The sequence below is a fragment of the Oncorhynchus nerka genome, linkage group LG23 (assembly GCF_034236695.1).
Source record: "Oncorhynchus nerka isolate Pitt River linkage group LG23, Oner_Uvic_2.0, whole genome shotgun sequence".
In the NCBI taxonomy this organism is placed as follows: Eukaryota; Metazoa; Chordata; class Actinopteri; order Salmoniformes; family Salmonidae; genus Oncorhynchus; species Oncorhynchus nerka.
The window spans coordinates 9,538,231-9,610,319 of record NC_088418.1 but is presented as its reverse complement, the minus strand read 5'-3'; the positions used below and the strand labels follow the sequence as shown (position 1 = coordinate 9,610,319).

General features: G+C 41.7%; 1 protein-coding gene across 1 annotated transcript; it reads right to left on the bottom strand.

Moving 5' to 3' along the window:
• Positions 1-33,271: 33,271 nt before the first annotated feature.
• Positions 33,272-71,345, bottom strand: kif20ba (kinesin family member 20Ba). The gene is made up of 33 exons (XM_065007829.1): positions 71,275-71,345; positions 70,751-70,949; positions 69,036-69,143; positions 68,790-68,928; positions 68,303-68,487; positions 68,152-68,194; positions 66,938-67,147; positions 66,634-66,745; positions 66,423-66,494; positions 66,167-66,313; positions 65,503-65,917; positions 65,063-65,202; positions 64,568-64,691; positions 64,096-64,276; positions 63,275-63,336; positions 63,006-63,125; positions 62,596-62,749; positions 61,401-61,944; positions 60,925-61,063; positions 57,478-57,600; positions 57,351-57,399; positions 55,009-55,134; positions 53,196-53,326; positions 52,691-52,846; positions 52,081-52,257; positions 48,952-49,104; positions 48,626-48,733; positions 43,670-43,867; positions 41,658-41,714; positions 39,710-39,784; positions 39,009-39,126; positions 36,462-36,601; positions 33,272-35,464 (listed from the first exon to the last, which is right to left on the bottom strand). Exons 2-33 carry the CDS (start codon positions 70,946-70,948, stop codon positions 35,360-35,362), a joined length of 4,809 nt encoding a protein of 1,602 aa, XP_064863901.1. The 5' UTR covers position 70,949; positions 71,275-71,345; the 3' UTR covers positions 33,272-35,359.
• Positions 71,346-72,089: the final 744 nt, after the last annotated feature.

Below are 72,089 nucleotides of genomic sequence, written 5' to 3'. Positions count from 1 at the left end.
ATTCAGTTAAATGTAATTCAATCAGGCATCCATTCAGAGGTTATGGAACATTTTAATTGAAAAACCACGGTGGATTTCATTTTTTCTGGAAAAGTTATGAAATTGTTTTCCAATTTTCTAATGGTGCTATTAGCACACAGTAAACTGTTACAATAAATAATAAATAAACCATGAATCAAACTCCATGCGAAGAGGTGAGACATTGGATTCTGTGGAACTGGCTAACAATATCAGAATGTTTTATATCCAGACAGACATTAGTTTAGAGTAGGACCATGTAAAAATGAGTGAAGCAGCACTATGTCAAGCTGTGTGGCAAACTATTAACTTAATTAGCACCATGTTGATGACTAACACAGATTTGTTTTTTTATTCATGTCAAGCTTGACAACACTTCAACACTTCAAACCAAAATGTTTTAGTTTCCTTGGTGTTTGGTAGACATCAGAACAGGGCTATCTTCTGTATACCACCCCTACCTTGTCACAACACAACTGATTGGCTCAAACGCATTAAGAAGGAAAGAAATTCCACAAATGAACTTTTAACAAGGCACACCTGTTAATTGAAATGCATTCCAGGTGACTAGCTCAGGAAGCTGGTTGAGAGAATGCAAAAAGTGTGCAAAGCTGTTATCAAGGCAAGGGTGGCTACATTGAAGAATCTGAAATGTAAAATATATTTTGATTTGTTTATATGTTTATAAAATATATTCTTTCCTTCTTAATGTGTTTGAGCCAATCAGTTGTGTTGTGACAAGGTAGGGGTGGTATACAGAAGATAGCCCTGTTTGGTAAAAGACCAAGTGCATATTGTGACAGGAACAGCTCAAATTAGCAAAGAGAAACGACAGTCCATCATTACCTTAAGACATGAAGGTCAGTCAATCCGGAAAAAGTTTCTTCAAGTGCAGTCGCAAAAACCATCAAGCGCTATGATGAAACTGGCTCTCATGAGAACCGCCACAGGAAAGGAAGACCCAGAGTTACCTCTGCTGCAGAGGATGAGTTCATTAGAGTTACCAGGCTCTCATGAGAACCGCCACAGGAAAGGAAGACCCAGAGTTACCTCTGCTGCAGAGGATAAGTTCATTAGAGTTTCCAGCCTCAGATATCAGCAATTAACTTCACCTCAGATTGCAGGCCAAATAAATGCTTCACAGAGTTCAAGTAACAGACACATCTCAACATCAACTGTTCAGAGGAGACTGTGTGAATCAGGCCTTCATGATCTAATTGCTGCAAAGAAACCACTACTAAAGGACACCAATAAGAAGAAGAGGCTTGCTTGGGCCAAGAAACATGAGCAATGGACATTAGACCAGTGGAAATCTGTCCTTTGGTCTGATGAGTCCAAATTTGTTTTTGGTTCCAACTGCCGTGTCTTTGTGAGACACAGAGAAGGTGAATGGATTACCTCTGCATGTGTGGTTCCCACCGTGAAGCATGGAGGAGAAGGTGTGATGGTGTGGGGGTGCTTTGCTGGTGACACTGTCAGTGATTTATTTAGAATTCAAGGCACACTTAACCAGCATGGCTACCACAGCATTCTGCAGCGATACACCATCCCATCTGGTTTGTGCTTAGTGGGACTATCATTTGGTTTTCAACAGGACAATGACCTACATGATTCCATATGTGTTATTTCAAAGTTTTGATGTCTTCACTATTATTCTACAATGTAGAAAATAGTAAAAAATAAAGAAAAACCCTGGAATGAATAGGTGTGTCCAAACTTTTGACTGGTACTGTATATATTCCCCTACGTATTTATCTGGACAGTGCTAAAACTTTTCATTTGGCTCTATACTCCTGCATTTAGCATTTGAGATCAAATGTTTTATATGAGACCACAGTACAGAACGTCAACTTTTATTTGAGAATATTTCCATGCATATCTGTTTAGAAAGGAATTTATTTAGATACTTTATGTATCTCGTCTCCTCATATGAAAGTGTCAATAGTACACTTATAGTTATTATTATTATTATTATTTAATTTAGTCAGAAGTTAAGTATTCGCTCCCATATTCCAAGCACGCAACTACATCCAAATACATCAAGCATGTGACTCTACAAACTTGTTGGATCTTGATGCATCTGCATTTTGTTTTTGATTGAGTTTCAGATTATTTTGTGCCCAATAGAAATGGATGATAAATAATGTATTGTGTCATTTCAGGGTGTCCCTTTTAATTGTAAATATATTGTTTTTCTGAACACTTGTACATTAATCTGAATGCTACCGTGATTATGGATAATCATACATTAATTGTGAATAATGATGAGTGAGAAAGAGACAGATGCACAAATATCACACCCTTAAAAACATGATGACCTCACACCATTACCATTACCAATAACAGCGTAGGTCTGTTCATAGCTATAATATTTTATCTAAGCCTACACATATCACCCCAACACCATATCAGAAACTCTTGCTAGTGGGAACATGATAGGAAATTCTTTCAATAATATTTTATATGTAGCCTATACACTGAGTGTACAAAACATTAGGAGCACCTTTACAATATGGAGTTGCACACCCTTTTGCCCTCAGAACAGCCTCAATAGGTCGGGACATGGACTCTACAAGGTGTTGAAAGCGTTCCACAGGGATGCTGGCCCATGTTGACTCCAATGCTTCTCACAGTTGTGTCAAGTTGGCTGGATGTCCTTTGGGTGGTGGACCCTTCATGATACACACAGGAAACTTTTTCATAATACAAAACATTAATAGACGAGAACAGCTCGAGGACAGAACTACATACATTTAAAAAAAGGCACAAGTAGCCTAGATATTGATGTATACACACAAACTATCTGCCGTGAGGTGTTGCTTTATCTGTTTTTTGAAACCAGGTTTGCTGTTTATTTGAGCAATATGAGATGGAAGGAAGTTCCATGCAATAAGGGCTCTATATAATACTGTACGCTTTATTGAATCTTTTCTGGATTTGGGGACTATGAAAAGACCCCTGGTGGCATGTCTGTTGGGATAAGTGTGTGTGTTGGAGCTGTGTGTAAGTTGACTATGTAAATAGTTTGGGATTTTCAACACATTAATGTTTCTTATAAAAATAAGAAGTGATGCAGTCAGTCTCTCCTCAACTCTTAGCCAAGAGAAACTGGCATCAATAGTATTTATATCAGCCCTCTGATTACAATGAAGAGCAAAACGTGCCGCTCTGTTCTGGGCCAGCTGCAGCTTATCTAGGTCTTTCTTTGCACCACTGGACCACACGACTGGACAATAATCAAGATTAGACAAAACTAGAGCCTGCAGAACTTGCTTTGTGGAATGTGGTGTCAAACAAGCAGAGCATCTCTTTATTACGACCAGACCTTTCCCCATCTTTGCAACCATTGAATATATATGTTTTGACCATGACAGTTTACAATCTAAAGTAACGCCAAGTAATTTAGGCTCCTCAACTTGTTCAACAGCCACACCATTCATTACCAGATTCAGATGAGGTCTAGTACTTAAGGAATGATTTGTACCAAATCCAATGCTCTTAGAATTTAGAGATGTTCAGGACTAGTTTATTACTGGCCACCCATTCCAAAACAGACTGCAACTCTTTGTTAAGGGTTTCAGTGACTTCATTAGCTGTGGTTGCTGATGCGTATATGGTTGAATCATCAGCATACATGAATACACATGCTTTGTTTAATGCCAGTGGCAGGTCATTGGTCAAAATAGAAAAGAGTAGATGGCCTAGAGAGCTACCCTGTGGTACACCACACTTTACATGGTTGACATTAGAGAAGCTTCCATTAAAGAAAAGTTATTTGAGTTCTATGAGATAGATAGCTCTGAATCCACGACATGGCAGAGGTTGAAAAGCAATAGCACTTAAGTTTTTTCAACAGCAAGTTATGGTCAATAATATCAAAGGCAGCACTGAAATCTAACAGTACAGCTCCCACAATATTCTTAGTATCAATTTCTTTCAACCAGTCATTTGTGTCAGTGCAGTACATGTTGAGCGTCCTTCTCTATAAGCATGCTGAAAATCTGTTGTTAATTCGTTTACAGAGAAATAGCATTGTGTTTAATCAAACACAATATTTTCCAATAGTTTGCTAAGAGCTGGCAGCAAGCTTATAGGTCGGCTGTTAGAACCAATAAAGTTCGCTTTACCACTCTTGAGTAGCGGAATTACTTTGGCTTCCCTCCAGGCCTGAGCACAAAGACTTTCCTCCAGGCTCGGATTAAAGATATGACAGATAAGAGTGGTTATAGAGTCAGCTACCATCCTCAGTAGCTTTCCATCTAAGTTGTCAATGCCAGGAGGTTTGTCTTTATTGATCGTTAACAATAATTTTTCCACCTCTCCCACACTAACTTTACAAAATTCAAACTTGCATTGCTTTTCTTTCATTATTCGTTTTTTTATGCATGAATACGATGGCTCACTGTTGTCGTGGGCATTTCCTGCCTAAGTTTGCCCACTTTGCCAATGAAATAATCATTAAAATAATTGGCAATATCAAATGGTTTTGTGATGAATAAGCCATCTGATTCGATGAAAGATGGAGTTGAATTTGTCTTTCTGCCCATAATTTAATTTAAAGTACTGCAAAGTTTTTTTTCCATAATTCGTTATATAATTGATCTTGGCTTCATAATAAAGTTTCTTCTTCTTTTTGTTGAGTTTAGTCTCATAATTTCTCAGTTTGCAGTAAGTCAGCCAGTCAGATGTGCAGCCAGACTTATTAGCCACTCCTTTTGCCCCATCTCTTTCAACCATACAGTTTTTCAATGCCTCATCAATCCATGGAGCCTTAACAGTTCTAACAGTCATATTTTAACAGGTGCATGTTTATCAATAATTGGAAGAAGCAATTTCATTAATTCATCAAATGCAGCATCTGGATGCTCCTCATTAATCACATCAGACCAACAAATATTTTTAACATCATCCACATAAGAGTATAAGTGTTGGTGGGTTTGCTAGGTGATGGTGGGTTTGCTAAGTGATGGTAGGTTTGCTAAGTGATGGTAGATTTGGTAAGTGATGGTGGATTTGGTAAGTGATGGTGGGTTTGCTAAGTGATGGTGGGTTTACTAAGGGTTGGCGGGTTTGGTAAGTGATGGTGGGTTTGCTAAGTGATGGTGGGTTTGCTAAGTGATGGTAGGTTTGCTAAGCGATGGTAGGTTTGCTAAGTGATGGTGGATATGGTAAGTGATGGTGGGTTTGCTAAGTGATGGTGGGTTTGCTAAGTGTTGGTGGGTTTGCTAAGTGATGGTAGGTTTGCTTGGATGTGGTAAGTGATGATGGGTTTGCTAAGTGTTGGTGGGTTTGCTAAGTGATGCACAATAATAGGCTATTTCTCCAATATGTCAGAAGGGGGATGTGACTGCAATAGCAAAATGTTCAAAGATAATTTACAAAGAGCTTATTTATTTGACACAATTAAGCATTAAAATTATATTTTATCGATTCTTGTGCAGAATTACATTTCCAGTCTTCGCAGCAGGATGAATACTGTGGCTGTCTGGAAGTTAATGACTTAAAAGCCAACACCTGAAAATATCCTTTAACATTCATGGACCTGTTCTCTTCTCAGCCTTGTCAGCACTCAAAGACAAGGGCCCCCTTTCTATTCATTAGAGGATATATACTATTCTATTCATTACATGAGCTATATTATTCTATTCATTAGACAAAATATATTATTCTGTTCATTAGATGAGATATCCTTGCCATTGTTAACCAAGGCTTGCTTTGAGGGTTGGTTTAAGAGGTTTTATTGCCTTTGCAAAGATAGCGGTGACAATAGTGTCGTAAAAACCATCACACTTGAAAAGTGAACCAAATTTAATTGAAGTTTGTAATATCACAGGGCATTTTGAGCCCACATCTGTTGCCATGGTGCAGTCCAACCCCACCTCCCCCTTCCTGTCTGCACCTTAAGCCCTTCCCCTTATATCAGGAATTCCATATGAGCTTTTTACGGTTTGACCTTAAGAAAACACCATATAAGGGCATAAATAGCTTTTTACTGGTCTGTATCGAATAGTTATCCCCATTCACGCTCTGTAGAGCATGGCAAATGAAGGGGAGGCTCAGCAATAACAAAAAATCCCTTTGCACACTTAACCTCAACTGAGTGCCCGAAAAGTCCAGCACAGCTGGAACAACAAAAACAACTCATCAAGCTATTCGTTTTATATTTTGTACAAATTGTTAACTCTAACCCACTGGTTGAATAAACATTGTTTCCACGTCACATTTCAATGAAATTACGTTGAACCAAAGTGGAATAGACGTTGAATTGACGTACAGTATGTGCCCAGTGGGTAGTGATTATTATGCCCAAGGTGCAAACCACAACCTCCACAGTGGGAGTTAACATAAAGGTAAGGGAAGAGTTAAGAGTCTGTCTGACGTCAGCTATGTAGATTCAACCACCAGTGACGTCGACATGGCAACACGTATCCAGGGAGACATACTGTACGTGTAGAGTTGGAGAGGAGGTGTCATTCTTCCACTTAAACCTACATACCACATGTCATAAAATTAAAAGTAATTATTAACATTTTGTGTGATTCAACAAGAATAATTCTGATTATGTACACCAGAGAACCAGAGGAGGGGTTTGGACTCTCTCCCTGGCACAGCAGTAAATAACAATAGTGGGTCTATATACAGGGGATACCTCTTGGAGCTAGACTTGGAGCTCCGGTACAGCTTGCCGTGCGGTAGCAGAGAGAACAGTCTATGACTAGGGTGGCTGGAGTCTTTGACCATTTTTAGGGCCTTCCTCTGACACCGCCTGGTATAGAGGTCCTGGATGGCAGGAAGCTTGGCCCCGGTGATGTACTGGGCCGTACGCACTACCTTCTGTAGTGCCTTGCGGTCAGAGGCCGAGCAGTTGCCATACCAGGCAGTGATGCAACCCGTCAGAATGCTCTCGATGGTGCAGCTGTAGAACCTTTTGAGGATCTGAGGACCCATGCCAAATCTTTTCAGTCTCCTGAGGGGGAATAGGTTTGTCGTGCCCTCTTCACGACTATCGTGGTGTGCTTGGACCATGTTAGTTTGTTGGTGATGTGGACGCCAAGGACTTTGAAGCTCTCAACCTGCTCCACTACAGCCCCGTCGATGAGAGGGTGCATGCTCGGTCCTCCTTTTCCTGTAGTCCACAATCATCTCCTTTGTCTTGATCAAATTGAGGGGGCGGGGGCGTATGCCTTATGATTAATGAGACGTGGTGTGATCACAACAACATACAGGAACTCAAGTCCTTATGTTCACCTGACTTAGAATTCCTCACAATCAAATGTCAACCGCATTATCTACCAAGAGAATTCTCCTCGATAATAATCACAGCCGTATATATTCCCCCCAAGCAGACACGACGATGGCCCTGAACGAACTTTATTTGACTCTTTGCAAACTGGAAACCACATATCCTGAGGCTGCATTCATTGTAGCTGGGGATTTTAACAAGGCTAATCTGAAAACAAGACACCCTAAATTGTATCAGCATATCGATTGCGCAACCAGGGCTGGTAAAACCTTGGATCATTTGCTATTCTAACTTCTGCGACGCATATAAGGCCCTCCCCCGCCCTCCTTTCGGAAAAGCTGACCACGACTCCATTTTGTTGCTCCCTGCCTACAGATAGAAGCTAAAACAAGAAGCTCCCGCGCTCAGGTCTGTTCAACGCTGGTCCGACCAATCTGATTCCACGCTTCAAGATTGCTTCGATCACGTGGATTGGGATATGTTGTTCCGCATTGCTTCCAACAACAACATTGACGAATACGCTGATTCGGTGAGCGAGTTCATTAGAAAGTGCATTGACATGTCGTTCCCATAGCAACGATTAAAACATTCCCAAACCAGAAACCGGGGATTGATGGCAGCATTTGCGTGAAACTGAAAGCCAAACCACTGCTTTTAACCAGGGCAAGGTGACCGGAAACATGACCGAATACAAATAGTGTAGCTATTCCCTCCGCAAGGCAATCAAACAAGCTAAGTGTCAGTATAGAGACAAAGTAGAGTCACAATTCAACGGCTCTAACACAAGAGGTATGTGGCAGGGTCTACAGTCAATCACAGATTACAAAAAGAAAACCAGCCCCGTCACGGACCAGGATGTCTTGCTCCCAGACAGACTAAATAACTTTTTTTCCCGCTTTGAGGACAATACAGTGCCACTGACACGGCTGCAACCAAAACCTGCAGACTCTCCTTCACTGCAGCCAAAGTGAGTAAAACATTTAAACGTGTTAACCCTCGCAAGGCTGCAGGCCCAGACTGTATCCCCAGCCGCGTCCTCAAGAGCATGCGCAGACCAGCTGGCTGGTGTGTTTACGGACATATTCAATATATCCTTATCCCAGTCTGCTGTTCCCACATGCTTCAAGATGGCCGCCATTGTCCCTGTTCCCACGAAAGCTAAGGTAACTGAGCTAAACGACTACCACTTCCGTCATCATGAAGTGCTTTGAGAGACCAGTCAAGGACCATATCACCTCCACCCTACCTGACACCCTAGACCCACTCCAATTTGCTTACCGCCCAAATAGGTCCACAGATGACGCAATCTCAACCACACTGCACACTGCCCTAACCCATCTGGAAAAGAGGAATACCTATGTAAGAATGCTGTTCATCGATTACAGCTCAGCATTTAACACCATAGTACCATACAAACTCGTCATCAAGCTCGAGACCCTGGGTCTCGACCCCGCCCTGTGCAACTGGGTACTGGACTTCCTGACGGTCCGCCCCCAGGTGGTGAGGGTAGGTAACAACATCTACACCCCGCTGATCCTCAACACTGGGGCCCCACAAGGGTGCGTTCTGAGCCCTCTCCTGTACTTCCTGTTCACCCACGACTGCGTGGCCATGCACGCCTCCAACTCAATCATCAAGTTTGCGGACGACACTACAGTGGTAGGCTTGATTACCAACAACGACGAGACGGCCTACAGGGAGGAGGTGAGGGCCCTCGGAGTGTGGTGTCAGGAAAATAACCTCACACTCAACATCAACAAAACAAAGGAGATGATTGTGGACTTCAGGAAACAGCAGAGGGAGCACCCCCCTATCCACATCGATGGGACAGTAGTGGAGAGGGTAGTAAGTTTTAATTTCCTCGGTGTACATATCACGGACAAACTGAATTGGTCCACCCACACAGACAGCATGGTGAAGAAGCCGCAGCAGCGCCTCTTCCACCTCAGGAGGCTGAAGAAATTTCCCTTGTCACCAAAAGCACTCACAAACTTCTACAGATGCACAATCGAGAGCATTCTGTCCGGCTGTATCACCGCCTGGTACGGCAACTGCTCCGCCCACAACCGTAAGGCTCTCCAGAGGGTAGTGAGGTCTGCACAACGCATCACCGGGGGCAAACTACCTGGCCTCCAGGACACCTACACCACCAGATGTCACAGGAAGGCCATAAAGATCATCAAGGACCACCCGAGCCACTGCCTGTTCACCCCACTATCATCCAGAAGGCGAGGTCAGTACAGGTGCATCAAAGCAGGGACTGAGAGACTGAAAAACAGCTTATATCTCAAGGCCATCAGACTGTTAAACAGCCACCACTAACATTGAGTGGCTGCTGCCAACACACTGACTCAACTCCAGCCACTTTAATAATGGGAATTGATGTAAAATATATCACTAGCCACTTTCAACAATGCTATTTAATATAATGTTTACATACCCTACATTAACATCTCATATGTATATGTATATACTGTACTCTATATCATCTACTGCATCTTTATGTAATACATGTATCACTAGCCACTTTAAACTATGCCACTTTATTTACATACCCTACATTACTCATCTCATATGTATATACTGTACTCGATACCATCTACTGCATCTTGCCTATGTCGTTCTGTACCATCACTCATTCATATATCTTTATGTACATATTCTATATCCCTTTACACTTGTGTGTATAAGGTAGTTGTTGAGAAATTGTTAGGTTAGATTACTCGTTGGTTATTACTGCATTGTCGGAACTAGAAGCACAAGCATTTCGCTACACTCGCATTAACATCTGCTAACCATGTGTATGTGACAAATACATTTTATTTGGAGAGGTTGTTGTCTTTGCACCACACGGTCAGGTCTCTGACCTCCTCCCTATAGGCTCATCATTGTCGGTGATCAGGCCTACCACTGTTGTGTCATTGGCAAACTTAATGACTGTGTTGGAGTCGTGCCTGGCTGTGCAGTGATGAGTGAACAGGGAGTACAGGAGGGGGCTGAGCACACACCCCTGAGGGGCCCCCTAGGTGAGGATCAGTGTGGCGGATGTGTTGTTACCTACCCTTAGCACCTGATCTACATTATAGATAATACCGTAATTAGCAACTTATCTGATATAGGCCTTCATTCAATTGAGCACTTTGTTCAAATTCCCCATTGTACAAATAACTCAAAGTTTTACTGAATCTCCTCTTCTGTTTCTGCCTAAAATGTGTTTCAGGAAAAGGGAGGTACATTAATCAAAGTACCAGTCGCTCTATTGGTATTCAGCATTCAGGTGTGATGAATGGGGTTTGTAAGGCGATCTGCAGACTGCCTGGGGACACTGATAAGACACATTGTGATTTTCCTCCCTGTAAATAGTGTTATCCCCAATAAATCACACTCAGAAACCCAGAAGGCTGAGAGCATTGTGTCTGTGTATGGGACGTCTCTATCATTAATCAGATTCATCAGATATATAGTGGCACTTTTTTTCGGTACGACAATTTGAATTATAATGTGGTTGTTGGTAATCTTGTCTTGTCTTTCAATCATTAGATGTTTTATTTATTTTAAAGATGGAGGACTGCTTTGGAAAGAAGTGTTTTAAGGAATACTTTCCAGTAATATCCTCTGGGAATACAATGTACATCCTACTGTATTTTTACCCAAATATATTCAATTGAAAATTACACACCATAAAACGGGTCCCAGTAGGCCTGAGAACCAGTACTGAGTTTAGTTGTCATGCAAACACGATTAGAGTCGTCAACCCATAAAACATTTATTTAGCTAGAGGTAATGTGTTTTTGTTGATTTGCTGTCATTTTTTAGTTAAATCCATCTTTAAAACAGTAACCGCATCGTTGTGGTGGTAGAACTAGAGCCCATTTGTGGCCATCTGGCAGACCAACGCATTCATCAGACCAACGCAAGGTTCATCTCAGAGAACTGTTTTCTCTCTCTCTCTCTCTCTCTCTCTCTCTCTGGTCTTTTCAGTGAAATTAGGCCGCAGTTTGTAGCCATCTACTGACACAATAGGCCTACAGCTACACTGCGGATCTACATTATCTAGTTACAAAAGGCGTTTGCTGTTGGCAACCAGCCATGTGGATGTCTGGGTTGGTGTGTTACCATGGAAATGTGATGCAATCAGAGCAGGATGTTGCCTCTTCGGGATGAAGGTGCCATCCTCACTTTCCCCACGCTAAAAAAAACAATCCCTATTGGATTAATATCATATCTGTTTGACGGTCGTGCGAATTATCTCATGTTCCGAAAATGCACAGAAATATCAAGCCTTTCAACGGTGGATTAATCACCAGAGCGAGGAAAACAATAATACACTGGAAAGAAAAAATAGAAATGCGACATGCAACAATTTCAAAGAGTTTACTGAGTTACAGTTCACATTAGGAAATCAATCCATTCAAATAAATAAATCAGGCCCAAATCTATGGATTTCACATGACTGGGAATACAGATATACATCTGTTGGTCACTGATACCTTTTTAAAAAAGGGTAGGGGCGTGAATCAGAAAACCAGTCAGTATCTGGTGTTGTGGCATTGTGTTGTGTGCCAAAACTGCAAATTTTTAAAGCGGCCTGTGAAATGATCACGATGTTTAATCAGCTTCTTAATATGCCACACCTGTCATGTGAATGGATTATCTTGGCAAGGCATAAATGCTCACTAAAGAGGGATATAAACACATTTGTGAGAAATTTGAGAGAAATAAGCTTTTTGTTCGTATTGAAAATGTCTAGGATCTTTTATTTCAGCTCATGAAACATGGGACCAACACTTTATATGTTGCGTTTATATTTTAGTTCCGTGTATATGCCATTTAGTAGACGCTTCTTTCTAAAGTGGCTTACAGTAACGCATACATACATTGTTTATGTTTGAGTGGTCCCGGGAATCAAACCCACTACTCTAGCATTGCAAGCACCATGCTCTACTAACTGAACTACACACAGCGAGGGTACCTATCCCAGGGATCTCATTGGTTCTTAGTGAAACAGTATAGACACCTCCAGACTCTTGAATATTAAAAGGACCAGGGTAAAGATGGCTATCGATAGCTGTGGCTATCAGTATAGACACCTCCAGACTCTTGAATATTAAAAGGACCAGGGTAAAGATGGCTATCGATAGCTGTGGCTTACTCTGAAACAAAGTGAAGGAGAAAAGGGAATCTGACATCGCTCTTTCCTGTTTAAAGAAAAGCTTCATCCAATTTGGAACGTTATGTTGTTTCTGTGCATCTCTGAGTGATGTTATATCGATTCGCTGGGTCATTTCATGTTTATCTGAGTTATGTTATATCGATTCCCTGGGTCATTTCATGTTTTCATGTGTATCTGAGTTATGTTATATCGATTCCCTGGGTCATTTCATGTTTTCATGTGTATCTGAGTTATGTTATATCGATTCCCTGGGTCATTTCATGTTTTCATGTGTATCTGAGTTACTGGCGTTCAAGCAGGCAGAGATCCGGCCGGTATGACGTAGCACTGTGATAAAGTCTCTCTCACTACACTATAAGTCTATAGGAATACGAGTTTTAGATAGTTAAAGCATCTATCATACATGTCAGAATACAATACTGGCCGGTGTCATAACGCAATAGGTTGTCTTCTCTTGAATGAGCCATTGATCATATTTGTGTGATATTCCTACCTCAAGAAATGTGTACTTTATCATAGCGCCACACCCAGCTGTGTCACGCGGTTGCTAAGCTAATTTTCACGCAATCCCTTCTCAAAGTCAGAGTATGCCGAGAAACGTGCCTATTTTCCTCAAAAGTACGCAATGTCTCGATTAGAAAGCTATACGATACTACATATAGCAAGTTAATTATCTCAGATCTCTGAAAAGATTTGTAATTATGTACTTATTGTTGGCAAAATGTGTGCTAATGTAGGGTTCTGAGCTAGCGCCCAATAAACTCCCGTTCACTCCTTGAAGGAAAGCGCTCCTTGTCCGAGAGTCTCCCAGAATGCACCGCGCGGCCCATTGCCTTAGCATGAGCAACGTTTCCCATCTCCTCAAAAGTTTATTTGCTGTTGTGAATGTTAGGCTCCACTCTGTGAGGCGATCTGCAGGTTGAACATGGTGAGATTATAGACTCCTAAATTGATAGTGCAGTTTGTTTAGGCAATTTTACAGCTAACTAGCTACTACATGCTGATATTGTCTTTGGTATTATTGTGTGTAGCTACGTTTGCTAGCTAGCTACCTAGAGAGAGCATTGCATTGTGGATTTTGTAGTCGACTAGTGGTGCAACAGGTTTCCACAATGATTTTCCATGTTGATATCAACCTTATTATAACTCTTAAATTAAACATTTGTTCACAAAAAAATATTGTTCTCACATAGTGATATTTAACACTAATTTAAAGGAATGAGTGGTTTTGGGTGGATTTTTCCTTTAATGCACTTGAACGTCAATCTCCTGCTGGGAGTTTGGGACTCCAAATATTTGAACCCATTTGAACCCATTCTGATTCAACACACACAGAACAGCCTGCCATGCAAACATAACAGTATATCCTATGGTCTTTAGAATGGATTTCCCCCCCCTCCTTTCCCAGGTCCTCTTTTGAGCTCACAGCAGAAGCTGCATCTCCACTGTGAGTAAGTTCATGAAAAAATCAAATCAGATGTTATTGGTCACATACACATGGTTAGCAGATGTTAATGGTCACATGGTTAGCAGATGTTAATGGTCACATGGTTATCAGATGTTAATGGTCACATACACATGGTTAGCAGATGTTATTGGTCACATACACATGGTTAGCAGATGTTAATGGTCACATACACATGGTTAGCAGATGTTAATGGTCACATGGTTAGCAGATGTTAATGGTCACATACACATGGTTAGCAGATGTTAATGGTCACATACACATGGTTAGCAGATGTTATTGGTCACATACACATGGTTAGCAGATGTTATTGGTCACATACACATGGTTAGCAGATGTTATTGGTCACATACACATGGTTAGCAGATGTTAATGGTCACATACACATGGTTAGCAGATGTTAATGGTCACATACACATGGTTAGCAGATGTTATTGGTCACATACACATGGTTAGCAGATGTTATTGGTCACATACACATGGTTAGCAGATGTTATTGGTCACATACACATGGTTAGCAGATGTTATTGGTCACATACACATGGTTAGCAGATGTTAATGGTCACATACACATGGTTAGCAGATGTTAATGGTCACATACACATGGTTAGCAGATGTTAATGGTCACATACACATGGTTAGCAGATGTTATTTGTCACAGACACATGGTTAGCAGATGTTAATGCGAGTGTAGCGAAATGCTTGTGCTTCTAGTTCCGACAATGCAGTAATAACCAACGAGTAATCTAACCTAACAATTCCAAAACTACTACCTTATACACATAAGTGTAAAGGGATAAAGAATATGTACATAAAGATATATGAATGAGTGATGGTACAGAGCAGCATAGGCAAGATACAGTAGATGGTATTGAGTGCAGTATATACATATGAGATGAGTATGTAAACAAAGTGGCATAGTTTAAAGTGGCCAGTGATCCATGTATTACATAAAGATGCAGTAGATGGTATATATATATATGAGATGAATAATGTAGGGTATGTAAACATTATATTAAGTAGCATTGTTTAAAGTGGCTAGTGATACATGTATTACATGTCTGAAGTGGCTTATCTTCCTTCGATCCTCACTTCTCTGTTTGGAATCATGCTAGTGTGACACAGACACTCTCACTCTGTCCTTCGGAGAACAAGAAGCTGGAGCTGACATTCAGAAGGTACAATGGCACGGCTGTGTGGGAAGACTTCGACTTGGCTCTGTGCTACGGTGCATTCGGAAAATATTCAGACCCCTTGGCTTCTTCCACATTTTGTTCATTACAGCCTTTATTCTAAAATAGATTAAATAGCCCCCCCCCCCCCCCCCCACCAACACACAATAACCCATAATGACAAAGCAAAAACAGGTTTAGACATTTTTGAAAATGTATTACAAATAAAAAACAGAAATCACATTTAGATAAGTATTCAGACTATTTACTCAGTACTTTGTTGCAGTGATTACAGCCTCTAGTCTTCTTGGGTTTGACACTACAAGATTGGCACACCTGTATTTGGGGAGTTTCTCCTATTCTTCTCTGCAGATCCTCTCAAGCTCTGTCAGGTTGGATGGGGAGTGTCGCTGAACAGCTATTTTCAGGTCTCTCCAGAGATGTGTTCAAGTCTGGGCTCCCTCTGGGCCACTCAAGGAGATTCAGAGACTTGTCCCGAAGCCACTGCTGTGTTGTCTTGGCTGTGTGCTTATGGTCGTTACATTTACATTTAACATTTAAGTCATTTAGCAGACGCTCTTATCCAGAGCGACTTACAAATTGGTGCATTCACCTTATGACGTCGTTGTCCTGTTGGAAGGTGAACCTTCGCCCCAGTCTGAGGTCCTGAGCGCTCTGGAGCAGGTTTTCATCAAGGATCTCTCTGTACTTTGCTCCATTCATCTTTCCCTCGATCCGGACTAGTCTCCCAGTCCCTGCCATTGAAAAACATCCCCACAGCATAATGCTGCCACCACCATGCTTCACCATAGGGATGGTGCCAGGTTTTCTCCAGAAGTGACGCTTGGCATTCAGGCCAAAGAGTCTAATCTTGGTTTCATCAGATCAGAGAATCTTGTTTCTCATTGTCTTAGAGTCCTTTAGGTGCCTTTAGGCAAACTTCAAGTGGGCTGTTATGGGCCTTTTACTGAGGAGTGGCTTCCATTTGGCCACTCTACCATAAAGGCCTAATTAGTGGTGCTGCAGAGAGGGTTGTTCTTCTAGAAGATTCTCCCATCTCCAAGTGCTGTAGCCTATCTGTATGTTATCACTAGCTCTATAGTGCTGTAGCCTATCTGTTATCTCTAGCTCTATAGTGCTGTAGCCTATCTGTATGTTATCTCTAGCTCTATAGTGCTGTAGCCTATCTGTTATCTCTAGCTTATCACTAGCTCTCTATAGTGCTGTAGCCTATCTGTTATCTCTAGCTCTATAGTGCTGTAGCCTATCTGTCTATAGTTATCATCTAGCTCTATAGTGCTGTAGCCTATCTGTTATCTCTAGCTCTATAGTGCTGTAGCCTATCTGTTATCTCTAGCTCTATAGTGCTGTAGCCTATCTGTTATCACTAGCTCTATAGTGCTGTAGCCTATCTGTTATCTCTAGCTCTATAGTTATCTCTAGCTGTAGCCTATCTGTTATCTCTAGCTCTATAGTGCTGTAGCCTATCTGTTATTATCACTAGCTCTGTATGTTATCACTAGTGCTGTAGCCTATCTGTTATCTCTAGCTCTATAGTGCTGTAGCCTATCTGTATGTTATCTCTAGCTCTATAGTGCTGTAGCCTATCTGTTATCTCTAGCTCTATAGTGCTGTAGCCTATCTGTTATCTCTAGCTCTATAGTGCTGTAGCCTATCTGTTATCTCTAGCTCTATAGTGCTGTAGCCTATCTGTTATCTCTAGCTCTATAGTGCTGTAGCCTATCTGTTATCTCTAGCTCTATAGTGCTGTAGCCTATCTGTTATCTCTAGCTCTATAGTGCTGTAGCCTATCTGTTATCTCTAGCTCTATAGTGCTGTAGCCTATCTGTTATCTCTAGCTCTATAGTGCTGTAGCCTATCTGTTATCTCTAGCTCTATCTGTAGCCTATCTGCTCTAGCTAGTGCTGTAGCCTGTAGCTCTATAGTGCTGTTATCTCTGTTATCTCTAGCTCTATAGTGCTGTAGCCTATCTGTTATCTCTAGCTCTATAGTGCTGTAGCCTATCTGTTATCTCTAGCTCTATAGTGCTGTAGCCTATCTGTTATCTCTAGCTCTATAGTGCTGTAGCCTATCTGCCTAGCTCTATCTGTAGCCTATCTGTTATCTCTAGCTCTATAGTGCTGTAGCCTATCTGTATGTTATCACTAGCTCTATAGTGCTGTAGCCTATCTGTTATCTCTAGCTCTATAGTGCTGTAGCCTATCTGTATGTTATCACTAGCTCTATAGTGCTGTAGCCTATCTGTTATCTCTAGCTCTATAGTGCTGTAGCCTATCTGTTATCTCTAGCTCTATAGTGCTGTAGCCTATCTGTATCTCTAGCTTATCTCTAGCTCTATAGTGCTGTAGCCTATCTGTTATCTCTAGCTCTATAGTGCTGTAGCCTATCTGTTATCTCTAGCTCTATAGTGCTGTAGCCTATCTGTTATCTCTAGCTCTATAGTGCTGTAGCCTATCTGTTATCTCTAGCTCTATATCTGTTATCTCTAGCTTATCCTATCTGTTATCTCTAGCTCTATAGTGCTGTAGCCTATCTGTATGTTATCACTAGCTCTATAGTGCTGTAGCCTATCTGTTATCTCTAGCTCTATAGTGCTGTAGCCTATCTGTTATCTCTAGCTCTATAGTGCTGTAGCCTATCTGTTATCTCTAGCTCTATAGTGCTGTAGCCTATCTGTGTTATCTCTAGCTCTATAGTGCTATCTGTTATCTCTAGCTCTATAGTGCTGTAGCCTATCTGTTATCTCTAGCTCTATAGTGCTGTAGCCTATCTGTATGTTATCTCTAGCTCTATAGTGCTGTAGCCTATCTGTTATCTCTAGCTCTATAGTGCTGTAGCCTATCTGTTATCTCTAGCTCTATAGTGCTGTAGCCTATCTGTTATCTCTAGCTCTATAGTGCTGTAGCCTATCTGTTATCTCTAGCTCTATAGTGCTGTAGCCTATCTGTATGTTATCACTAGCTCTATAGTGCTGTAGCCTATCTGTTATCTCTAGCTCTATAGTGCTGTAGCCTATCTGTTATCTCTAGCTCTATAGTGCTGTAGCCTATCTGTATGTTATCTCTAGCTCTATAGTGCTGTAGCCTATCTGTTATCTCTAGCTCTATAGTGCTGTAGCCTATCTGTTATCTCTAGTTATCTCTGTTATCTCTAGCTCTCTATAGTGCTGTAGCCTATCTGTTATCTCTAGTCTATCTGTAGCTAGCTCTATAGTGCTGTAGCCTATCTGTTATGTTATCTGTTATCTAGCTCTATAGTGCTGTAGCCTATCTGTTATGTTATCTCTAGCTCTATAGTGCTGTAGCCTATCTGTTATCTCTAGCTCTATAGTGCTGTAGCCTATCTGTTATCACTAGCTCTATAGTGCTGTAGCCTATCTGTTATCTCTAGCTCTATAGTGCTGTAGCCTATCTGTTATCTCTAGCTCTATAGTGCTGTAGCCTATCTGTATCTCTAGTTATCTCTAGCTCTATAGTGCTGTAGCCTATCTGTTATCTCTAGCTCTATAGTGCTGTAGCCTATCTGTGCTGTAGCCTATCTGTTATCTCTAGCTCTATAGTGCTGTAGCCTATCTGTTATCTCTAGCTCTATAGTGCTGTAGCCTATCTGTTATCTCTAGCTCTATAGTGCTGTAGCCTATCTGTTATCTCTAGCTCTATAGTGCTGTAGCCTATCTGTTATCTCTAGCTCTATAGTGCTGTAGCCTATCTGTTATCTCTAGCTCTATAGTGCTGTAGCCTATCTGTTATCTCTAGCTCTATAGTGCTGTAGCCTATCTGTTATCTCTAGCTCTATAGTGCTGTAGCCTATCTGTTATCTCTAGCTCTATAGTGCTGTAGCCTATCTGTTATCTCTAGCTCTATAGTGCTGTAGCCTATCTGTTATCTCTAGCTCTATCTGTAGCTAGCTCTATCTAGTGCTGTAGCCTATCTGTCTATAGTTATCATCTATCTCTAGCTCTATAGTGCTGTAGCCTATCTGTTATCTCTAGCTCTATAGTGCTGTAGCCTATCTGTTATCTCTAGCTCTATAGTGCTGTAGCCTATCTGTTATCTCTAGCTCTATAGTGCTGTAGCCTATCTGTTATCTCTAGCTCTATAGTGCTGTAGCCTATCTGTTATCTCTAGCTCTATAGTGCTGTAGCCTATCTGTTATCTCTAGCTCTATAGTGCTGTAGCCTATCTGTTATCTCTAGCTCTATAGTGCTGTAGCCTATCTGTTATCTCTAGCTCTATAGTGCTGTAGCCTATCTGTTATCTCTAGCTCTATAGTGCTGTAGCCTATCTGTATGTTATCTCTAGCTCTATAGTGCTGTAGCTCTATCTGTAGCCTATCTATCTCTAGCTCTATAGTGCTGTAGCCTATCTGTTATCTCTAGCTCTATAGTGCTGTAGCCTATCTGTTATCTCTAGCTCTATAGTGCTGTAGCCTATCTGTTATCTCTAGCTCTATAGTGCTGTAGCCTATCTGTTATCTCTAGCTCTATAGTGCTGTAGCTGTAGCTATCTGTTAGTGCTATCTCTAGCTCTATAGTGCTGTAGCCTATCTGTATGTTATCTCTAGCTCTATAGTGCTGTAGCCTATCTGTATGTTATCTCTAGCTCTATAGTGCTGTAGCCTATCTGTTATCTCTAGCTCTATAGTGCTGTAGCCTATCTGTTATCTCTAGCTCTATAGTGCTGTAGCCTATCTGTCTATAGTGCTGTAGCCTATCTGTATGTCTATCCTATCTGTTATCTCTAGCTCTATAGTGCTGTAGCCTATCTGTTATCTCTAGCTCTATAGTGCTGTAGCCTATCTGTTATCTCTAGCTCTATAGTGCTGTAGCCTATCTGTATGTTATCACTAGCTCTATAGTGCTGTAGCCTATCTGTTATCTCTAGCTCTATAGTGCTGTAGCCTATCTGTTATCTCTAGCTCTGTAGCCTAGTGCTCTATAGTGCTGTAGCCTATCTGTTATCTCTAGCTCTATAGTGCTGTAGCCTATCTGTTATCTCTAGCTCTATAGTGCTGTAGCCTATCTGTTATCTCTAGCTCTATAGTGCTGTAGCCTATCTGTTATCTCTAGCTCTATAGTGCTGTAGCCTATCTGTTATCTCTAGCTCTATAGTGCTGTAGCCTATCTGTTATCTCTAGCTCTATAGTGCTGTAGCCTATCTGTTATCTCTAGCTCTATAGTGCTGTAGCCTATCTGTTATCTCTAGCTCTATAGTGCTGTAGCCTATCTGTTATCTCTAGCTCTATAGTGCTGTAGCCTATCTGTATGTTATCTGTTATCTAGCTCTATCTGTAGCCTATCTGTTATCTCTAGTTATCTGTTATCTCTAGCTCTATAGTGCTGTAGCCTATCTGTTATCTCTAGCTCTATAGTGCTGTAGCCTATCTGTTATCTCTAGCTCTATAGTGCTGTAGCCTATCTGTTATCTCTAGCTCTATAGTGCTGTAGCCTATCTGTTATCTCTAGCTCTATAGTGCTGTAGCCTATCTGTTATCTCTAGCTCTATAGTGCTGTAGCCTATCTCTGTTATCTCTAGCTCTATAGTGCTGTAGCCTATCTGTTATCTCTAGCTAGCTCTATAGTGCTGTAGCCTATCTGTTATCTCTAGCTCTATAGTGCTGTAGCCTATCTGTATGTTATCACTAGCTCTATAGTGCTGTAGCCTATCTGTTATCTCTAGCTCTATAGTGCTGTAGCCTATCTGTTATCTCTAGCTCTATAGTGCTGTAGCCTATCTGTTATCTCTAGCTCTATCTGTAGCTAGCTCTATAGTGCTGTAGCCTATCTGTTATCTCTAGCTCTATAGTGCTGTAGCCTATCTGTTATCTCTAGCTCTATAGTGCTGTAGCCTATCTGTTATCTCTAGCTCTATAGTGCTGTAGCCTATCTGTTATCTCTAGCTCTATAGTGCTGTAGCCTATCTGTATGTTATCACTAGCTCTATAGTGCTGTAGCCTATCTGTTATCTCTAGCTCTATAGTGCTGTAGCCTATCTGTATGTTATCTCTAGCTCTATAGTGCTGTAGCCTATCTGTTATCACTAGCTCTATAGTGCTGTAGCCTATCTGTTATCTCTAGCTCTATAGTGCTGTAGCCTATCTGTTATCTCTAGCTCTATAGTGCTGTAGCCTATCTGTTATCTCTAGCTTATCTCTATCTGCTCTATAGTGCTGTAGCCTATCTGTTATCTCTAGCTCTATAGTGCTGTAGCCTATCTGTTATCTCTAGCTCTATAGTGCTGTAGCCTATCTGTTATCTCTAGCTCTATAGTGCTGTAGCCTATCTGTATGTTATCTCTAGCTCTATAGTGCTGTAGCCTATCTGTTATCTCTAGCTCTATAGTGCTGTAGCCTATCTGTATGTTATCACTAGCTCTATAGTGCTGTAGCCTATCTGTTATCTCTAGCTCTATAGTGCTGTAGCCTATCTGTATGTTATCTCTAGCTCTATAGTGCTGTAGCCTATCTGTATGTTATCACTAGCTCTATAGTGCTGTAGCCTATCTGTTATCTCTAGCTCTATAGTGCTGTAGCCTATCTGTTATCTCTAGCTCTATAGTGCTGTAGCCTATCTGTTATCTCTAGCTCTATAGTGCTGTAGCCTATCTGTTATCTCTAGCTCTATAGTGCTGTAGCCTATCTGTTATCTCTAGCTCTATAGTGCTGTAGCCTATCTGTTATCTCTAGCTCTATAGTGCTGTAGCCTATCTGTTATCTCTAGCTCTATAGTGCTGTAGCCTATCTGTATGTTATCACTAGCTCTATAGTGCTGTAGCCTATCTGTTATCTCTCTCTATCTGTAGCCTATCTGTTATCTCTAGCTCTATAGTGCTGTAGCCTATCTGCTCTATAGTATCTTAGCTCTATAGTGCTGTAGCCTATCTGTTATCTCTAGCTCTATAGTGCTGTAGCCTATCTGTATGTTATCACTAGCTCTATAGTGCTGTAGCCTATCTGTTATCTCTAGCTCTATAGTGCTGTAGCCTATCTGTTATCTCTAGCTCTATAGTGCTGTAGCCTATCTGTTATCTCTAGCTCTATAGTGCTGTAGCCTATCTGTTATCTCTAGCTCTATAGTGCTGTAGCCTATCTGTTATCTCTAGCTCTATAGTGCTGTAGCCTATCTGTTATCTCTAGCTCTATAGTGCTGTAGCCTATCTGTATGTTATCTCTAGCTCTATAGTGCTGTAGCCTATCTGTATGTTATCACTAGCTCTATAGTGCTGTAGCCTATCTGTTATCTCTAGCTCTATAGTGCTGTAGCCTATAAATATTTGTTGTTCTGATTGTGAATAATAAGGAGAATCCAGAAGCTGCATTGAAATGGCTTCTTCCAATTATTGATAAACATGCATCTGTTAGAGCTCCATGGATTAATGAGGAATTGAAAAACACATCTGACTGGCTGACTTACTGCAAATGAAGAAATTATGTGACTGAACTGTATTATGAAGCCAAGATCAATGATATAAAGAATGGGGGGCCTTTGCAGTGCATTAACTGAAATTATGGGCAGAAAGACAAATTCAACTCCATCTTTCATTGAATCAGATGGCTTATTCATCACAAAATCATTTGATATTGGCAATTATTTTCATGAAAACTTGAGTGGGAAATGCCAACAACGAGCAGTGCGTCATCGTATTCATGCATAAAAAAAATCTATTAATGAAAGAAAAGCATCGCAAATTAGAATTTTGTAAAGTTAGTGTGGGAGAGGTGGAAAAATTATTGTTATCGATCAATAATGACAAACCTGCTGGCATTGACAACTTAGATGGAAAGCTACCGAGGATGGTAGCTGACTCTATAACCACTCCTATCTGTCATATTTTTAATCTGAGTCTAGAGGAAAGTCTTTGTCCTCAGGCCTGGAGGGAAGCCAAAGTCATTATGCTACTCAAGAGTGGTAACGCAGACTTTACTGGTTGTAACAGCAGACATATAAGCTTTTTAAAAATGTATTTGACATTTTTTATACATTTTAAGGGTTGGATCCGCTTAGTATTGCGGAAAGATTGTTGCTTCCATCAATGTAATTGTCTGCATCATTTCCTATCCCCCATATATTTTGGGGGGGGTAAATATATATATTCATATACATATACATACACATATATACATACACATACCTATATAGACATACATACTTTTTAAAGAATATACCTTTATTATTCCCCCAAACCCTACCACCCCTCCCCCAATTGGAGTAAACTAATAAACAATAACACTCAGGCTTCTACCTTCAGTTTATACATCTTATACACATTTTACAGACACAATCAATTTTACAATCTTCATATTTAGTATGTTTTTAGTCCTTCCTCTATTTCTGATGTCCGTCCAGTTTGATTTCTATTTGTAACTGTGCTATTTGACAAAAGTTCTGAACCTGTATACATTTTACAGACCCCGTAGGTTTAACATGGTTTATCTTGTTATTAGTCCCTTCAGCTCCATTCAACCTCTCCCATCTATCTCTCAACATCATCCATTTTGGATTTCTATTTGCCATATATTTTTCAACTGTGCTGTGATGCTTTACAAAAGTACTGAACCTTTCTATTCTCATAGCTTCTACAGATTGTACATTAAAGATAAACATTTTTGCAAAAATAATTATATTATTGATTGAGTGACTATGGCTTTTCAAATGACCCAGTATTGCTATCTGCAGTGTTAGTTCGAGGCAAATGTTGCAATTCTTCAGCCATTCCTGGACCTGTGACCAAAAATGAGCTACATATGGGCAATACCAAAATAAATTATCTAATGACCCTGCTTCCTCACAGCAAAATCTGCAGAGCTGGGAAGATTGTATCTAGGATTTTTTGCATCACAACACTGAAGTATAAGAGGTCTCCAATTTTTTAAATGGACTGGATCTTTATATATACCACTTGGGTCCTGTTTCAGTAATAATGATATCAGACCTTCTTGTTGAGTGTCTGATAATCTACCATTTATATAGGAGTGGTTACAACATGCTAATAATGGTCCTCGGAGTATATCAAAAAAAAGTTTGGTATACTTCCACTGGTATGCCATCTAGCCCTGGAGTTTGGTATACTTCCACTGGTATGCCATCTAGCCCTGGAGTTTGGTATACTTCCACTGGTATGCCATCTAGCCCTGGAGTTTGGTATACTTCCACTGGTATGACATCCAGCCCTGGAGTTTGGTATCCTACCACTGGTATGCCATCTAGCCCTGGAGTTTGGTATCCTACCACTGGTATGTCATCCAGCCCTGGAGTTTGGTATACTTCCACTGGTATGCCATCTAGCCCTGGAGTTTGGTATACTTCCACTGGTATGCCATCAGGCCCTGGAGTTTGGTATACTTCCACTGGTATGCCATCAGGCCCTGGAGTTTGGTATCCTACCACTGGTATGTCATCCAGGCCTGGAGTTTGGTATACTTCCACTGGTATGCCATCTAGCCCTGGAGTTTGGTATACTTCCACTGGTATGCCATCAGGCCCTGGAGTTTGGTATACCTCCACTGGTATGCCATCGAGCCCTGGAGTTTGGTATACTTCCACTGGTATGCCATCAGGCCCTGGAGTTTGGTATACCTCCACTGGTATGCCATCTAGCCCTGGAGTTTGGTATACCTCCACTGGTATGCCATCAGGCCCTGGAGTTTGGTATACTTCCACTGGTATGCCATCAGGCCCTGGAGTTTGGTATACCTCCACTGGTATGCCATCTAGCCCTGGAGTTTGGTATCCTACCACTGGTATGTCAACCAGGCCTGGAGTTTGGTATACTTCCACTGGTATGCCATCCAGCCCTGGAGTTTGGTATACCTCCACTGGTATGCCATCCAGCCCTGGAGTTTGGTATACTTCCACTGGTATGCCATCAGGCCCTGGAGTTTGGTATACTTCCACTGGTATGCCTTCAGGCCCTGGAGTTTGGTATACTTCCACTGGTATGCCATCCAGCCCTGGAGTTTGGTATACTTCCACTGGTATGCCATCCAGCCCTGGAGTTTGGTATACTTCCACTGGTTACGCCATCCAGCCCTGGAGTTTGGTATACTTCCACTGGTATGCCTTCAGGCCCTGGAGTTTGGTATACTTCCACTGGTATGCCATCCAGCCCTGGAGTTTGGTATACTTCCACTGGTATGCCATCCAGCCCTGGAGTTTGGTATACTTCCACTGGTTACGCCATCCAGCCCTGGAGTTTGGTATACTTCCACTGGTATGCCATCAGGCCCTGGAGTTTGGTATACTTCCACTGGTATGCCATCAGGCCCTGGAGTTTGGTATACTTCCACTGGTATGCCATCAGGCCCTGGAGTTTGGTATACCTCCACTGGTATGCCATCAGGCCCTGGAGTTTGGTATACTTCCACTGGTATGCCATCAGGCCCTGGAGTTTGGTATACTTCCACTGGTTACGCCATCCAGCCCTGGAGTTTTCCCAGCCCCAAAGGCTTTAATTGCATCACAAAGTTCCTCCTCTGTAATTTGGCCTTAACATCTGTACAGGAAGACTCATGTGAACTTTACATTATTATTAGGAAACAAATCCATACAATCAGTTTCAGTTAGTGGAGATGGAGGAGACTGAAATGAAAACATATTATTTTAAAGTACTTTACTTCCTCTTTCAAAATATTCTGTGAATCATGCGTGACTCCATCATTTGTTACAAGTTTTAATACATTTTGGGGGGGGGATTGAAAAAGAATTTGGTGCATTTTCCCCCATATTCCATCCAGTTCGCTTTATTTTTCTAATCTATTACACTGGATCTTTCTGGAATAATTTCCTCCATTTCTTTTTGTTTTTCCTCTAACTTATTCTGTGCCTCTATGGTACCGTTTTTATTGCTATCTAACTGGACTGTTAGTCCTTCAATTTCCTTTGTTAATATGGACTCTGTTGATCTAAATTGCTTTTGTTTTATAGATGAGTACTGAATTGCATTGCCTCTAAAGACATACTTAAAAGTGTCCCATACAATAAGGGGATCTGCTGTACCTATGTTATGTCTGAAAAAGTCCGTTATAAATTATTCTGTCCTAGTTATAAACAATTTATCATCTAGTAGGCTTTGATTAAATTTCCAATATCCTCGCCCACGTGGAAATTCTGTAAGAGTAATATATATATATATATATGCCAATAATGTGATGATCCGACCGCATTCTGTCCCCTATCAACACTTAAAAAACTTTTGGTGCCAGAGAGAATGGCATAAGAAAGTAGTCAAGGCGACTAGCTTGATTAAACCTCCTCCATGTATATCTCACTAGGTCAGGGTATTAAACCTCCTCCATGTATATCTCACTAGGTCAGGGTATTAAACCTCCATGTATATTTAACTGTCAGGTATTAAACCTCCTCCATGTATATTGTCACTAGGTAGGTGTATATCTCATTGATTGAGGTCAGGGTATTAAACCTCCAGTATATCTCACTAGGTCAGGTATTAAACCTCCTCCATGTATATCTCACTAAAATAGGGTATTAAACCTCCATGTATATCTCACTAGGTCAGGAAGTATTAAACCTCCATGTATATCTCATAGGTCACTGAAGTATTAAACCTCCATGTATATCCCTGGAGTATTAAACCTCCTCCATGTATATCTCACTAGGTCAGGGTATCTAAAGTGTCCTCCATGTATATCTCACTAGGTCAGGAGTATTAAACCTCCTCCATGTATATCTCACTAGGTCAGGTCATTAAACCTCCTCCATGTATATCTCAGTAGGTCAGGTATGCCATCCTCCATGTATATCTCACTAGGTCAGGGTATTAAACCTCCACTGGTATATCTCACTAGGTCAGGGTATTAAACCTCCATGTATATCTCACTAGGTGGGTATTAAACCTCCATGTATATCCACTAGGTCAGGTATTAAACCTCCTCCATGTATATCTCACTAGCCCTGGGTATTAAACCTCCTCCATGTATATCTCACTAGGTCAGGGTATTAAACCTCCATGTATATCTCACTAGGTCAGGGTATTAAACCTCCATGTATATCTCACTAGGTCAGGGTATTAAACCTCCTCCATGTATATCTCACTAGGTCAGGGTATTAAACCTCCATGTATATCTCACTAGGTCAGGGTATTAAACCTCCTCCATGTATATCTCACTAGGTCAGGGTATTAAACCTCCTCCATGTATATCTCACTAGGTCAGGGTATTAAACCTCCATGTATATCTCACTAGGTCAAGGTATTAAACCTCCATGTATATCTCACTAGGTCAAGGTATTTAAGTCTCCACATATCTACTAATTCCAATATATCCATGACATTCATGATTTCCTTAAGTGCCTTAAGGTGATAGTTTGTAGTGTTATTTCCTTTCTGGTCCATAGAGGTATTTAAGACCGTATTAAAATCTCCCACCATAATAATATAGTCTAGTGTTGCTTGTAGAGTTGATAAATTCTTATATATATTTTCAAAGAAGCTTGGATCATCATTATTCGGACCGTATAGGTTAATAAGTCATATCTGTTTATTGTCCAGTAATATATTTAAAATAATACATCTACCTTGACAATCTGTTTGGACAATTTGCACATTTGGATCAAAATTACTGTTAATTAAAACCATCACCCCTTTTGAATTTCTTTGCCCCCCCAGTCCTTTTTCCACAAAACGTCATCTAAAATGGTTGAATAAGTTTCCTGTAAACAATAGATATTATATTCCTTCTCTTTTAGCCAGGTAAATACTGATCGTCTTTTCTTATCTGTTAAGCCATTACAATTGTAACTGGCTATACTTAATTCACCATAATGAGACAACTTTCAATTCTATTTATCAAAATATCTGGTTGTAAATGTACCATTAGAAAGTAACCTGATGATGGAGTGTCTATATAGCTGTACCATGATATTTGCATTGCTACCTAAGTAAACCTCCAATTGGTCCCCACTATTCCACCCGCTAAAACACCTCATCATCCCGAGTTGGGTTGTCATCCCAATGCCCGACAGACCACCCCGACCCCCTTAATCCCATAGCCCTGAAAAGACTGGGAACCATCCTTCGAAAAGAGCACACAGTGCCATTTACAGAACAGAAGTAGATCAACCGCCAAATGCATTTTCGTCGCCCTCACCTCGATTTATATTATATATAGCAATCAGCTGCCAGCTCTTAGCAAACTGTTGGAAATAATTGTGTTTGGCCAAATACAATGCTATTTCTCTGTAAACAAATTAACAACAGATTTTCAGCATGCTTATAGAGAAGGGCACTCAACATGTACTGCACTGACACAAATGACTGATGATTGGTTGAAAGAAATTGATAATAAGAAGATTGTGGGAGCTGTACTATTAGATTTCAGTGTAGCCTTTGATATTATTGACCAGAACCTGTTGTTGAATTTTGTTAAAGTGTTATGGCTTTTCAACCTCTGCCATGTCGTAGATTCACAACTATCTATCTAATAGAACTCAGAGGGTTTTCTTTAATGGAAGCTTCTCTAATGTCAAACATGTAAAGTGTGGTGTACCACAGGGTAGCTCTCTAGGCCATCTACTCTTTTCTATTTTTACCAATGACCTGCCACTTGGATTAAACAAGGCATGTGTCCATGTATACTGATGATTCAACAATATAAGCATCAGCAACCACTGCTAATGAAGTCACAGAAACCCTTAACAAAGAGTTGCAGTCTGTTTTGGAATGGGTGGCCAGTAATAAACTGGTCCTGAACATCTCTAAAACTAAGAGCATTGGATTTGGTACAAATCATTCCCTAAATTCTAGACCTCAGCTGAATCTGGATTAAATTGATTAAATATGGGGAGAGGTCTGGCAGTAATAAAGAGATAGAGATACCCTGCTTTTTTGACACCACATTCCAAAAAGCAAGTCCTGCAGGCTCCAGTTTTGTCTTATCTTGATTATTGGCCAGTCATATGGTTTAGTGCTGCAAGGAAAGACCTAGTTAAACCCCAGCTGGCCCAGAACAGAGCGGCAAGTTTTGCTCTTCAATGTTAAAAAAAAAAAAAAAAAAAAAACTTTATTTAACCAGGTAAAACCCATTGAGGTTAAAACAGTATTTTGTGAGGGCGACCTGGCAAGAAGGCAAAACGGGGAAATAGCAGCGTGTCCATAAAACATTATAGAAAACACAGAATACACACAAAAGACAACATGTCACAAGTTAAAGATACAATTGAAGATTCGAAACTGCAGCTGTCACAAACAGTGTTGTCGATCAGAGTCTTAAAAACAGGCGAGGACACCAACTCACCAAACGTTAATATCTTTTGAAACATGTTCCTGGATGAAGGGGCATTATGGGAAAATTATTTGTTTCTCCATCTCAGTTCTAGCCTTAAGAACAGACAAGGACAGCAGCGACTGTGAACGAAGACTGTATTGAGTGACTGATCTGGTCAGTAAAGAACAGAGATACAAAGGGAGTTGTCCCATCAATGCTTTGCACACAAAAGTGCCTTGAACATTATCCTTTCTGACTAACATTGAAAAACAAGATTTGTGCCTAAAATAGAAACGCAATGTCACTTATAAATGTGCTGTTTAAAAGTCATTTTTCATCTTACCAAATCCCAAGATAGTTATAGGTGACCCTATTAATTTTCTGGCATTTTATAGATAAAATCGGTAAGAGACTCCATCGGGTTTCTTTCAAACCATACATGTTGTTTATCTTGCATTTGAAGCACAAGTTTCTGCCATGTCGTAAATGAACAACAGATTTTCAGCATGCTTATCGAGAAGGGCACTCAACATGTACTGCACTGACACAAATGACTGATGATTGGTTGAAATAAATGGATAATAAGAAGATTGTGGGAGCTGTACTGTTAGATTTCAGTGCAGCCCTTTGATATTATTGACCAGAACCTGTTGTTGGAAAAAAAAAAACTTATTTGACCAAATCCCAAGATAGTTATAGGAGGTGACCCTATTAATCTTCTGGCATTTTATAGATAAAATCTGCAAGTGACTCCCATCGGTTTTCTTTCAAACCATACATTTTGTTTTCCTTGCATTTTAAGCACAAGTTTCAATTCGAAAGGCTGCCTTTGAATAACATCAAAAGCCAAATGTACGTCTTGAAAAGCCTTCTCAATATTAGATACGCATAAATAAACGTGTCATCAGCATACAGATGGAGATTTGCAGAGTCAATAGTCTTTCCTATATAATTTACATAGTGTAAAAATTATCAGACCTAAAATTGAGCCCTGGGGAACTACTTTTCTAAGCCTTGTAAACTCAAATTCCATACCCTCCTGAACTACATACTGTGTTCTGTCAGAAAGGCAGTTTTGGAACCAATCCTATGCATCAACACTTAAACCAAACTTTTTTTTTTAGTCTATACAACCACGGGGCCAACCGTGTCGAAGGCCTTCGATAAGTCAATAAAAAAGTGAAACACAGTGAGTTTTCTTGTCCTGAGCATCTAGAATATCACCTATAACCTTACATACTGCAGTAATTGTACTATGCTTGGCTCTAAAATCGAGATAAAACTGAGTTATTGTAAAGAAAGTCTTTCAACTGGTGAGTTCACCAGGTTTTTCCAAAACTTTTGCCAGTGCAGACCGTTTAGATATGGGACGTCAGTTATCCAACTGGGACGGATCGCCATCCTTATGTAAAGGCCTGCTTTCCAGACTTTTGGAATGGTATTCCTCGCCAATGAAAGGTTTAATATACGAGTGAGGGACAGCAATGATCTCTGTGCCAATTCTTAGAAAATAAGGGTTTAATTAATCCGGACCAGACACTTTCTTAATATCAATAGATTTGAGTGTCTTTAAAACTTCTGAAAGCTCAATCTCTGTAAAAATGCAAGATGAACCATAATCAGAGGGCTGATATAAATACTATTGATGCCAGTCTCTCTTGGCTAAGAGTTGAGGAGAGACTGACTGCATCACTTCTTCTTTTTATAAGAAACATTAATGTGTTAAATCCCAAATTGTTTGTATAGTCAACTTACACACAGTTACCCCAACAGACATGCCATCAGGGGTCTTTTCACAGTCCCCAAATCCAGAACAAATTCAAGAAAGTGTACAGTATTATATAGAGCCATTACTGCATGGAACTCCGTTCCATCTCACATTGCTCAAATAAACAGCAAACCTGGTTTCAAAAAACAAATAAAGCAACACCTCACAGCACAACGCCTCTCCCCTCTTTGACCTAGATAGTATGTTTGTATGTATTGGTATTGATATGTAGGCTACATGTGCCTTTTTAATTTTAATTTGATTTTTTACATGTATTTCAATTGATGTAGTTCTGTCTGAGCTGTTCTTGTCTATTGATGTTCTTTATTATGGTTCATGTTTTGTGTGGACCACAGGAAGATTAGCTGCAGCTTTTGCAACCGCTAAGGGGGATCCTAATACAATACCAAAAGTTTCCTGATGAGGCCTTTGGATGAAGGCTCCTTCCCTTCTCTCCTGGTTCACAAAGCACTCTGAAAATCTTTCAGCTGGATTCGATGGTGCTGTAATATATAATTAGCTGACTATAAGGCCCGTCTCTGGGTCTGAGCTGATATCAACTGCCAAACCCAGAACTCTTGCCAAATGATTATCTTCCTCATAGCTATCTCATTTCAAAACATGATTGTGCTATGAATGAGAATCAGGCTCATTATATCACTTCCACACATTTACAGCTTAGCAGAGAAAGAAAAAGCACAAGAAACCCCCCCCCCCCCCGTCCATGCTAGATGAACGGCCATAACTGTGACATCCGTCCCAGAACAAAACCGTTTCAATACTGCCAGCCCGGCAGCTGCCTTGTCTTGATGTGTCACTTAATCATTTAGCGTATTCGGATGCAATTCAAATATTCTATGAATAAAAAATGTAGAAAGGAAACATCCATTATGTCCCAAAACAGTGATTGCTGAGCTGATTTCAGAGTACACAAACAGATGGTCACAATACTTGGTTGGTTTGGATGCAATACAGTGGATGAAAAAGTACCCAATTATCATATTTGAGCAAAAGTACTTTTATAGAAAATGACTCGGGTAAAAAAAAAACTTCAATAAAATATTTGTTTTAAAAAAAATAACTTTTAAGTATGAAAAGTAAATGCAATAGCTAAAATATACTTAAGTATTAAAAGTAAAAAATTATTTCAAATTCCTTATATTATGTAAACCAGACGGAAACGTTTTTCTTTACGGAGAGCCAGGGGCAAAACTCAGTGCATGTGTTTAGTGAGTCCTCCAGATCAGAGGCAGTAGAGATGACCAGGGATGTTCTCTGTTTAGTGAGTCCTCCACATCAGAGACAGTAGGGATGATCAGGGATGTTCTCTGTTTAGTGAGTCCAGAGGCAGTAGGGAGGACCAGGTATGTTCTCTGTTTTAGTGAGTCTACCAGATCAGAGGCAGTAGGGATGACCAGGGATGTTCTCTGTTTTAGTGAGTCTACCAGATCAGAGGCAGTAGGGATGACCAGGGATGTTCTCTGTTTTAGTGAGTCTACCAGATCAGAGGCAGTAGGGATGACCAGGGATGTTCTCTGTTTTAGTGAGTCTACCAGATCAGAGGCAGTAGGGATGACCAGGGATGTTCTCTGTTCTACCAGATCAGAGGCAGTAGGGATGACCAGAGATGTTCTCTGTTTTAGTGAGTCTACCAGATCAGAGGCAGTAGGGATGACCAGGGATGTTCTCTGTTTAGTGAGTCTACCAGATCAGGGAGGTTTTAGTGAGTCAGTAGGGATGACCAGGGATGTTCTCTGTTTTAGTGAGTCCTCAGAGGCAGATCAGATCAGAGGCAGGGATGTTCTCTGTTTTAGTGAGTCCTCCAGATCAGAGGCAGTAGGGATGACCAGGGATGTTCTCTTGATAAGTGCGTGAATTTTCCTGTCCTGCTAAGCATTCAAAATGTAATAAGTACTTTTAGGTGTCAGGGAAAATGTATGGAGTAAAAAGTACATTATTTCTTTAGGAATGTAGTGAAGTTGTCAAAAATATAAATAGTAAAGTGAAGATACCCATAACTACTTAAGTAGTACTTTAAAGTATTTTACACTTAAGTACTTTACACTTTACACTCAGTATATACTTAGTTACTGTAGCTAGCCTCAGTCACTGCAATAATTCAGCAAACTAGAAAGTTAGATTTTAGTAGGCAAGGGTTTGTATGCACAACACTTAAAACAATGGATGGCTCAACCAGGTTATAGTGTTTTATTAAACCACCTGGGTATATGTTAGCAGTACAGTATTACAAAGGAATAGTAGTGTTTAACTATTAAAAGAATCGTAGTGTTTTATTCAACCAACTTGGTATATGTTAGCAGTGGTATTGAAAAAGGAGACTGGGAAAGACATTTAGATTCATTTAGTAAAACAAAAAAGGTTTACTGAGTTAAACCAAAAGAGCAGTTTGTGATGGTGTTCCGTCTTATCCCAGATACTACGCTGATTAGCAGATCTGATTGAATAGGGCCCTATATCTACGTTGCACCATGCCTTATCAACACAAATAGAACTTGGTAGTGGTTGTCCCTAGTGAGATATTCATTCTGCTCCACAAAAAGAAACTAGTGTTTTTTTGTGTTTTTTTTTACATGAACATTGTTGAGATGATCACAATAAAGTACTAAATCCCAAGATACTTATAGGAGGTGAACCTATCAATTTGCTGGAATTGTATAGTTAAAATCTGCATGTGACTCAATCTGTTAACTTTCAGGGAAGAGAAAACCATGCATTTTTGTTTTCCTTGCATTAAGTTTCAATTGGAAAAGCTGCCTTTGAATAACATCAAAAGCCTGTAAGTCCTGAAAAGTCTCCTGAATATTAGATACGCATAAATTAATAATTGTGTCATCAGCATACAGATGTTTTTTTTTTCTCACATGAACATCTGAGATGATCACAGTAAAGTACTATACTGTGTTTTTATAAGGTACTATACTGTGTTTTTATAAGGTACTATACTATGTTTTTACAAGACACTATACTGTGTTTTTATAAGACACTATACTGTGTTTTTACAAGACACTATACTGTGTTTTTACAAGACACTATACTGTGTTTTTACAAGACACTATACTGTGTTTTTATAAGGTACTATACTATGTTTTTACATGAACATCTGAGATGATCACAGTAAAGTACTATACTATGTTCTTATAAAGTACTATACTGTGTTTTCATAAAGTACTATACTGTGTTTTCATAAAGTACTACACTGTTTTTTTATAAAGTACTACACTGTTTTTTTTATAAAGTACTACACTGTTTTTATAAAGTACTATACTGTGTTTTTACATGAACATCGGAGATGATCACAGTAAAGTACTATACTGTGTTTTTATAAAGTACTATACTGTGTTTTTACATGAACATCGGAGATGATCACAGTAAAGTACTATACTGTGCTTTTATAAAGTACTATACTGTGTTTTTATAAAGTACTATACTGTGCTTTTATAAAGTACTATACTGTGTTTTTATAATCTGAGATGATCACAGTAAAGTACTATACTGTGTTTTTCTAAGGTACTATACTGTGTTTTTACATGAACATCTGAGATGATCACAGTAAAGTACTATACTGTGTTTTTATAAAGTACTATACTGTGTTTTTACATGAACATCGGAGATGATCACAGTAAAGTACTATACTGTGCTTTTATAAAGTACTATACTGTGCTTTTATAAAGTACTATACTGTGTTTTTATAAAGTACTATACTGTGCTTTTATAAAGTACTATACTGTGTTTTTACATGAACATCAGAGATGATCACAGTAAAGTACTATACTGTGCTTTTATAAAGTACTATACTGTGCTTTTATAAAGTACTATACTGTGCTTTTATAAAGTACTATACTGTGCTTTTATAAAGTACTATACTGTGTTTTTATAAAGTACTATACTGTGCTTTTATAAAGTACTATACTGTGCTTTTATAAAGTACTATACTGTGTTTTTATAAAGTACTATACTAAATCTTCAGATTACTGCATCACCACGATGATGTTCTGGACTGAGAATAATAAAACGTGATTATATTCTGTTAAATCATATTATACATAGCACAGAATGGAGAGAAATTATCATAATATGTGCAATGTTAGATACGCAGAAATACAATAGAATGAAGTGATAAATGAAGACTATATGAAAGAAAACAGGAAGCGAAGAGGAAGAGGTAGTGACTTCAGAAAATACGTCTTCTGGAAAGAAAAACAGCCTTAACAATAAAGTAAACTTCAAGATGTCCTTCATAAAAAAAAAAAAATCTATTCATTCATTTCCCTGTACCATAAAGAGCAGCGTCTTTGACTTCAGTCTGGAGTTCTCTCTTGACGATGAGATGGTCACTCTCTTTCTCGTCTGGAACGCCACTGAAGATCTGAGACAGAGGTTTTACAACCAAAGTTAATCAACAAGTACCTCTTACATGACACCCACCATATCAACCTAAACTTAATGGGAATCACTATCCGCAGGATAGGACCTGAGCCTATAGGTTTGCCTTCGTGCATACCTTTTAATTTGGGTACACATCTGCGATAAACAACATACATTTTTAGGGGGGTTATCAACAACCCTGCTGATGAATAAATGTTTTAAAAATGTTTTTTTTACAATAGAGTCTATAACGATTTCTTGATACAATATTACATAAATAAGTTCTACAAATTGGACTACTTCACTGTCAGTTTTGGTTGAGTATAAACCAATCAGAAGAGAGAAAGCTCATTAAAACCATGTAGAATTTATTTGTAGCCATCCTAGGGGGTCCTGCACTACTCATCAGGGGTTGGAACCGATCGTTTCGTTCTGAACAGAACCATTATTTTTTAAATTCTGTTCCACTGTTCCAATCGGCAAAATAAAGTTCTGAACCGGTTCGAACTCCCCCCAAAATGTACTGGTGTATATTGTTCCATTCTGTTCCTTTTTTTGAATTAATCTGTGAAAAATCGACAGTGTACATTTAGTTAATTAAATGACTTCATAGAGCAGGCAAGCTAGTTGTTTACATGCATGATGGACAAACAAGTGTGGCCTATGGCGCAAGATACAACTATAGAAAAATGCCCGTAACCTAAAAGAACATTATTAGCTGGTTGCCATGCTTTTAAAATAACGGTTCTGTTCCGGAACACTATGGATAACTTCCATTCCCGGTTCCGTTTCTGTTCCTTGAAAAATGTCATTTTCCGGTGTTCTGTTCCCTGAACCGGTTCCAAACCCTGCTACTCATAAAACATATTTAAAACTTGTATTATTCAGAAACATTAAATACAGCTATACCATCAACAATAAGACAAATATTGTGATATACTTTGGCCATATTGCCCAGGCCTAATCAGACGGACGTGTAGCTGGCTGTGGGTTCTCACCTGGTGGGAGGAGAAGTCTATCGCGGAAGAGATCTCTGGTCTGTACAGCTTCCACTTGGACTTCATGGGTCTAAAGCTCATGGACGACCCCCCTTCCGTCTCTGGGGATTTCCCGCTCACCAATCCCATTATCTTTTTAGCTGCAGAGAGAAAGAGGGACATAAGGGCTTTTAAAAAAGCTGAGCAGCATAGGCCATTAAAAAGTTAAAGCCAGAGCAAACCATTACTGTAGGCCAGAAAATAACTAGCCTGGGTGCCAGTCTGTTTCCGCACTCTTGTCTACTCCTTATGGAATTGCTATGCTTGACAAGGACAATGGAGTAGAGACAGGGCAGCATCCATGGCCTAACTGGACTGAGAAACCAGGCAGCATCCATGGACTAACTGGACTGAGAGACCAGGCAGCATCCATGGACTAGTTCTGGACAGAGACCAGGCAGCATCCATGAACTAACTGTGGACTGAGAGACCAGGCAGCATCCATGGACTAGTTCTGGACTGAGAGACCGGGCAGCATCCATGGACTAACTGTGGACTGAGAGAACAGGCAGTATCCATGGACTAGTTCTGGACAGAGACCAGGCAGCATCCATGAACTAACTGTGGACTGAGAGACCAGGCAGCATCCATGGACTAGTTCTGGACTGAGAGACCGGGCAGCATCCATGGACTAACTGTGGACTGAGAGAACAGGCAGTATCCATGGACTAGTTCTGGACAGAGACAAGGCAGCATCCATGAACTAACTGTGGACTGAGAGACCAGGCAGCATCCATGGACTAACTGGACTGAGAGACCAGGCAGCATCCATGGACTAGTTCTGGACAGAGACCAGGCAGCATCCATGAACTAACTGTGGACTGAGAGACCAGGCAGCATCCATGGACTAGTTCTGGACTGAGAGACCGGGCAGCATCCATGGACTAACTGTGGACTGAGAGAACAGGCAGTATCCATGGACTAGTTCTGGACAGAGACCAGGCAGCATCCATGAACTAACTGTGGACTGAGAGACCAGGCAGCATCCATGGACTAGTTCTGGACTGAGAGACCGGGCAGCATCCATGGACTAACTGTGGACTGAGAGAACAGGCAGTATCCATGGACTAGTTCTGGACAGAGACAAGGCAGCATCCATGAACTAACTGTGGACTGAGAGACCAGGCAGTATCCATGGACTAGTTCTGGACAGAGACCGGGCAGCATCCATGGACTAACTATGGACTGAGAGACCAGGCAGTATCCATGGACTAGTTCTGGACAGAGAGAGACCGGGCAGCATCCATGGACTAACTGTGGACTGAGAGAACAGGCAGTATCCATGGACTAGTTCTGGACAGAGACCAGGCAGCATCCATGAACTAACTGTGGACTGAGAGACCAGGCAGCATCCATGGACTAGTTCTGGACTGAGAGACCGGGCAGCATCCATGGACCAACTGTGGACTGAGAGACCAGGCAGTATCCATGGACTAGTTCTGGACAGAGACCGGGCAGCATCCATGGACCAGTTCTGGACAGAGAGAGACCGGGCAGCATCCATGGACTAACTGTGGACTGAGAGACCAGGCAGTATCCATGGACTAGTTCTGGACAGAGACCGGGCAGCATCCATGGACCAGTTCTGGACAGAGAGAGACCGGGCAGCATCCATGGACTAACTGTGGACTGAGAGACCAGGCAGTATCCATGGACTAGTTCTGGACAGAGACCAGGCAGCATCCATGAACTAACTGTGGACTGAGAGACCAGGCAGCATCCATGGACTAGTTCTGGACTGAGAGACCGGGCAGCATCCATGGACTAACTGTGGACTGAGAGACCAGGCAGTATCCATGGACTAACTGTGGACAGAGACCAGGCAGCATCCATGGACTAACTGTGGACAGAGACCAGGCAGCATCCATGAACTAACTGTGGACTGAGAGAGACCAGGCAGTATCCATGGACTAGTTCTGGACAGAGACCAGGCAGCATCCATGAACTAACTGTGGACTGAGAGACCGGGCAGCATCCATGGACTAACTGTGGACTGAGAGAGACCAGGCAGCATCCATGGACTAACTGTGGACTGAGAGACCGGGCAGCATCCATGGACTAGTTCTGGACAGAGACCAGGCAGTATCCATGAACTAACTGTGGACTGAGAGAGACCGGGCAGCATCCATTGACTAGTTCTGGACAGAGACCAGGCAGTATCCATGGACTAGTTCTGGACAGAGACCAGGCAGTATCCATGGACTAGTTCTGGACAGAGAGAGACCGGGCAGTATCCATGAACTAACTGTGGACAGAGAGACCGGGCAGCATCCATGGACTAGTTCTAGACAGAGGGATTGTGGCCGGTTATATTGAACATTAAGGTGTGTTTTGTTCCACTGCAGATGTTACTTTGACTCGTTTGGTTTCAGTTTCTGGCTTTTTGGTCATGATCATGTAGTCTGTGCTCTCTACTCTGCAGTGTTGTTCTGTGTGGGATAGACGGTCATGCTGTCAGTGTAGAGTTGCACCAAGCCATTCCGTGCTGCTGTTAGTGTCAACTCTTACCTTTGCTACCGAAGACTCCGATCTTCTGCATCGTTCCTTCTTTCCTGCTATGCAAGCTGGACTGGGAGTCCTGGGGCCTTATGGATCCCTGGTCTTTACTGCCCCTGGCCGGAGATGGCTGTAGATGGAGGAGAAACCATGACATAAATAAATAAAAACTTAACTAGGCAAGTCAGTTAAGAACTAATTCTTATTTACAATGACGGCCTACACCTGCCAAACCCGGACGACGTTGGGCCAATTGAGCGCCGCCCTATGGGACTCCCAAATCACAGCCGGTTGTGATACAGCCTGGATTCGAACCAGGGTCTGTAGTGATGCCTCAAGCACTGAGATGCAGTGCCTTTAGACCGCTGCACAACTCGGGAGACCCAAAGTAAACCAATAAGTAATATAAAGACTAAAGGTGAGATGATATACTTTATTATCCCCGAGGGGAAATCTGACAGAGCTTCCACATAAACTCATCGATTGACACAATGTACACTGTCATCATAATGTACACCCCCTCCACACTCACACAAACTGGCATTAGTTCATGCCAGGCAAGGCAAGGATGTGACAAGGTGACACATCCACATGATGAGACCCTACAGGCCAGGCTCCAGTCCATTATCATCAGCCTCAGATTTAACGGATTTATTGACAGGGGGAAAAAGTCCTGTTTGTATCTGTTCAAACATAAAAGCTGTGTGTCTCACCACCTCTTGATGCACAGCCAATTTAGGAGCCAGTCTGGTTCTGGGGTTTCTATGGTTCTCCTTGTGCACCTCATCCTGAGGAACACCAGCGCAGAGACGAGAGTTAGGAGACCAGGGAGAGAGAGGTGAGAGTTAGGAGACCAGGGAGAGAGAAATGAGATTTAGGAGACCAGGGAGAGAGAAATGAGATTTAGGAGACCAGGGAGAGAGAAATGAGACCAGGGAGAGAGAAATGAGACCAGGGAGAGAGAAATGAGACCAGGGAGAGAGGAGACCAGGAAGAGAAATTAAAACTCCATGGTGAGGATTTAGTTTTATGAATGTATAAACATTGAGAGATCAATTTACATTTTAAGAGTCCCATGCAATTTCAGGTTGAATAAATCAGTAGATTTCCAAAATGATTGATGTGGATGAACAATGTATGTTTCCCAGCTCCAGTGTAGGCCATCCCTGACACATCTAGTTTGAACTGTTCAGCTCACGGCAAAAGAAACCCTCATCTAAATGTGTACTCCAAAATAAAAGCATCTTCAATAACTTATTGGTAACATCTGTCCAACTCCGCGTTTTGCTTTTAAATAGGATGCTGTATGAATCATTAAGCATGTTTCAAACTTCTGGACTTTGTGTTTATGTATTTTATATGTTATATTTAAGCAATAAGGCATGAGGGGGTGTGGTATATGGGCAATATACCACGGCTAAGGGATATACCACGGCTAAGGGTTATACCACGGCTAAGGGTTATACCACGGCTAAGGGTTATACCACGGCTAAGGGTTATACCACGGCTAAGGGATATACCACGGCTAAGGGATATACCACGGCTAAGGGATATACCACGGCTAAGGGTTATACCACGGCTAAGGGATATACCACGGCTAAGGGTTATACCACGGCTAAGGGTTATACCACGGCTAAGGGATATACCACGGCTAAGGGTTATACCACGGCTAAGGGATATACCACGGCTAAGGGATATACCACGGCTAAGGGATATACCACGGCTAAGGGATATACCACGGCTAAGGGTTATACCACGGCTAAGGGATATACCACGGCTAAGGGATATACCACGGCTAAGGGCTATACCACGGCTAAGGGCTATACCACGGCTAAGGGCTATACCACGGCTAAGGGTTATACCACGGCTAAGGGATATACCACGGCTAAGGGATATACCACGGCTAAGGGTTATACCACGGCTAAGGGATATACCACGGCTAAGGGATATACCACGGCTAAGGGATATACCACGGCTAAGGGATATACCACGGCTAAGGGATATACCACGGCTAAGGGTTATACCACGGCTAAGGGTTATACCACGGCTAAGGGTTATACCACGGCTAAGGGCTATACCACGGCTAAGGGCTATACCACGGCTAAGGGATTTTCTTATGCACGACACAAAGCGGAGTGCCTGGACACAGCCCTTAGCTGTGGTATATTGGCCAAATATCATAATACCCAGAGGTGCCTTACTGCTGTTATAAACTGGTTACCAACGTAATTAGAGCAGGAAAAATAAATGTTTTGTCATACCTGTGGTATATGGTCTGATATACCACGGCTGTCAGCCAATCAGCATTCAGGGCTGGAACCACCCAGTTTATAATCTTCAATAATCAATGGGTATATATTATTTATAGAAATGACCACTGAACAGCAGGAAATACCCAACGCTGAAACAACCCGTCATTTTAAATCACAACCATTCCATGTCGTCTCTCAGAGGACTTCCATAGCTTTGCCATTACGCCAACCGAGGTACTACCGACCAAAGCATTAGGAAATTGAGAGGAGAGAGGTACCTGAGCGGTACCCGAGAGGGTACCCGAGACGGGAGAGGTACCCGAGAGGTACCCGAGACGGGAGAGGTACCCGAGACGGGAGAGGTACCCGAGTACCTGAGAGGGAGAGGTACCCGAGAGGGGAGAGGTACCTGAGACGGGAGCTCATGCGTTGCTCTCCTTTTAGCTGGACTGCGCCATCCGATCTTCTTAAAAAAAGAAAAAGAAAGAGGTTTGTTATAAAGTTAGCAAGAATAACCCGAGTCTAATACACCGAGGGCAATATGTGTCAACCCTGTACCAGGTAACTAACCAACCACAAAGACGCCTATAAAATCAGACATTGATATTATATTGACACGTGAATTACATCAGGACTGAAAGGCTACGCGGGCGTGTCATAATGTCACGATAAATACTTCAACAGCACATTTAAATAAGTTTAGATGCTTCAACTTCTGGTGCTTCAAATGCATTTATCTTTAATGCTAAAACCATTGCCCCGTTTATGTGTTTGTTGTGAATCTACGGCAGGTAGACTAGTGGTTAGAGTGTAGGGACGGCAGGTAGCCTAGTGGTTAGAGTGTAGGGACGGCAGGTAACCTAGTGGTTAGAGTGTAGGGGCGGCAGGTAGCCTAGTGGTTAGAGTGTAGGGACGGCAGGTAGCCTAGTGGTTAGAGTGTAGGGACCTAGTGGTTAGAGTGTAGGGGCAGGTAGCCTAGTGGTTAGAGTGTAGTGACCTAGCCTGGTTAGAGTGTAGGGACGGCAGGTAGCCTAGTGGTTAGAGTGTAGGGCCTAGCGGCAGGTAGCCTAGTGGTTAGAGTGTAGGGACGGCAGGTAGCCTAGTGGTTAGAGTGTAGGGACGGCAGGTAGCCTAGTGGTTAGAGTGTAGGGTGGCAGGTAGCCTAGTGGTTAGAGTGTAGGGACGGCAGGTAGCCTAGTGGTTAGAGTGTAGGGACGGCAGGTAGCCTAGTGGTTAGAGTGTAGGGGCGGCAGGTAGCCTAGTGGTTAGAGTGTAGGGACGGCAGGTAGCCTAGTGGTTAGAGTGTAGGGGCGGCAGGTAGCCTAGTGGTTAGAGTGTAGGGACGGCAGGTAGCCTAGTGGTTAGAGTGTAGGGACGGCAGGTAGCCTAGTGGTTAGAGTGTAGGGACGGCAGGTAGCCTAGTGGTTAGAGTGTAGGGACGGCAGGTAGCCTAGTGGTTAGAGTGTAGGGACGGCAGGTAGCCTAGTGGTTAGAGTGTAGGGGCGGCAGGTAGCCTAGTGGTTAGAGTGTAGGGACGGCAGGTAGCCTAGTGGTTAGAGTGTAGGGACGGCAGGTAGCCTAGTGGTTAGAGTGTAGGGACGGCAGGTAGCCTAGTGGTTAGCCTAGTGGTTAGAGGTAGGGCAGGTAGCCTAGTGGTTAGAGTGTAGGGGCGGGTAGCCTAGTGGTTAGAGTGTAGGGACCAGGTAGCCTAGTGGTTAGAGTGTAGTGGTTAGAGTGTAGGGACGGCAGGTAGCCTAGTGGTTAGAGTGTAGAGTAGCCTAGTGGTTAGAGTGTAGGGACGGCAGGTAACCTAGTGGTTAGAGTGTAGGGGCCCTAGTGGTGTAGAGTGTAGGGACGGCAGGTAGAGTGTAGGGACGGCAGGTAGCCTAGTGGTTAGAGTGTAGGGACGGCAGGTAGCCTAGTGGTTAGAGTGTAGGGACGGCAGGTAGCCTAGTGGTTAGAGTGTAGGGACAACAACCATGCGTGTGTTAGATCCCACCACATGTAATAGGAAACTCTATAAATGTACTTCCATAAAAAGAAGCACAAGCCTTTCAGTTCAATGCATAATGTAAGATGGAGCAGTAAACTATTCATATGTTGAACAACTTGCTCTTCAGATGAACCTAATTAACACTTCATTATAGCTTATCTGAGGCTATTTAAACAGTTTTGCTTCTTGCATGGTTTCTTATGCCATTGCAATTAGTTAGGTGGGTGACTCCTGACTTTGGACATGGGATAACAGAACTGTGGTAGTACTAATGCTCTCTCTGTAAAATGTATTTAAGATGACTGACAGAAGAGAGACCTCCACCTGAATGGTAAGATGGACAGGGTCTGCAGGGGCGGACGGACCACACTGTTGTACCCTGGGCTGAACCTACAGTACGTCCCTCCCTGCAGGTCAACACGGTCTACCTTGTCCATCTCAGAGCTCTTCCTCTTGCGGGTGATTTTGACGTTGACCACGGCCCCTCCCTGGCGTTTCAGGGCCATCCTGTTGGGCTGCAGCGGACTGAAGGAGATCTCGAGCTCAGGCTTGGGGAAGCGTCTGGTCCTGCCTCCTTCTGTGGAGATCTCTGAGGAGTCTAGCACCGATGGGTAGCCCCCAGACCCCTACAGAAAGACAGACAGAGGTACACAGGATGACAGTGAGGGTGAGTTAACCTACAGGAGTGCCTAGTCAGTTGGGTTAACCTACAGGAGTGCCTAGTCAGTTGGGTTAACCTACAGGAGTGTCTAGTCAGTTGGGTTAACCTACAGGAGTGACTAGTCAGTTGGGTTAACCTACTAGTCAGTTGGGTTAACCTACAGGAGTGCCTAGTCAGTTGGGTTAACCTACAGGAGTGTCTAGTCAGTTGGGTTAACCTACAGGAGTGCCTAGTCAGTTGGGTTAACCTACTAGTCAGTTGGGTTAACCTCATAGTCAGTTGGGTTAACCTACAGGAGTGTCTAGTCAGTTGGGCTAACCTACAGGATCGTCTAGTCAGTTGGGTTAACCTACTAGTCAGTTGGGTTAACCTACAGGAGTGACTAGTCAGTTGGGTTAACCTACAGGAATGCCTAGTCAGTTGGGTTAACCTACAGGAGTGACTAGTCAGTTGGGCTAACCTACAGGATCGTCTAGTCAGTTGGGTTAACCTCCTAGTCAGTTGGGTTAACCTACAGGATTGTCTAGTCAGTTGGGTTAACCTAAAGGAGTGTCTAGTCAGTTGGGTTAACCTACTAGTCAGTTGGGTTAACCTACAGGAGTGACTAGTCAGTTGGGTTAACCTACAGGAGCGTCTAGTCAGTTGGGTTAACCTACAGGAGCGTCTAGTCAGTTGGGTTAACCTACTAGTCAGTTGGGTTAACCAACAGGAGTGCCTAGTCAGTTGGGTTAACCTACAGGAGTGCCTAGTCAGTTGGGTTAACCTACAGGAGTGCCTAGTCAGTTGGGCTAACCTACAGGATTGTCTAGTCAGTTGGGTTAACCTCCTAGTCAGTTGGGTTAACCTACAGGATTGTCTAGTCAGTTGGGTTAACCTAAAGGAGTGTCTAGTCAGTTGGGTTAACCTACTAGTCAGTTGGGTTAACCTACAGGAGTGCCTAGTCAGTTGGGTTAACCTACAGGAGTGTCTAGTCAGTTGGGTTAACCTACAGGAGCGTCTAGTCAGTTGGGTTAACCTACAGGAGCGTCTAGTCAGTTGGGTTAACCTACTAGTCAGTTGGGTTAACCAACAGGAGTGCCTAGTCAGTTGGGTTAACCTACAGGAGTGTCTAGTCAGTTGGGCTAACCTACAGGAGCGTCTAGTCAGTTGGGTTAACCTACTAGTCAGTTGGGTTAACCTACAGGAGTGCCTAGTCAGTTGGGTTAACCTACAGGAGTGACTAGTCAGTTGGGCTAACCTACAGGAGTGCCTAGTCAGTTGGGTTAACCTACAGGAGTGCCTAGTCAGTTGGGTTAACCTACAGGAGTGCCTAGTCAGTTGGGTTAACCTACAGGAGTGCCTAGTCAGTTGGGTTAACCTACAGGAGTGTCTAGTCAGTTGGGTTAACCTACAGGAGTGACTAGTCAGTTGGGTTAACCTCCTAGTCAGTTGGGTTAACCTACAGGATTGTCTAGTCAGTTGGGTTAACCTAAAGGAGTGTCTAGTCAGTTGGGTTAACCTCCAGGAGTGCCTAGTCAGTTGGGTTAACCTCCTAGTCAGTTGGGTTAACCTACAGGATTGTCTAGTCAGTTGGGTTAACCTAAAGGAGTGCCTAGTCAGTTGGGTTAACCTACAGGATCGTCTAGTCAGTTGGGTTAACCTACAGGAGCGTCTAGTCAGTTGGGTTAACCTACTAGTCAGTTGGGTTAACCTACAGGAGTGCCTAGTCAGTTGGGTTAACCTACAGGAGTGACTAGTCAGTTGGGCTAACCTACAGGAGTGTCTAGTCAGTTGGGTTAACCTACAGGAGTGACTAGTCAGTTGGGTTAACCTCCTAGTCAGTTGGGTTAACCTACAGGATTGTCTAGTCAGTTGGGTTAACCTAAAGGAGTGTCTAGTCAGTTGGGTTAACCTCCAGGAGTGCCTAGTCAGTTGGGTTAACCTACAGGAGTGTCTAGTCAGTTGGGCTAACCTACAGGAGCGTCTAGTCAGTTGGGTTAACCTACTAGTCAGTTGGGTTAACCTACAGGAGTGCCTAGTCAGTTGGGTTAACCTACAGGAGTGACTAGTCAGTTGGGCTAACCTCCAGGAGTGCCTAGTCAGTTGGGTTAACCTACAGGATTGTCTAGTCAGTTGGGTTAACCTAAAGGAGTGCCTAGTCAGTTGGGTTAACCTACAGGATCGTCTAGTCAGTTGGGTTAACCTACAGGAGCGTCTAGTCAGTTGGGTTAACCTACTAGTCAGTTGGGTTAACCTACAGGAGTGCCTAGTCAGTTGGGTTAACCTACAGGAGTGACTAGTCAGTTGGGCTAACCTACAGGAGTGACTAGTCAGTTGGGCTAACCTACAGGAGCGTCTAGTCAGTTGGGTTAACCTACAGGAGCGTCTAGTCAGTTGGGTTAACCTACAGGAGTGTCTAGTCAGTTGGGTTAACCTACAGGAGTGTCTAGTCAGTTGGGTTAACCTACAGGAGTGTCTAGTCAGTTGGGCTAACCTACAGGAGTGTCTAGTCAGTTGGGCTAACCTACAGGAGCGTCTAGTCAGTTGGGTTAACCTACAGGAGTGTCTAGTCAGTTGGGTTAACCTACAGGAGTGTCTAGTCAGTTGGGCTAACCTACAGGAGTGCCTAGTCAGTTGGGCTAACCTACAGGAGTGTCTAGTCAGTTGGGTTAACCTACTAGTCAGTTGGGTTAACCTACAGGAGTGACTAGTCAGTTGGGCTAAACTACAGGAGTGTCTAGTCAGTTGGGCTAACCTACAGGAGCGTCTAGTCAGTTGGGTTAACCTACTAGTCAGTTGGGTTAACCTACAGGAGTGCCTAGTCAGTTGGGTTAACCTACAGGAGTGCCTAGTCAGTTGGGCTAACCTACAGGAGTGCCTAGTCAGTTGGGCTAACCTACAGGAGTGTCTAGTCAGTTGGGTTAACCTACTAGTCAGTTGGGTTAACCTACAGGAGTGACTAGTCAGTTGGGCTAAACTACAGGAGCGTCTAGTCAGTTGGGTTAACCTACTAGTCAGTTGGGTTAACCTACAGGAGTGACTAGTCAGTTGGGTTAACCTACTAGTCAGTTGGGTTAACCTACAGGAGTGTCTAGTCAGTTGGGTTAACCAACAGGAGTGCCTAGTCAGTTGGGTTAACCTACTAGTCAGTTGGGTTAACCTACAGGAGTGCCTAGTCAGTTGGGTTAACCTACAGGAGTGCCTAGTCAGTTGGGTTAACCTACAGGAGTGCCTAGTCAGTTGGGTTAACCTACAGGAGTGCCTAGTCAGTTGGGTTAACCTACAGGAGTGCCTAGTCAGTTGGGTTAACCTACAGGAGTGCCTAGTCAGTTGGGCTAACCTACAGGAGTGTCTAGTCAGTTGGGTTAACCTACTAGTCAGTTGGGTTAACCTACAGGAGTGACTAGTCAGTTGGGCTAACCTACAGGAGCGTCTAGTCAGTTGGGTTAACCTACTAGTCAGTTGGGTTAACCTACAGGAGTGACTAGTCAGTTGGGTTAACCTACTAGTCAGTTGGGTTAACCTACAGGAGTGTCTAGTCAGTTGGGTTAACCAACAGGAGTGCCTAGTCAGTTGGGTTAACCTACTAGTCAGTTGGGTTAACCTACAGGAGTGCCTAGTCAGTTGGGTTAACCTCCTAGTCAGTTGGGTTAACCAACAGGAGTGCCTAGTCAGTTGGGTTAACCTACTAGTCAGTTGGGTTAACCAACAGGAGTGCCTAGTCAGTTGGGTTAACCTACTAGTCAGTTGGGTTAACCAACAGGAGTGCCTAGTCAGTTGGGTTAACCTACAGGAGTGTCTAGACAGTTGGGTTAACCAACAGGAGTGCCTAGTCAGTTGGGTTAACCTACTAGTCAGTTGGGTTAACCTACAGGAGTGCCTAGTCAGTTGGGTTAACCTCCTAGTCAGTTGGGTTAACCAACAGGAGTGCCTAGTCAGTTGGGTTAACCTACTAGTCAGTTGGGTTAACCAACAGGAGTGCCTAGTCAGTTGGGTTAACCTACTAGTCAGTTGGGTTAACCAACAGGAGTGCCTAGTCAGTTGGGTTAACCTACAGGAGTGTCTAGACAGTTGGGTTAACCAACAGGAGTGCCTAGTCAGTTGGGTTAACCCAACAAACCACGAGGCAGACATGCAGATGAGAACCTAGCCTTGGAAACCGGAACCCCTAGGCAACAGCAGTGACTCCCAACAAACCACGAGGCAGACATGCAGATGAGAACCTAGCCTTGGAAACCGGAACCCCTAGGCAACAGCAGTGACTCCCAACAAACCACGAGGCAGACATGCAGATGAGAACCTAGCCTTGGAAACCGGAACCCCTAGGCAACAGCAGTGACTCCCAACAAACCACGAGGCAGACATGCAGATGAGAACCTAGCCTTGGAAACCGGAACCCCTAGGCAACAGCAGTGACTCCCAACAAACCACGAGGCAGACGTGCCAGAACGTCGCAACTCGAAACCAAGGTTTGCAGGCTAAACATTTGCAGTGGTTTTAGCGAAAGTAGTTGATGCGAACTAGCCACTTGTAAAATGCACTCATAAAAAATAAAAAAAACCTCAGTGAACTCCATCTCGATAGCTACTATTTTGTCGGAGGGACGTGAGCAACAGGTGGAGCAACAGACGTGAGCAACAGGCGGATGACATACTTCCTGTATGCCAAATTGACGTTTTGTTACGTACAGACGCGTTAAACCGGAGAGATTGAAACATTGCAGGAGATGTCTAAAGGAGATTACCTGACTGGTCCTCTTCCACGTCTTTACGTCGCGTACTAGTTGACCGTTGTCATGGAGAGTCCTCTCGCGGACTTTGGAAGGGCACTCCTCTGCTTCAGTCTGTGAGAGCTATCATGAACAACATCCATTGTATTAACAAGACCAACATACTACAATATGGATAGGGGATTGAATACAATGTTATATTTTTGGATAATGTGTACTGCACTGTTGAGGAGAGCTTGCAAGTAAGCGTTTCACTGTACTGTTTACAGGATCGTGTATCCTGTGCACGAGACCAATAAACTTAAGATTTTATTCGTTATGAAGGAGGACTGCTCCCTCACCTGATTGGCTGTCTCTCTGTGTTTAGTAGGAACAGAGGCGTCGCTGCTGGCTTTGAATGCAGTTTTCAGTTGTTCCTTCAGGTTAAGAATCTCAGTGTCTCTGTCAGACAGAAGGCCCTGCAGCTCCACTACCTCCACCTGGCCATGGTCCCCCTGGGGGAGGGGGGAGTATACAACAGTAAGGAAACAGCAGACCAATAATGCTATCTATCAACATGGTCCCTCTGGGGAGGGGGGGGGGGGGTATACAACAGTAAGGAAACAGGGGACCAATAATGCTATCTATCAACATGGTCCCTCTGGGGGGGAATACACCAGTAAGGAAACAGGGGACCAATAATTCTATCTATCAACATGGTCCAACATGGTGTTTTTATCATGCTACAGTACCACAAAAGGTCACTGAAAGTGAACAGTGACCCTATACAGAGGTTGTGTCCCTTTTTTATTTAAAATTCAAAATAATTGATAATAATAATAATAATCTAAAAAATAATTCATTTGTAGAGCGCATTTCAACGCGCATAAAATAAGTGCAACATCTTTCAATAAGGTTAAGGTCAAAAATACAAATAATTTAAAATTGAAATGACCAAGAACCCTGCACCCAACCCCAACTATTCCAACCGTAACGCTGGCGTGTCTTCTAACCCCTTCTAAACATCATGCGTTCTGGATTAAAAACATTGGATTTGTGTCTTTCTTCTGCATCTGTGTGATTAACAGGGCTGAGCGGTGTTTGCGACAACGGCAGATCCCGCAAAGGGGGTCGGGTCTATTTCTTTTTTTATACAAAAATGTCTGTAGAGTCTGAATGGTTAGAGCTACAAACTATTGATAATGAGAAGCTGAAAGTCTCACGAACACATGTAACTTGATTAGCTCTTACGACGCTCACAAGCTACACATAGACGATCCATAAGAAATCCCCAGGACATAATGTCTATTATGCTGTTATAACTTCACACAGTTTGCTGCCAAAGACTCCAAACTCCACACAGTTGTCACTGACTAGTTGGATATCAGTGGAGGCTGCTCATAATAATGGCTGGAATGGAGTGAATGGAATGGAAACCATGGAAACCACGTGTTTGATACCATTCCACAGATTCCTCTCCAGCCATTACCAAGAGCCCATCGTCCCCAGTTAAGGTGGCACCAACTTCCTGTGTTGGATATTCATTTCCCAGTGAGAAAACTACTTTTGTATTTACAGCATTCATATTAAATACTGTTGAAGTAATGTTGGCTACAGGTTCCTCTGCCTCACCTAAAGCCCATTCTGGTGGGAAGCTGCTATAGACCACCAAGTGCTAACAGTCAGTATCTGGATAACATGTGAATTTTTTTTTTTTTTTTACCTTTATTTAACCAGGCAAGTCAGTTAAGAACAAATTCTTATTTTCAATGACGGCCTGGGAACAGTGGGTTAACTGCCTGTTCAGGGGCAGAACGACAGATTTGTACCTTGTCAGCTCGGGGGTTTGAACTCGCAACCTAGTAGACCCTGCCACATACAGGACCAGTCAAAAGTTTTAGAATACCTACTCATTCCAGGGTTTTTACTTAATTTGAGTATTTTCTACATTGTAGAACACTTTTTTGGTTACTACATGATTCCATATGTGTTATTTTATAGTGTCGATGTCTTCACTATTATTCTACAATGTAGAAAATATTAATGACACACACACACACATAGACACGTATAGAAACACAAGATAACATATGCACTATACACACATGTACACATGAATATGGTGTTATAGATATGTGGTAGTAGACTGAGGGCTTAACACTTAATATATTGTGAAATCTACACTTAATATATTGTGAAATCTACACTTAATATATTGTGAAATCTACACTTAATATATTGTGAAATCTACACTTAATATATTGTGAAATCTACACTTAATATATTGTGAAATCTACACTTAATATATTGTGAAATCTACACTTAATATATTGTGAAATCTACACTTAATATATTGTGAAATCTACACTTAATATATTGTGAAATCTGTTATGAATGTATTGTAAATGTTTTTAAAACTGCCTTAAATTTGTTGGACCCCCATAAATACAAATACATTTTATTAGGTATTCTGCTTTGGCAGTCCTTATTTTTTAATTACATTTTTAAAATTATGGGGCCACAGTGTCTCCTGACCCCTCCTGTCTCAGCCTCCAGTATTTATGCTGCAGTAGTTTATGTGTCGGGGGGCCTAGGGTCAGTCTGTTATATCCTTCCTGTTTGGCCCTGTCCGGGTGTCATCGGATCCACAGTGTTATATCCTTCCTGTTTGGCCCTGTCCTTCCTGTTTGGCCCTGTCCGGGGGTGTCATCGGATGGGGCCACAGTGTCACCTGACCCCTCCTGTCTCAGCCTCCAGTATTTATGCTGCAGTAGTTTATGTGTCGGGGGGCTAGGGTCAGTCTGTTATATCCTTCCTGTTTGGCCCTGTCCGGGGGTGTCATCGGATGGGGCCACAGTGTCACCTGACCCCTCCTGTCTCAGCCTCCAGTATTTATGCTGCAGTAGTTTATGTGTCGGGGGGCTAGGGTCAGTCTGTTATATCCTTCCTGTTTGGCCCTGTCCGGGGGTGTCATCGGATGGGGCCACAGTGTCACCTGACCCCTCCTGTTTCAGCCTCCAGTATTTATGCTGCAGTAGTTTATGTGTCGGGGGGCCTAGGGTCAGTCTGTTATATTTGGAGAACTTATCCGGTGTCCTGTGTGAATTTAAGTATGCTCTCTCTAATTCTCTCTTTCTCTCTCTCTGTTTGGGGTTTTAGGCTGGGTTTCTGTACAGCACTTTGAGACATCAGCTGATGTACGAAGGGCTTTATAAATACATTTGATTTGATTTTTATTTATTTTTTAAAACATGAATGCAACGGTTTGTCAAATTATGTGTTCTACTTGTAGCCCTGCTTGCCCTGAAAACAACACTTAACACTTAATATAAGGGCTGGACATGGAGATAAATGGCAGTCAGATAAATGAAAAGCCCATTTCTGTTGGGGTTTTGGGACTGGGTGAGTTAACAGAGCTCATTTGTTCCAAAGGAAAATAGTCTGACAAGTCCCAACCGACTAAACAGTCCAACGTGTGTGTTTGAACTGACCTCTGCTGGCTGAGAGGAGGCATGGCAGCGGAGACTGGCTATCTGTTCATCCTTGTCTGCGTTGCTGGAGAGGAGTTTGGTTAGCTGGACCTCCAGAGCTGTCACCAGGGAGTCCCTCTCTTTCCTCCACTTCAGTAGGTCCTGCTCCTTCTCACTGAGCTGGGCCACCAGACCTTCCTACAGGGTAACAGACAGTGGTTTCTTAGGCTGCGTTTTACACAGGCAGCCCAATTCTGACCTTTTAAACCAATTATCTTTAACCAATTATAGAAGATCTGATCTGTGTAAATAGCAGCCTTTGTAGGCTCTGTCTGTAGAGGGTATTGTAGCTTTTATTCCAAGGAAAACCTCTCCTAGGGGATCCCCAGACGTTTCACAATGTTGTTGAACTAGCTCACCTGATTCACCTTGTAAAGGGCTTGATGATTAGTTGAATCAGGTTTGATAACTGTGGAATTAGTTCATATGTGGAACGGCTGGGGGTCCCCGGGGGGGGGGGGGGGTTGTTTTACCACTTGGGCTTGATGATTAGTTGAATCAGGTTTGATAACTGTGGAATTAGTTAATACGTGGAACGGCTGTGGGTCCCCAGGGGGGGGAGTTGTTTTACCACTTGGGCTTGCTGCTTGGCGTGACGCTTACGGCCGTCTGCAAACTTCCTCATCTCCTGGTTCCTCTTCTCCTCGGCCTCCTTGGCCAGCCGGATCAGAACAGTCTTCTCTTCGAGCCACTTCCTCTTGTCAGCTTGGTGTTTCTCAGTACACAGCTAGAAACACACATGATTACTTATACTTGGAAGTACACTTACACGTACTGACGAATCCAAGGTAAAAAAAAAAATAAACGGAGAAAATACACACTATCAACAACTACATGTGTGACTCGTTTCAGGAAACTAGGCGTATGTCGCGACTTCATAGGAGAGTGAAGTTCATCTTTCAAAGCAGAATTACTTTTTCGTTGTTCCTCAAAAATACAGTGTATGATATACCATTTTGTAGCTCTGAATCTCTACTTTTATCCAATATAATATATATATTTTTTTAAAAACACTATTTCAAATGTTGCTACATAAGACCAAATCCAGGTGGTGAGTCACATATTGAGATGTCCACCTTCAAGGTCACTTGAGCCTGAACTGCTTCCTGTATGGCTAGCTTGGCCTCGTCCGATTGGCTGTCTCTCAGGGCTCCAGTGTCTTTCCCACTGTCTTGGTAGCGTAACAGTCCTTTCAGTTTATCCACCTCTGTTGGGGGGGGGGGACAAAAAAACAACAAGACCACTTGAGTACTATCACCATGTTCAGTTGTACCTACCATTCTATGTTTTGTATATACTGAGTATACGAACATTAGGAACACCTTCCTAATATTGAGTTGCACCACTTCCTTTAGCTGTGAGAAAAGCACCAATCCATTCAAGACTATGTCAATCTCAGTTGAAACCAGCGCAGACAGTATATATATATATATATACATACACATATATATATACACAGTGCATTGGAAAAGTATTCAGACCCCTTCCCCCTTTTTCCACATTTTGTGACGTTACAGCCTTAATTCTAAAATGGATTAAATAAATACAAAATGTTCCTCATCAATCTACACACAATACCCCATCATGACATCACAATACCCCATCATGACATCACAATACCCCATCATGACAAACCGAAAAACGGTTTAGATTTTTTTTGCAAATTCATTAAAAAAACAAAAACAAAAATGCTTGATTTACATAAGTATTCAGACCATTTGCAATGAGACTTTAAATTGAGCACAGGTGCATCCTGTTTCCATTGATCGTCCTTGAGGTGTTTCTACAACTGTGATTGGAGTCCACCTGTGGTAAATTCAATTGATTGGACATGATTTGGAAATGCACACACCTGTCTATATAAGGTCCCACAGTTGATAGTGCATGTCAGTGCAAAAAAACAAGTAATGAGGTCGAAGGAATTATCCTTAGAGCTCCGAGACAGTATTGTGTCGAGGCACAGATTTGGGGAAAGGTAGCAAACAATTTCTGCAGCATTGAAGGTCCCCAAGAACACAGTGGTCACTCTGAGTTCATCTGTGGAGATGCCAGAAGGACAACCATCTCTGCAGCACTCCACCAATCAGGCCTTTATGGTAGAGTGGTCAGATGGAATTCACTCCTCAGTAAGGCACATGACAGCCCACTTGGAGTTTGCCAAAAAGCACCTAAAGGACTCAGACCATGGGAAACAAGATTCTCTGGTCTGATGAAACCAAGATTTAACTCATTGATCTGAATGCCAAGCATCACGTCTGGCGGAAACCTGGCACCCTCCCTCCGGTGAAGCATGGTGGTGGCAGCATCATGCTGTAGGGATGTTTTTCAGCAGCAGACACAATCATAGCACTGAGACTGCACTCGTGAAGGTGGTAAATGACCTTTTAATGGCGTCAAACCAAGGCTCTGCATCTGCCCTCGTGCTCCTAGACCTTAGTGCTGCTTTTGATACCATCGATCACCACATTCTTTTGGAGAGATTGGAAACCCAAATTGGTCTACACGGACAAGTTCTGGCCTGGTTCTGACAAATCAACTGTAAATTTCAGTGTTCCTCAAGGTTCCGTTTTAGGATCTCCCTCCCTCCCTCACTCACACACACACAGCCCTAGGACCATGCCTCAGGACTACCTGGCCGGATGACTCATTGCTGTCCCCAGTCCACCTGGTCGTGCTGCTGCTCCAGTTTCAATTGTTCTTCCTGCGGCTATGGAACCCTGACCTGTTCATAGGATGTGCTACCTTGTCCCAGATCTGCTGATTTGGACTCTCTAACGCACCTACTGTCTCTAATCTCTGAATGATCGGCTATGAAAAGCCAACTAATAAATAAACTTAAAACACCAAATATACACCATCATGGAAAACTACATCTTGAAATAATCCCACCTTCAATGAGGGCGTCAATCTCATCCAGTTTGGCCTCTAGCACCTGCTCCTGTTGGGTCTGGGTATCCTCCTGTTCAATCAGAGCCAGACGCATGTCCTCCATCATACGCTCCTTAGCCTGAAGGTCTGGGGAAGCACAAAGAACCCCATGAATACACGACAGAGATAAGAGCAGCCTAACCCCATGAATACAAGACAGAGATACATTTTATGTCTCCTGAGTGGTGCAGCGGTCTAAGGCACTGCATCTCAATGCAAGAGGCGTCACTAAATAAATAAGAATTTGTTCTTAGCTGACTTGCCTGGTTAAATAAAAGGTTACAATTAAATTAAAAATAGAGAAGAGCAGCCCAACTCCATGATTACAGGACAGACAGAAGAGCAGCCCAACTCCATGATTACAGGACAGAGAGAAGAGCAGCCCAACTCCATGATTACAGGACAGAGAGAAGAGCAGCCCAACTCCATGATTACAGGACAGAGAGAAGAGCAGCCCAACTCCATGATTACAGGACAGAGAGACGAGCAGCCCAACTCCATGATTACAGGACAGAGAGAAGAGCAGCCCAACTCCATGATTACAGGACAGAGAGAAGAGCAGCCCAACTCCATGATTACAGGACAGAGAGAAGAGCAGCCCAACTCCATGATTACAGGACAGAGAGAAGAGCAGCCCAACTCCATGATTACAGGACAGAGAGAAGAGCAGCCCAACTCCATGATTACAGGACAGAGAGAGCAGCAGCCCAACTCCATGATTACAGGACAGAGAGAAGAGCAGCCCAACTCCATGATTACAGGACAGAGAGACGAGCAGCCCAACTCCATGATTACAGGACAGAGAGAAGAGCAGCCCAACTCCATGATTACAGGACAGAGAGAAGAGCAGCCCAACTCCATGATTACAGGACAGAGAGAAGAGCAGCCCAACTCCATGATTACAGGACAGAGAGAAGAGCAGCCCAACTCCATGATTACAGGACAGAGAGAAGAGCAGCCCAACTCCATGATTACAGGACAGAGAGACGAGCAGCCCAACTCCATGATTACAGGACAGAGAGAAGCCAGTCTAACAGCATATGGTAATGTCAGCACTATGGTCGTGTCCCAATACCCTTGTTTGTGTTCTAAACAGTAGCCATTTTGGATTTGTGAAAAAAAAGTTTTTTATAGAATAATATTTAGAAAATTCAGCTTTTACATTCTCAGTGTGGTGGAGTCTAGTATTAGATTATACATTCTCAGTGTGTGTGGGGGGGGAGTCTAGTATTAGATTACACATTCCCAGTGTGTGGGGGAGTCTAGTATTAGATTACACATTCCCAGTGTGGGGGGGTCTAGTATTAGATTATACATTCTCAGTGTGGGGGCGGGGGAGGAGTCTAGTATTAGATTACACATTCTCAGTATGTTTGAGTCTAGTATTAGATTACACATTCTCAGTATGGGGGAGTCTAGTATTAGAGTATATATTCTCAGTATGGGGGAGTCTAGTATTAGATTACACATTCTCAGTGTGGGGGAGTCTAGTATTAGATTATACATTCTCAGTAATGGGGAGTCTAGTATTAGATTACACATTCTCAGTGTGGGGGAGTCTAGTATTAGATTATACATTCTCAGTGTGGGGGAGTCTAGTATTAGATTATACATTCTCATTATGGGGGGAGTCTAGTATTAGATTACACATTCTCAGTGTGGGGGAGTCTAGTATTAGATTATACATTCTCAGTGTGGGGGAGTCTAGTGTTAGATTATACATTCTCAGTATGGGGGGAGTCTAGTGTTAGATTACACATTCTCAGTATGGGGGAGTCTAGTGTTAGATTACACATTCTCAGTGTGGGGGAGTCTAGTATTAGATTATACATTCTCAGTGTGGGGGAGTCTAGTATTAGATTACACATTCTCAGTATGTTTGAGTCTAGTATTAGATTACACATTCTCAGTATGGGGGAGTCTAGTATTAGAGTATATATTCTCAGTATGGGGGAGTCTAGTATTAGATTACACATTCTCAGTGTGGGGGAGTCTAGTATTAGATTATACATTCTCAGTATGGGGGGAGTCTAGTGTTAGATTACACATTCTCAGTATGGGGGAGTCTAGTGTTAGATTACACATTCTCAGTGTGGGGGAGTCTAGTATTAGATTATACATTCTCAGTGTGTTGATATTTGTTGCTTACTGCATACATTTGAACTAAACAGTGTGTTCCACAGAGTATGTAGGACAATAAATACACCGTATGTCATTTTACTAAGTAGTAGGCAAGAACACAGCCTATGTATGGCACACAGAAATACAGAGCAGAACAGTATGGATCAGCAGGCTTTGTGTACCTTTACAGGCGTTGGGATTGAGCTTGAGGTTCTCGTCAGCAGACTGTTCCTGGAAAGAGAAAGATCAAACTCCGGTCAACAACAAGGACACATTTAAAGTAAAACAACCAAGATTTAAACAACATACTGTTTTCAGTTGCTGTATGGTCCTGTCTTTATTAGCCAAGTCTGTCTGCTGCCGTTTCTTCACTTTCTCCAAGTCCTGCAGTTTAAGTTTGAGAGATTTCGCCTCTTCTCGCATGGAGATGATCTTGGGTAGGAAAACAAAAAGGAGCGATATGTTATCAATAGTGATTCATATATTATTATAGGGAGAGATGTTAGTATGATTCATACATTATTAATAGTGATTCATACATTATTAATAGTGATTCATATATTATTATAGGGAGAGATGTTAGTATAGTGATTCATACATTATTAATAGTGATTCATACATTATCAATAGTGATTCATACATTATTAATAGTGATTCACACGTTAGTGATTCATACATTATTAATAGTGATTCATACGTTAGTGATTCATATATTATTAATAGTGATTCATATATTATTAATAGTGATTCATACGTTAGTGATTCATACGTTATTAATAGTGATTCATACATTATTATAGGATTCATACATTATTATAGGGAGAGATGTTAGTATAGTGATTCATACATTATTAATAGTGATTCATACGTTAGTGATTCATACGTTATTAATAGTGATTCATACGTTATTAATAGTGATTCATACGTTATTAATAGTGATTCACACGTTAGTGATTCATATATTATTAATAGTGATTCATACATTATTAATAGTGATTCATACATTATTAATAGTGATTCATACGTTATTAATAGTGATTCACACATTAGTGATTCATATATTATTAGTGGATTCATATATTATTATTAATAGTGGTTCATACGTTATTAATAGTGATTCATACGTTATTATAGGGATTCACATGTTAGATGTTATTAATAGTATTCAGTGATTCATACGTTATTAATAGTGATTCATATACGTTATTAATAGTGATTCATACGTTATTAATAGTGATTCATTAGTGATTCATACATTATTAATAGTGATTCATTAGTGATTCGTTATTAATAGTGATTCACACATTAGTGATTATTATTATTAATAGTGATTCATACGTTATTAATAGTGATTCATACATTATTAATAGTGATTCATATATTATTAATAGTGATTCATATATTATTAATAGTGATTCATATATTATTAATAGTGATTCATATATTATTATAGGGAGAGATGTTAGTATAGTGGTTCATACATTATTAATAGTGATTCATACATTATTAATAGTGATTCATACATTATTAATAGTGATTCACACGTTAGTGATTCATACGTTATTAATAGTGATTCACACGTTAGTGATTCATACATTATTAATAGTGATTCACACGTTAGTGATTCATACGTTATTAATAGTGATTCACACATTAGTGATTCATATATTATTAATAGTGATTCATACGTTATTAATAGTGATTCATACATTATTAATAGTGATTCATATATTATTAATAGTGATTCATATATTATTAATAGTGATTCATATATTATTATAGGGAGAGATGTTAGTATAGTGGTTCATACATTATTAATAGTGATTCATACATTATTAATAGTGATTCATACATTATTAATAGTGGTTCATACATTATTAATAGTGGTTCATATATTATTATAGGGAGAGATGTTAGTACAGTGGTTCATACGTTATTAATAGTGATTCACACATTAGTGATTCATACATTATTAATAGTGATTCATACATTATTAATAGTGATTCACACGTTAGTGATTCATACATTATTAATAGTGATTCATACGTTATTAATAGTGATTCATACATTATTAATAGTGATTCATACGTTATTAATAGTGATTCATACGTTATTAATAGTGATTCATATATTATTAATAGTGATTCATATATTATTAATAGTGATTCATACATTATTAATAGTGATTCATACATTATTATAGGGAGAGATGTTAGTACAGTGATTCATATATTATTAATAGTGATTCATATGTTATTAATAGTGATTCATACATTATTAATAGTGATTCACACGTTAGTGATTCATACATTATCAATAGTGATTCATACATTATTAATAGTGATTCACACGTTAGTGATTCATACGTTATTAATAGTGATTCACACGTTAGTGATTCATACATTATTAATAGTGATTCATACATTATTAATAGTGATTCACACGTTAGTGATTCATACGTTATTAATAGTGATTCATACGTTATTAATAGTGATTCATACATTATTAATAGTGATTCATACATTATTAATAGTGATTCATACGTTATTAATAGTGATTCACACGTTAGTGATTCATACATTATTAATAGTGATTCATACATTATTAATAGTGATTCACACGTTAGTGATTCATACGTTATTAATAGTGATTCATACATTATTAATAGTGATTCATACGTTATTAATAGTGATTCATACATTATTAATAGTGATTCATACATTATTAATAGTGATTCATATGTTATTATTAATAGTGATTCATATATTATTATAGGGAGAGATGTTAGTGTGATTCATACATTATTATACCGTTAGATTCATACATTATTAATAGTGATTCATACGTTATTAATAGTGATTCACACATTAGTGATTCATACGTTATTAATAGTGATTCATATATTATTATAGGGAGAGATGTTAGTATAGTGATTCATACGTTATTAATAGTGATTCATACGTCATTAATAGTGATAGAATAGTGATTCACACGTTAGTGATTCATACGTTATTAATAGTGATTCATATATTATTATAGGGAGAGATGTTAGTATAGTGATTCATACGTTATTAATAGTGATTCACACGTTAGTGATTCATACGTTATTAATAGTGATTCATACATTATTAATAGTGATTCATACATTATTAATAGTGATTCATACATTATTAATAGTGATTCATACATTATTAATATTCATATATTATTAGATGATTCATATTATTAATTGATTATAGGGAGAGATGTTAGTATAGTGATTCATATATTATTAATAGTGATTCATACATTATTAATAGTGATTCATACATTATTAATAGTGATTCATACATTATTAATAGTGATTCATATATTATTAGTGATTCACACGTTAGTGATTCATACATTATTAATAGTGATTCATACATTATTAATAGTGATTCATACATTATTAATAGTGATTCATACATTATTAATAGTGATTCATACATTATTAATAGTGATTCATATATTATTAGTGATTCACACGTTATTAATAGTGATTCATACATTAGTGATTCATACATTATTAATAGTGATTCATACATTATTAATAGTGATTCATATATTATTATAGGGAGAGATCAGTTAGTACAGTGGTTCATACGTTATTAATAGTGATTCATACGTTATTGTGATTCATACATTATTAATAGTGATTGATGTTATTAGTGATTGTAATTATGGACCTACTATGATAGTATCTGTTGCATAAATACATATCAAATCAGCTTTTACCTCTATTTGAACTTGCTGGATCTGTTTCTTAGAGTCGGACAGCTTCTCTTTGAGATCAGAAGTGTCGTCGTCTTTCCTCTCAAGGTCCAGGCTCAAACTCTTCACTTTGTCGGAGTCAAGTTTAGCCGTCTCCTTCAATCTGTGGTCATGAACACGAGAGGTAAACTCAAACAGCAGCTACATTAGAGAGGTTTTACCAGTAAGGAGGAGCAGTGAAAAGGAATAACCATTTAGGCCAATCCCAAATCGGCCCCTGTGCACTACGCACTCGTGGAGATATGAGAGGACAAGCGTAATCAATCTTGTAATAGCTACACCTTGCTCCCTGATAGGCTAGGCAGATATTTCACCATATTGCTTATACCAATCAAATCCTCTCGGATTGCCACACGTGCATAGGGCGTAGGTTATGATTTGGGATTGGCACGTAGGCCTCCCCAGTAGCCAGAGTGAAAGGTACCAGCCAGCCCACTAACCTGGTGATGACCTGCTCTCTCCTCTCCAGCTCAGCGTTCTTCTGAGTGATGGCCTCTTCAGCCACAGCCAGCAACTCCCGCCTCCTCTCCACCTCCCTCTTACGAGACTCCTGCACCGTAGCGGTCTCCTCATCCTCCCGCATGTCCTGCGCCTCCCTCAGGCTCCTCTGCAGGCCTGACACCTGCGCCTCCTTCTCAAACAGCGTCTTCTCTAACTCTGCCACTCTCTCCGTTTGGGACATGAACTCGTCGTTATCCGACTGGGACACGGTTACGACCGCCTCCCTCTCCGTTTGGTGGGTGCACTGCTTCTCCTCCAGTGCAGCCATCTTTCCCTTCAACGTCACGACTTCAGCTACAGAGTTCTCGCTGTGGTCCATGGCTTTAGCCTCCATTTCTGGCCTTTTCTCACTCTCCTCTAGGGTCTTTGGGAATTCTCTTTTCTGTTCTGTCAGCTTGTCTCGGAGAAGCCCACTGTCCTTTTGTACCTCCACCAGCTCCCTGCGCAATCTGTCCATCTCCTCCTCTCCTCTCCCCAGGAACCCTAACAAAGACATGGACACTTGTTGAATTATCTTTGAAGGTGATGCAAAGCTTTTGAGGTATGGTGTGGATTTTATTTTATGCCGACTTGATGCTCAGTGTCAAACTAAATTTAGTGTGCTCCTTAAGCATTAGCCAGTGGAATGAGACAGACAGTTAAATAGCGAAACTGGACACGTTGCAATTATGGTCAGCAAACAATGTGAAAAAAAAAAAAATGAAAAAAAAAAATCACTTTTAATAACCATGTCAATATAGTGAGTGTTTGGTTAGTGAAGACCATTTCCCAGGATATGAAGTGGTGTCTCTCCACCAATGAGACAATAAGTCCTACCAATGCTATACAACATTTGGATAATATCAGAGCACAGCAACAACAAAAGCTTTATTCATAATCAAAATCATAAGGAATACAACCACTTAAAAAACATCAAGCCAGAACTGGGGAACACAAACATGGATACATAGGAAAAACATGATGAAAAGTGCTCCGGTGTCTGAGACTTTGGGCAGCATTAGTTCTTGAGCGCAGACAGTCGCCTCTTTAAGCGGATATTTTTGCGACCTTTGGCTGTGTTCTCTCTACCCCCTGCTCTCACCCCAACAAACGGTGGGAGGGGCTTCCCGGCAGTGCTCGGAGCCCACCCTGTACCTTTCTTGCTGGGGGGCTGGTCCTCCAGGTTGGCCTGGAGGTCCACCAGCCGTTTGCGGCTCTCTGCGCGAGAGCTGGGCCTCTCCCCTCTGGAGCAAGAGCAGCTGCTCTTCAGTTGCAGGATCTCATTTTTGATGCCGTCAAATGTAGCCTTCTGTCAAAGAAAAACCCAACAAATGTTAGAGGTCAAGCATGGCCTACTCAAGCTGGAATAAAATAAATGTATATTAGAAAAAAAAAGAAGAAAAATCACATTCTGGATATGAGCATTTATAATGTGACATAAGGATGGGAAATAGGCACCAGTTCAGTATAAATGGGAGATGTAAAGGAGAAAGACTAAGTATGAAACAGGCGGCTGTTCATTAGCTAGTCAGATCTAAGCGCCACTTTAAAAAACATCTACATACATTCTTGATGGTGGCTTGGACCTGTTGGTCTACGGTGTTCTGAAGCGTGGTGATCATCTCATCCTTCTCGCGACACATCTCCAGGAAGTAGGAGAATTTCAGCTCCTGAGACTCAAGAGTCTAAAAAGAGAGAGAGAAAAAAGTCTGTCAGAACTACTCTGTTAACCGTGAACTAAAACCTAGCGGAATTTGGTTTTATGTAGAACAGACAACCCAAAACAATAAGCCCCAATTGCTGGAAAAGAACCAAAAACAAAATTGCACAATACCTTTCTAGCCTCTTCAAGCTGTTCGTTCGATTGCCGCGCTTGTTTGCAACAATTTTCTAGTTCTGAAATTTAACAGAAGACACCGAAGGGAAACATTGTGTGCGTTCCATGACAGCCACTTATGGGATTAGTCAAACCCATCCGGCGCAGTAGTTGATGGATAGTGAAGACCGGTGATTAACAGGTTATTGCTAAAAGAGATACAGCGTATGTGAAAGGGATAGGCTACACCAGTGTTTCATAATCCTGTTCCCGGGGGAAACAAAAGGGGTGTCCCATTTTAGTTCTTGCCTTAGCATTACACACCACATTCAAATATTCAACTGCTCAAGCCTTTGCTTACGGTGCGTTCTTAACCAAGTGGGAAAGTGGGTAATGATCTGAACTTGTTGAAAGCCGATTGGCTAAAATGGCCAACAAGCTGCGTCAACCATCAACTAAAAGTACAGCGATCATGTTTATAAACAAATGAGTTACAAAGCAGCTAACTTTTGAATTAAAAAAAAAATGTTTTGTTGTTGCATTTAAAAATGCTGTTACCAAGGTGATTTTCTTAGTAGGTGATGTCAGAGGTCAGCAAGTGTGAGAAGACAGAGCTCTGGGATGAATCATAGTTTCCCCACTAGGTGTTACCAGTTGGAGGGCCATTCAAGTGGATTTTCCCCCAAGTGGTATGTGATAAATACAAACCGTCCCACTTGGCTATGAACACGGCTTTATTGTAAATAGGTGTAATGCTTGGGCAAACATTTTTTTTATGTGAACCCTTGTGGGTTTTTTTTTTTTTTTTAAAACGAGGCAACTGGTTATCAGTTGGCTACCATTGGTTTTGACAGTGAGCTGCGCCAAGAGATCATCCACTCTCTTTTCCAGATTGGAGATGGTTTCGCCACTGGGTTGGGTGACCACCAGACATGTCTTGGCCTCCAAAGCCGCCTTCTTTATGCCCGCCAGGTCACTGCACATGGAGTCGAACATCTCTCCCAATGGTGAGCTGTCCTCCTACAGCAGAGAAGACATACGAGTCATTTTGGAGATGCTATTATCCAGAGACACTTACAATTAGTGCATTCATCTTAAGATAGCTAGGTGAGACAAGCACATATCTCTCTCATAGTGAATACATTATTCCTCAATAAAGTAGCCATCAGCAAAGACAGCACTAGTAAGAAAAGACGAGTTAGGTTCTCTTTTGTCACCGCAGTTTGAACACCAAGGTAAAGGACGAGACATGGCTACATCATGAAGGTTGACACTGTTAATGTCCAACATCATCTAAGCAGGATGCATTACTGTGGCTCGCTCTACTCTGTCCAACTCCTCTTGACTGGTGTTAATGTTCAGAAGATTTCTCAGGATCTCTAGACGCTTCTCTGCTCTCTCCTCGACATTCTCCTCCTCTTTGGCCAGACGCTCCCTGTAAGACACAGATAGATAGATATTTTTGACCTTTATTTAACTAGGCAAGTCAGTTAAGAATAAATTCTTATTTTCAATGACGGCCTAAGAACAGTGGGTTAACTGCCTTGTTCAGGGGCAGAACGACAGATTTGTACCTTGTCAGCTCGGTTACAAGTCCAACACTAACCACTAGGCTAACTGCCACCCCAAATATTATAGCTAGATCTTATTCAGTTATGTATCAAAAGACATAAAAAACATTTACCTTTAAAAAGCTACTATGTAAAGTGTTGAGTACCTCAGTTGGAAGAAAAACACTCAAACCCCCCCCAAAAAATTTAAGCAACCAAAAACAAAATGACTGAAACAAGGCACAGAAGGGCTCACTTGTAATCTGTCTGCATTTCAGAGAAGAACTCCGAGAACTCCTTGGTGACCTCGTCACGGATCCGGGATTCCAAAGCAATGTTTTCAGACCTCTCTTTCTGGAGCTGTTCCCGGAGCTCCGTCAACTGGAGTAGCTGGCTCTGAAGGGTTGACAGACATTCACCTCTTGTGGACAGACGTCATTGAGCATTACGTGACACTTTAGTTCTAGGTTAACCGGAGATGAATTTGACATTAACTAGGGCTCCAGAGTTGACCATTTCACCTGATGAGAGCAAAACTCTGGTCCATTTACTATTAACAGGGCTAAATCTTAATGTCTCAACAATCAAATCAGGGCCTGGAAATGTAGTTTTCTTTTAGCATTGGTGAGCCAATTGGAATTTCTGTGTAAGAAGCAAATAAAAATAGCCACAGAATTAGTTGGGGGAGAGACTTACCTCATAAGTGTCTTTATTGATGAGAACCTTTTCATCATAGTCTACTTCCTGCATGGTCTCCATCACGCTCTCCTCTTCCGTGTCGTCATGCTCCTGCACGTCCTCCAGACTGGTCTCCCAGCCAACCAGGGAGCTCCTTCTCTTCTGACCCAACAGGTACTTCCTGTCTGCGTTGTTGATGATCATGGACAGTTCCCGGGCCGACCTCTTGGTGGCGAGGTGGGGGACGGTCTTGGTGGTCAGCACCACCACCTTCTGAGCCACGGCGGAGAACTTTAGCACATTGAGCGTCTCGTCGTACATGGAGGCACACTGGTTGACGTTGACTATCATGCAGGCTTTGCCCCGGCCACAGAAGAAGCCCTGGAGGTAGTGGGTCAGCTTGCTCTCCCTGAAGGGGACGTGCTGTGGTAGCCTAGCAACAAGGGTTTGATTGATAACATTTGTCAGTAAAAAGAAAAATAATAATAATAAGATCTATACATCCAGTACATCGAAAAATGTGACTGGCAGAATAAGAAGTTTGACTTATTTCCACTGTGGTCCTCATCAGGTCAGAACATCAACAATTCCAAGCTACAGATTAGTAAACCCCCCCACTTTGTAAAATGTATAATTGCATAACCATCAAATATTTTTCTGAAAGCAGACATTCAAGGCTCACTTGGATTGCTGGCTTTGCCGTAACGTGTTGATGCACTTGCCCAGTGTCATCAGGGAAGTGTTGATGTTTCCAGCCTCTTTCAAACGCTCCCCTTTATTCTGAGTTTTAGCGCACCTCTCAGACCCAGCCAGGTCACACAAGGACAGCCTGAACATAAACAAACCCTGCCTTAATACACACACACCAGGTACTGCATAGGGCTTCTAAGGATATCGTTTTTGTCCAAATGAATAAAACAAATATCCATTTCACTTACTCGCTGATAGAGTTCACACGAGGAATCCTAGCATCTTCCAGCCGCAGGATACGAACAGAAAATATGCTGTGGCTGAGCATAGGAACAGATTTCTATAATAGCACAGCGGTCAAGCTACTGTGTGAACTCGGCTCATGCAAGTTATTACCAGCCCCAAAAAAAGACTGGAAATATTCAAAAAAAGGGAATGATTGACGTGCTTAATAATCACCTCCGGCTCGAGAGGAGGTTGAGCTTTGTGCTGGCGAAGCTCTGGTTCTTCTTTCCTAGTTTCATCACCTTGTAGGCTTCCTCCGCGTTGTTCACTTGTATCCACTTCAGATCTGAAATTACACACAGGAACATTCGGTCATCTCCGGTTCAGTCGGTAGAGCGTGGTGCTTACAACGACAAGATTGTGTGTTCGATTCCTGGGACCACCCGGACGTCAAACACACGCCTGACTAAGTCTCACTGGATAAATATAAAAAGACTACAAAAAAAAGGTCAAATGTGACACGATCTGCAGCCGTTACCTTTTACAAAGGAGTTGCCTTTGACATCCTGTGATAGCCGCAGCGTTGATCTCTTCTGGGCTCCGGTCGGAACGGGCTCCAGCAGGTCGTGAATGTTCTCGTTGTAGATTTCACAGAAGGACACCCAGATGGAGAACTTGGTGTGCGCTTCAACAACCAGACTGAAACGTGGTTCCGTCACAGTCCCCTCGATGTCACTTAGTGTGGACCCTGTCAGAGAAACAGGTGGTGGTGTTAACCTGTTACAAACCTCTGGTTGGATAGAAGTCTACTGTAAATGGCTAATGATATGCCAAAGTACCGGAGAGATGGACATGTGGGATGTGACAATCATGTCTAAATGCAGGTCAGGACTCATCGCATCGTGGAACAACATAAATCATTTGGTCTCATGTCAATTATTTATTTATTTATCTGTTATTTTACCAGGTAAGTTGACTGAGAACACATTCTCATTTACAGCAACGACCTGGGGAATAGTTACAGGGGAGATGAGGGGGGAATGAATGAGCCAATTGTAAACTGGGGATTATTAGTTGACCGTAATGGTTTGATGGACAGATATGGAATTTAGCCAGGACACCGGGTTAACACCCCTACTCTTACGATAAGTGCCAGGGGATCTTTAATGACCGCAGAGAGCCAGGACACCAGGGGTTAACACCCCTACTCTTACGATAAGTGCCAGGGGATCTTTTAATTTTAATGACCGCAGAGAGTCAGGACACCCGTTTAACGTCCCGGCCGAAAGACGGCACCCTACACAGGGAGCATGGTGTTGACAATGCATGGGTCTCTACGGCAACCTTTTTTTTAAAGGAGCTAGTGTGCGACCAAGTTGATAAACATAGGAGTGCATAAAGAAATGTAGGATCACAATGAAAAATATTTGGAAGTAATAAAGTTAGAATCCTTTAGCACTAGTGCTAAATAGAAATACAGACTGCATAGCAATATATTTAGGCGCATGTTCGAGTAAAATTATCACAAAGTAGAATCCTGCAATGCCAGGATAGTGGGTTCAATTCCCAGGACCGACCAACTGGCCAGGTCGCAGTTGTAAATGAGAACTTGTTCTCAACTAGCCTACCTGGTTAAATAATGAAATAAATAAAAAATAAAAAAAATATGTAAAAATTGTATGAACTCTTGACTAAGTCACTTTGGATAAAAAGCATCTGCTGAATGGCATATAAAATAATACATTTCCTTGCCTTCCAGGGTTGTCTTATTGGTGAAGCTTTTCTGGTTATCACTCTATGGGAGAAGAGCAATAAGGGACATAATTTAATATAAATGACTAGAAACAAAGAATCTGTTGAGTAATGCAATTGCTTTTTACAGGTCAATGAACCAACCCAGTACCTCCTTGAGGAGCCTGAAGAGATTTCTCTTGTTAGTGGCCTCTTCACTCTGCTGGTCTTTAGTGAGCCTGATGAACTCTCTGCATCGCTGTGGCTTGATAGTCATCTGGTCGTAAACACGCCCCTCAATGCTGTTGAAGATGACATTCAAAGACCTGGGGAGGATCCCTCCATTGGCCTCTGGACCTAAAAAAAACCAACAGGTGTTGAGGATCTCTTCATTTCTCAATCCCTTTGTCTCAGTGGTTTGTTAGCAGGAGTTTACCATAAAGAGCAGTATCAGCTCATACCGACAACAGGTTTTTGATTGCGATAGAAACCTAGAAGCACCATCAGAGGATTTAAGTCTCAACATAGAATATCAGCAATGTGAAAATCCTAACAGTTAATCTGCGTTAACTCAGGTTGGACCTTGGGTACAAGTTGGATATTACACCAACACATCAGTTTGCATCTGTCCAACTCTGCAAATAATCAAGAAATCAAACCTAGAAAAGTGAATGTCTTTCCCGCATTGGTCACTCCATACGTGAACACGAGAGAATTTCCACCTTCCAGAACCTCCTTGACGAGGCCTCTCACTGTGCTGTCAAACATCTCCCTCTGAGTGGTTTCTGGCCCTAAGACCTGAGGACAAAATTGAAAAAGAACATGGTTGGAAGAACCTTCTGTTTTTTTTTTTTTGTTCCTAGAAAAAGAGTCATGGGTGTCTCCAACAAACCCTGCTGACTGACCTGTGAGAATTGAAACCGTTGAGCCGATTTGTCATGGAGCCGTGCTGAGAGCGAAGTCCTTGGAGCCTTCAGGAGGACAGTGTCCGGGAGCTCGATGGAAACACAGTCCTTGGATGTGTACAGGGAAAAGACAGCAAGTCATAGTCAAAGCTCAACAGTTATGTTTCCAAGTCTCTTGTAAAATCAGGAAGTGTGTGCGCGGTGGTGAGGTAACGGGTATCTATATTCAACAAAAATGTTGGTCCCATGTTTCATGAGCTGAAATAAAAGACGGCAGACATTTTCCATACACATATTTTTTTTTTTTAAACCTCTGAAAGAGAGCACTAATTTGTTTATATCCCTGTTAGTGAGCATTTCACCCTTGCCAGGTGGCTGGATTATCAAGAAGCTGATTAAAACAGCATGATCATTACAGGTGCACCTTGTGCTGGGGACAATAAAAGGCCGCTAAAAATGTGTGGTTTTGTCACAACGCCACAGACGTCTCAAGTTGAGGGAGTGTGCATGATGACTGCAGGGAATGTCCACCAGAGTTGTTGCCAGATAATTAGTTTATTTCTCTACCATAAGCCGCCTCCAATGTCATTTTAAGGGAATTTGGCAGTATGTCCAACCGGCCTCAACTGCAGACCATGTTTAACCACGCCAACCCAGGACCGACACATCCACATGTAACCACGCCAACCCAGGACCGACACATCCACAGCCCATGTTTAACCACGCCAACCCAGGACCGACACATCCACAGACCACATGTAACCACGCCAACCCAGGACCGACACATCCACAGACCACATGTAACCACGCCAACCCAGGACCTCCACAGACCACATGTAACCACGCCAACCCAGGACCGACACATCTTCCTCACCTGCGGGATCATCTGAGGGGGGTGCGGCAGAGTATTCCTGTCTGTAATAAAGCTCTCGCCTGGAAAAAATAATATTCTGATTGGCTGGGCTGGCTCCCCAGTGGATTAGTCTATTCCCACCCATGGTGGCCACTTGCAGTCATGTGAAATCCATAGAGTCGGACTAATGAATTCATTTCAAATTGACAGATTTCCTTATATAAACTTTAACTAAAGTAAAATCTTGCAACAGATATATATTTCAAATACTCTTCAACATGAACTTGCCCAGTTTGTCTCAGCTGTTGGGTTCTTAAACGGAAGTTGTAGTTCATTTTAATTGTATGGTTTCCACTAGGGCTGGGAATTGTCAGGGACCTGAAGATATATTTTCATGACACTTGGTGCCAATAGGATATGTATTACAATTCTCACGTTTCAATGTGTATTTCGTTTTGCTGTTCCAAACATATTGCTCGCCATATGTCTATGCAGAGGGACAAGAGAGAGAGCAATCAGGAAACACATTTTGATTCGTAATGGAAATTAGCGCTGAAAACAAATTGGCTCCCTATTTAAAAATATGGAGTACAAGCTATGAAGGGAATTACTGGAGTTTTGGTGCTGGTACAGCCAAATAGCGCAAACATAATATTGCGACAGTAAAAACGATACATGTAAAAATGTATATCCCGATATGAAACAATCGATTTAAATCCCGTTATGTAACCATCGCCATTCCGAAGCCTGCGAAGTGTTTGGCACGATCTATAAATGATCGATTATTCTGTGTGCTAAGGTTAATGAATACACCCCTGCCTGGATTTCAAGCTAAAGGGTTGTGTGTGTTGAGTTCAATTACCTGCGATTCGCCATTTTCACTCTCAGTTGTTGTGAATGGTCGAATGCGAAGGTACACCTGCAAGTGTTCATGCTCTTCAAGGCAAGACTCCTGGGAGTCTATGGAATTAAACTCAGAAAATAGGTTTTTCTTCAAGTCGTCGAAGTTAACTTCCCGCTCCACGCTTTCCAATTTGTTGTAAAAACACGATTCCATCATCCTGTGTAAAATAAATGTTGTGGGAGAGAGACAGCTAACGTAAAGATGTTCAGCAAGCGCACCATCCACATGGAACTAAGCAGATCACAACACTAATGCTAATAATCAGCACAATAAACAGTAGAAAAATATTGGCATTAACTTAAACTGCTTGGTATGTGCACTGACAGCTCTGTGTTACAGCTAACATGAGCTAAAACAGAGAGAGGAAGAGACGAAGTCAATTTGGCTAAACCAACATTCAGAAGATGGCAACGCTAACAGAATAAAGAAACATGCATAACGATAAAAATACAAAAAAAGCAGGCTTTTTATTTTCTACTTACGTGAGAGAACGGATTCCCAAAATATTGATCGCATCAAAAATCCTTCTTCAACCGAAACTGTCCCGGTTTTATTTTTAAATTCGACCAATCAGGAGAGAGGGATTATTTTTATTTTTTTACCGGAAGAGTTCATTGGGGCGAATAAAGTGTTTTTTTCCATAGGCTACAACTGTGACGTCATCCCTCAGTCTCTATGCTGCCACCCACTGATATGTCATCTCTCAGCGCGTCTCTCAGGAAAAGTGGGGGTATCGAAAGGAACCATATAAGGAGAAATGGGGGGGGGGTAGAGTTTTAACACTACACGCGCTGGAATTCCATAACTACTAAACGCAGCATAAAATAAAATGTCCCTTTTTCAGGACCCTGTCTTTCAAAGATAATTTGTAAAAATCCAAATAACTTTACAGATCTTCATTGTAAAGGGTTTAAACACTGTTTCCCATGCTTGTTCAATGAACCATAGGACTCTAAAGAGGCCTTTCTACTGACTCTAAAAAAACACCAAAATAAAGATGCCCAGGGTCCCTGATCATCTGTGTTAACGTGCCTTAGGCATGCTGCAAGGAGGCATGAGGACTGCAGATGTGGCCAGGGCAATAAATTGCAATGTATGTACTGTGAGACTCCTAAGACAGCGCTACAAGGAGACAGGACGGACAGCTGATCGTCCTCGCAGTGACAGACCAAATGTAACCACACCTGCACAGGATCGGTACATCCGAACATCACACCTGCGGGACAGGTACAGGATGGCAACAACAACTGCCCAAGTTACACCAGGAATGCACAATCCCTCCATCAGTGCTCAGACT

Excerpts from the sequence above, each read along its gene's own strand:
- kif20ba (XM_065007829.1), bottom strand. The coding sequence starts at position 70,948 with ATGATGGAATCGTGTTTTTACAACAAATTGGAAAGCGTGGAGCGGGAA. Across the intron at positions 55,135-57,350 it reads CAATCCCAACGCCTGTAAAG|ACCTTCAGGCTAAGGAGCGT; the intron begins GTACACAAAGCC and ends GTGCTTCCCCAG. Across the intron at positions 39,127-39,709 it reads TGGCTGTGCATCAAGAGGTG|CCATCTCCGGCCAGGGGCAG; the intron begins GTGAGACACACA and ends CTCCATCTACAG.